General features: G+C 40.6%; 7 protein-coding genes and 6 long non-coding RNA genes across 23 annotated transcripts in view; 6 read left to right on the top strand and 7 right to left on the bottom strand.

The window, feature by feature from the left end:
* Positions 1-9724: 9724 nt before the first annotated feature.
* On the bottom strand, positions 9725-13509 carry LOC135585802 (uncharacterized). 3 transcript variants are annotated; one of them, XR_010512920.1, is made up of 9 exons: positions 13250-13509; positions 13060-13150; positions 12233-12412; positions 11962-12147; positions 11361-11534; positions 11125-11279; positions 10465-10591; positions 10084-10230; positions 9725-9944 (listed from the first exon to the last, which is right to left on the bottom strand). XR_010512920.1 is itself a non-coding variant. In XM_065180398.1 (8 exons), exons 1-8 carry the CDS (start codon positions 13309-13311, stop codon positions 10219-10221), a joined length of 987 nt encoding a protein of 328 aa, XP_065036470.1. In that variant the 5' UTR covers positions 13312-13509; the 3' UTR covers positions 9725-10218. The 3 variants fall into 3 exon arrangements, 2 of the variants coding, with proteins under 2 accessions (XP_065036470.1, XP_065036472.1); XM_065180398.1 differs by having other exon boundaries at positions 9725-10230; XM_065180400.1 differs by having other exon boundaries at positions 9725-10230; positions 13063-13150; positions 13250-13508.
* Positions 13510-13898: 389 nt separating this feature from the next.
* On the top strand, positions 13899-14974 carry LOC135671956 (uncharacterized). Its single transcript, XR_010512919.1, has 2 exons — positions 13899-14296; positions 14414-14974. It is a non-coding gene; the product is annotated as an uncharacterized LOC135671956 (long non-coding RNA).
* A 3460-nt stretch (positions 14975-18434) lies between these two features.
* Positions 18435-22208, top strand: LOC135671955 (uncharacterized). Of its 3 annotated transcripts, none has more exons than XR_010512917.1 (3): positions 18435-21204; positions 21301-21910; positions 22058-22208. It is a non-coding gene; the product is annotated as an uncharacterized LOC135671955 (long non-coding RNA). The 3 variants fall into 3 exon arrangements; XR_010512918.1 differs by having other exon boundaries at positions 18435-21728; positions 21806-21910; XR_010512916.1 differs by having other exon boundaries at positions 18435-21910.
* Positions 22209-22613: 405 nt separating this feature from the next.
* Positions 22614-23693, bottom strand: LOC135672690 (protein S40-7-like). Its single transcript, XM_065181187.1, has one exon. It carries the CDS (start codon positions 23341-23343, stop codon positions 22819-22821), a length of 525 nt encoding a protein of 174 aa, XP_065037259.1. The 5' UTR covers positions 23344-23693; the 3' UTR covers positions 22614-22818.
* A 1562-nt stretch (positions 23694-25255) lies between these two features.
* On the top strand, positions 25256-27404 carry LOC135671954 (uncharacterized). Of its 5 annotated transcripts, none has more exons than XR_010512915.1 (5): positions 25256-25543; positions 25667-25722; positions 25979-26031; positions 26850-27124; positions 27207-27404. It is a non-coding gene; the product is annotated as an uncharacterized LOC135671954 (long non-coding RNA). The 5 variants fall into 5 exon arrangements; XR_010512914.1 differs by having other exon boundaries at positions 25257-25543; positions 26867-27124; XR_010512911.1 differs by having other exon boundaries at positions 25259-25543; positions 25667-26031; positions 26867-26928; positions 27026-27124.
* Positions 27405-27582: 178 nt separating this feature from the next.
* LOC103982095 (CASP-like protein 2D1) lies at positions 27583-28744 on the bottom strand. The gene is made up of 3 exons (XM_009398905.2): positions 28308-28744; positions 28139-28247; positions 27583-28068 (listed from the first exon to the last, which is right to left on the bottom strand). The coding sequence occupies exons 1-3, from the start codon at positions 28490-28492 to the stop codon at positions 27808-27810; spliced, it is 555 nt and encodes a 184-aa protein (XP_009397180.1). The 5' UTR covers positions 28493-28744; the 3' UTR covers positions 27583-27807.
* A 2234-nt stretch (positions 28745-30978) lies between these two features.
* Positions 30979-36921, bottom strand: LOC103982096 (probable beta-1,3-galactosyltransferase 2). Of its 2 annotated transcripts, none has more exons than XM_009398906.3 (11): positions 36482-36921; positions 35442-35594; positions 35195-35259; positions 34849-35060; positions 34691-34754; positions 33855-33927; positions 33557-33677; positions 32229-32316; positions 32008-32133; positions 31724-31833; positions 30979-31464 (listed from the first exon to the last, which is right to left on the bottom strand). In XM_009398906.3, exons 1-11 carry the CDS (start codon positions 36536-36538, stop codon positions 31316-31318), a joined length of 1218 nt encoding a protein of 405 aa, XP_009397181.2. In that variant the 5' UTR covers positions 36539-36921; the 3' UTR covers positions 30979-31315. The 2 variants fall into 2 exon arrangements, with proteins under 2 accessions (XP_009397181.2, XP_018681158.2); XM_018825613.2 differs by having other exon boundaries at positions 35442-35535; positions 36482-36920.
* A 6579-nt stretch (positions 36922-43500) lies between these two features.
* Positions 43501-44329, top strand: LOC135672689 (uncharacterized). The gene is made up of 2 exons (XR_010513049.1): positions 43501-43999; positions 44199-44329. It is a non-coding gene; the product is annotated as an uncharacterized LOC135672689 (long non-coding RNA).
* A 1328-nt stretch (positions 44330-45657) lies between these two features.
* Positions 45658-46667, bottom strand: LOC135672688 (uncharacterized). The gene is made up of 2 exons (XR_010513048.1): positions 46463-46667; positions 45658-46124 (listed from the first exon to the last, which is right to left on the bottom strand). It is a non-coding gene; the product is annotated as an uncharacterized LOC135672688 (long non-coding RNA).
* A 637-nt stretch (positions 46668-47304) lies between these two features.
* Positions 47305-57003, bottom strand: LOC103982097 (uncharacterized). Its single transcript, XM_065180396.1, has 13 exons — positions 56680-57003; positions 56480-56568; positions 55066-55169; positions 54090-54256; positions 53792-53970; positions 52199-52522; positions 52037-52101; positions 50026-50078; positions 49756-49905; positions 48947-49031; positions 48799-48868; positions 48007-48147; positions 47305-47863 (listed from the first exon to the last, which is right to left on the bottom strand). Exons 1-13 carry the CDS (start codon positions 56810-56812, stop codon positions 47546-47548), a joined length of 1878 nt encoding a protein of 625 aa, XP_065036468.1. The 5' UTR covers positions 56813-57003; the 3' UTR covers positions 47305-47545.
* Positions 57004-58611: 1608 nt separating this feature from the next.
* Positions 58612-62819, top strand: LOC135671952 (uncharacterized). Its single transcript, XM_065180395.1, has 4 exons — positions 58612-59210; positions 60894-61039; positions 61115-61225; positions 61893-62819. Exons 1-4 carry the CDS (start codon positions 58724-58726, stop codon positions 62475-62477), a joined length of 1329 nt encoding a protein of 442 aa, XP_065036467.1. The 5' UTR covers positions 58612-58723; the 3' UTR covers positions 62478-62819.
* A 318-nt stretch (positions 62820-63137) lies between these two features.
* Positions 63138-66853, bottom strand: LOC135586897 (glucan endo-1,3-beta-glucosidase 1-like). Its single transcript, XM_065180394.1, has 4 exons — positions 66617-66853; positions 65211-66506; positions 63806-63833; positions 63138-63473 (listed from the first exon to the last, which is right to left on the bottom strand). The coding sequence occupies exons 1-4, from the start codon at positions 66753-66755 to the stop codon at positions 63317-63319; spliced, it is 1620 nt and encodes a 539-aa protein (XP_065036466.1). The 5' UTR covers positions 66756-66853; the 3' UTR covers positions 63138-63316.
* Positions 66854-67956: 1103 nt separating this feature from the next.
* The window catches only part of LOC135671953 (uncharacterized), a 2377-nt gene continuing 1998 nt past the window's right edge, over positions 67957-68335 (top strand). The window contains exons 1-2 of one of the 2 annotated variants that reach the window (XR_010512910.1): positions 67957-67975; positions 68078-68335. The exon at positions 68078-68335 is cut by the window's right edge and continues 88 nt beyond it. This is a non-coding gene — a long non-coding RNA (uncharacterized LOC135671953). Of the gene's footprint in view, positions 67976-68043 lie in introns of those variants that run through there. The other variant, XR_010512909.1, reaches the window with a different exon arrangement.

The raw sequence follows: 68335 nt of genomic DNA, 5'->3' as shown, positions 1-68335 counted from the left end.
TGGCAAACTACGCCTTTACGCCTTTCGACGCTGAGGTAATCAAAATGCCTTTAATTTACTTCGAAATTACATGATGTTTTTCATGATGCATTTTTCTTTTTTTAAATTTTCTTGAAAATTACATTTTTAATAATTTAATAATGAAAATGCAAAAATATGATCATGCTTGTAATTTTGAAAATGATAATGAAAATTGCATGTCTTATGTTAATGCAAGATAGAAATCTAATGATTGTACACCTAGTGAGATTAAATCTTATTTATGTGCTTGAGAAGCAAGAATGTATATTTTTATGATTTTCATATTGCTTTTCAATGACGATACATGGCTTTTGTCTGGAAGGCTTGATATTTTTCATTGTCTTTGTTTGTTAAATATAATGTATGATTTTGACATAAGAATAAAGATTTGAGATTTTTAAGTTATACATGATGATTTTTGTGATTGATGGTTTTATGATCCTAAACGTTGATGCATGTTTTCATTTGACATAAATGAAAAGGCATGCTAACATGAAATCGATCACTTAAGATGAAACACTTAAAAAAAAAAAAAGGGGGAGAAATATATGAATTGATATGTTTACTATCACTGATGTTGATATGGTTGATGCTGAAATGTTTACTAATGATGATATGGTTGCTATCACTGATTGCTATCACTGATGCTATGATAAGGCTATACTTGCATCACCAAGAAATATATAATTGCTATCATTGCTATATGCCCTGTACCAAGATATCAAACAAAAATTTGCATCATACGAGCTGATATCTTACCATGTGATGCAATGCTATACTTGCTAAAATATTCAAAATGTGTATATCATGCCCTGTATCAAGATATCAAACAAAATCTTGCTTCACAATTTTACGCATTGATATCTTACCATATGATGAAATGCTACAATTGATGAACACTTGAAATGTAATCCTCTATCTTATTGATTTTTCAATAAATCTATGCTTGTCATACATGAATTCATTGAATGTAATTTTGAGGATGATTTCAGATTTGACAAATGCTTGATTCGTATTTACGACATAAGATACACTTTAAATATGAATCATGCTTCAATCATTTTCTATCTCTAGAGTTCTCGATTTTGATGAAATACAAGTGATAAATTCATTTATGATATCTTGTAAATCACTTGAATTATGAATGAGTTTTTTATGATGTGTTAAAAGAATCACTTAAAAAGAAAATGCTTGTCCCATCTTATCGAGATTAATGATATTGTGTGAATCTCGAAATTGATTTTGATGAAATAGTAATAACGTTATTCATGTTATGAATCTTAAAAATGATAATATGCTTCATGTGATAATATGAATACATGAAACACTTATGATATTCCGTGTATTCATAAAATATTTATCTCATCATCCGATAACTCTTCTTGATATTTCTTATGAGATGAAATGAAATAATGCATGAAATACAAATGAGGAATCAATAATCATGCATAATAGGATGTAATGAATTCTGACATTTAGATACCATCATTTGAATATCTATGATCATGTTGCCAAAATGATATATCATGAATGCTTGAATATCATGTTTGATATGCTCATGATGATGATTGATTTTTCGGTATCGTGCATAAAAAAAAAATTGAAATGTAATGTTAATGAATTTGTGCATTGAAACTATAATGATGCACAAATAACAATGATTACTTACCTTTGTCATGATTTAGAAATTGATGTAAAGAGTTTTTCCCTTCTTTTTGACAATGACAAAGGGGGAGATAGATTGCTAGCACAATTCAAAAAAAAAAAAGCAAAAATGACACTTCTCAAAAGAGAAGAAAGAGCTTGTTATCTTGAACATCACAAGCTTGCCAAACAAAAATTACAAAAGTGCTATCTTGCCTATCTCAAGAAGCAAAACGTGCATATCGTAAAAATTTGCTAGCTTGCAACTTGCATATTTCAAGAAGCAAGAGTTGCCTTCTTGAACATCTCTAAATTGCTAGCTTGCAAGTTCTAAAATGTTGCAACATTGCTAGCTTGCATGTTATAAAAGTGCTATCTTGTATGCTGTAAAACTTGCATATCTAAAACTTGATAGCTTGAATGTTCTAAGCATGATGTAACATTTGCTAAATTTTCTGGCTTCAAAACTGCATGATGATAAAACTTGATATTATGTTTTTCATGCAATGAGTTGAATCAATATCACAAACACTTGATTGTGATACTTCTCCTTTTTGTTGATGACAAAGGGGGAGAAGTATGTTGATGAAAATATGTTGATGACATGACATGTGATGCATAAGTTTATGCATATGTTCATGTTGACGTGTTGCAAGTATTCATAATGAATATTGCAATGACTTGAATTCAGTTTGAATTCAAGGTTCTATCAATATGGCATATTGATAGGGCGAGTTTGTTTAAACTCCAGGAGTTAAGGTTAACTCCGTCATCAAGTAGTTGTCATCATCAAAAAGGGGGAGATTGTTGAATCTCGTATTTTGATGATGAAACTACTTGATATATGTTTATGATTTAATCTGCGTTTTGAGTGACGCAGGATGCTTCGATCAGGATGAGACAATTAAAGCAGGAACATCATGTTGTGCCGGAGGAACATGTCAGAAGATTGGACGTCGGGCCGGTGGATCGGTCGACGTATCGACAGAAGGCTTCGGGCCGTGGACTCGGGCATCGGGCCAAGAAGAGCGGTTATTATGCCAAGGATATCGGAGTTGCGGAGTCAACTGGCCGATTGGACAATAGGCCACAGGAGAGGACGATGCGCCGAAGAATCAGACGAAGCGTCGAGGGACCAATGACATGCCGGACAACTTGGTTAATTGCTTAGGATTAATTGTCTCGATCGAAGTTTTGCTTTAATTGTGCAGGATTAACTATGATAACGATGAAGACATAAAGCGAAACAAAGTGTCGGAGTCAAGCGTGAAGGATTTGTTGCAAGTTTGAGAGTTCGACGGAAGTCCGAAGGTTCATCGGGAATGCTACCGGAACTAGCCGAGAATGAGTTGGGAGCTTGCCGAAGGGTTTTTCGGAAGCTCGCCGGAAGGTTCGTTGGGAGTTCGCGGAGCTCGCCGAGAAAGATCAGAGCTTGCCGAAGAAGCTTGTTGGAACTCGCTAAGAACAAATCGTGAAGTCTAGGAGCTTGCCGGGAGTCCGCAGAATGGTTTCCGAGAGTTCATCGGAAGACAGCCGGAAGTTTGCCGGAAGCTCGCCAGAAGAAGTCTTGACTTGCGGACTTTGTAATAGCTTAGAAAATGTCTTTAAAATCATAGTTAGCACATTAATTAGGGTTAGGATTAGGTGTTAATCCTATAACCCAAGTAGGGGCCAATTAGGCTCAAGTTCGGACTGGTTTGGGCCAAGTTTGGAGCCAAACCAAGTGAGCTGAAATAGTGAAAGAGGTGGCACCGCCCTAGCCAGGAGGTGGCACCGCCTGGGCTAAGCCTCCCAGCGAGACTGGGCGGTGCAACCTCCCCAGCCACCTCCCTAAGCTCAGTCTTCGAGCAAGACTGGGCGGTGCAACCTCCCTGACAGAGAGGTGGCACCGCCTGAGCTCGGTCTTCGAGCTCTGGCAAAGAGGTGCAACCGCCTCAGTCAAGAGGTGGCACCGCCTGGGCTCAGTCTTCGAGCTCTGCCAGGCGGTGCAACCTCTCCAGTCAGGAGGTGCAACCGCCTGATCTCGGAATTCCGGGATTTGATCGTTTTGAGCTCCAAATTTGAATTGGGTTGGGGCCTATAAATACCCCACTCATTCAGCACTGAGATAGCAAGAACTTACCCGAAATCTTGATCTTTTCAGTGGTTCTTAGAGCTCAAAACTGCTAGTTGTCCTCCTCCTTCTGTTCTTCAAGTTTGAGTTGTAAAGAGAGGAGAGAAAACATCTGTAAGGGTTGTCTCCTAAGCCCGTCAAAAGGAGTGAATCTGTAAGAGGGTAGTTGGCCTTCGCCTATTGAAGGAAGGCCTCTAGTTGACGTCGGTAACCTCATCGGTGGAGGAAGCCAAAAGTGGAGTAGGTCAAGACTGACCGAACCACTCTAAATCTCTGGTTTGCGTTTATTTTGAGCACTTTTTCATTACTGCAAACCTCCTACATAGCTACTGTTCTCTGCGCTTTTACGAATGAGTTCTGTGCAGTTTACGTTCACGTCTTAATTCCATCTACAAACTGCAAACTGTCTCTCTGCGCTTTTACGAATGAGTTCTGTGCAGTTTACGTTTACGTCTTGATTTCACTTACAACTGCAAACTATCTTCTGCGCTTTTTTACGAACAAGGTTCTGTGCAGTTTACGTTTACGTCTTGATTTCATTTACAACTGCAAACTGTCTTCTGCGCTTTTACGAACAAGGTTCTGTGCAGTTTACGTTTACGTCTTGATTTCATTTAGAACTGCAAACTGTCATCTGCGTTTAGACGCAAATTGCGTTTAGACGCAAACTGCGTTTAAACGTAAACTGTGCTTAGACGCAAACTGCGTTTAGACGTAAACTGCGCTTAGACGCAAACTGTGTTTAGACGCAAACTGCGCTTAGACGTAAACTGTGTTTAGACGCAAACTATGTTTAGACGCAAACTGCGCTTAGACGCAATCTGCGCTTAGACGCAAACTGCACTTAGATACAAACTGTGAATCAACTTTTACATCATAATAGTTTCTATCGAACGAACGCAGCTTTCGGTTTTAATCGCTGTAAAATTTCCGCTGCACTAATTCACCCCCCCCTCTTAGTGCTCTCGATCCTAACACTCGTGAGCCTATAAGCCACACTAATAATCGATCGATCAAATTATCTCTCTTATCAAAGGGGATTTATCGGTGACAGATTAAATGGTTAAAACTTCCTCCACTATATCATCCATGAAGGTAAAATTCACTATATCAAAGGTATTCAGAATTATTATCCTTTGTATACATCATCCATGAAGGTAAAATTCAATCTCTCATTCACTATATCAAAGGCATTCACGAAGGTAAGATTCAATCTGTCATTCACTATATGCTCCTAACTATAAAATTACTATTATGCCTTCATGAAATTGATTATTTTTTTATAATATCTTTTGTTTATAATTTTTCCTTTTTGATTTGATAATATTAGATTCGCTACCATAATTTGATAATAATAAATTACCATAAAAATAGATGAATATTTTTATCAGAATTAAATAGAAAATAAGTTATAGATATTTTATTTTTATTCATGTGATATAATTTATTATTGTTAAATTTAACTACTTATGTTATTTAGATATTTTAATTATTATCTTAGATATTTTTATGGTTATTAAATACATGAAAATGAAAGAAAAATTATGAAATGATAATTATTTTCACATAAAAGGCATTATTCATGTATACCATGATTACATTTATCATTTGAGTTTTTTTATTCTAATTAATACTTTATAATTAATATTTAATAATTATTATAATTATTATTTTATTAATCTTGAACTGTTTCAATGTAAATCAAATTAAAAAACTTGATGAATATCATTTGTAACTTACATATCTATGTTTTATTCAACTAGTAGCCACAAAAATAACTTGAGATGATAGACTTATGAATTATAATAAATATTTTATCATTTATAAAATATTTTAAATTATATTTTGTATTATTGTATTAGTCTTATAGCCATCAAAGTATCTAGACTAATAACTTATAAAATTTTATTAAAAAATTAATCTTAAATGATATTAAAAAATAATATTCATAATAACATACATAATTATGAGATTTAGATAATTTAAGATGAGAATCTACTTCCAATAATTATATAATCAATTGAAAAACTTGATTTTATAACATGCTTTGAGGTCCCTAATCAAACCTTATAACTGTGAAATTTTATCTAAAGACTTGGGATGATCATATTTAATTGCAAAGTTGCTGAAGATATTTGTGACATATCATAATTATTTTTTTCTCTAAAAATAATAAGTACTTAGTAGTTTTATGCATCATGGTATAAAGTATTTGTTGGTTAGAAAAAATAATTCAGAAACAATTAATATAAATTAAAAACTTTAGATTAATGTCTTATAGTATAAAATAAAAGATATAATAATATATGTCTGAATAAATATTATAATTCATATTATTATTAAAATTATTTATTTTTACTATTCTATTCATATATATATATATATATATATATATATATATATATATATATATTAGTTGAATGTTAATAATATAAATTATATTGGACTGCATTATGAAGAGTTAATAGCGTTGTGGTACATACGATTAGTTTAACTTACGTTGCCAATCAGACTTAACATAGTATTATTATATTTATTGAACTTATTAATATATTTTTATAAAATTCATACGCACATATAAAATAACTTTTTAAATTTTAGAATCTAATTAAGTAAGATTATTTTTAAATAACATATTTTTTATTTTTATTTTAAATTCTTTCATATCTTATCGATGGATAAAGTGGGAGAATATTAGATTATATGATCTATTTAATTAAATAAAATATATTATAGATTTGATTATATTTTTATTATAATTATCAACTAATAGAAATAAAGTTCAATTATGATAGACTTCCTAATTACTTATCATAAATCATTTGATCTCGAGAATTTTCTAGAGATTGAATATGTTTTGGGGTGTGAAAGAAAAAACTCATTAATTGAATTGATTCAAAGAATATGATGAGATTATCATATTATTTCTTGGTTTACGTAATCCATCGTAATCTTTTCCGAGTTTAAGTATTATTGACTAAAAAAATCCTTCTTCAACCTTAATCAAGATTAGATTATGTATGTCCATACTCAATAAGTGCCCGATGTGCTTCATACTTATATGTTTGGGTGGGAGCTTAAGTTTAATCTATAAGATGCTTGTATTTTGAAATCTATGAATTTATATCTTTGGGTGGGAGATCATCATGCTTGTATTTTCTATACCATTTGAGTTTTTGAAAGTCAATCATATAAGATGCACTTCCTTTATAAGCATAGTAATATAACACTGTATTGCTTCGTAACATGATATCGAGACATTATAAACTTTTTCTCTATCACGTGATGTAAAATTATACGGAGATATTATAATTTTTTTATTATTTCATATTCTAATTTTATTAGTCCTAGATAGAAAAAAAATTATATGAGTATAGTTCTCTTCGATATTTCTTTCTTTTAAATTATATGAAAAGGTCTCTGAGAGAGAGAGAGAGAGATCCTTATGTTTGTCTCACATCTTTATGGGTCCTGTTTATGGGCCGAGGCGTTTCGGATTTGACGAATGACCCAAACCGGAAGCCCAATAAATGACATGATTTGATTAATAATAATCTTGGCAAACAAACACGACCTACCAAATGGCCACATCTCTATCAGCTTATCATGCACTAAGTAGGTTCTTCTCCTCTCCCCAGCAAATCATCTTCATTTGGAGCAGTATGATGCAAAACACGGTCACACATTCACGACTATAATAATCTTCTAAGCTCCAAAGTGCTCCCCACTTCTTACATCAAAGAATAGAAAAGGTCTGATAAAAAAGCCTTTGAGAGGAGACAAAGCCTGAGAAATGCTTCCGAGGATCTGAGCTTTGAGCAGCTCAAATTATTCAGGCTGGATTCTGATTCCACAGAACAACCAAATGAAAATAAAATACACGAACAAAACCTCTGCATCTGCCTCCGTCGGTGGGTGGTGGTTTCCAGTGCTGCAAGGCAACGTGACCCCCCACAGGCTATAGGATTGCCGGCTCAATTATGATGGCAAGAAGAAGATGTACTTGGGGGGGACCAGCAGAGCCGCTGAGTGTCCTCCGGTGGAGGGCTACGGTCTCTGAGTCGTCACCATCGCCAAAAAGAGATTTGGTTATACTACCTCTCGGCACTGGTACCGAGAGAGAGAGAGAGAGACACACACACACACACACTGTTTCTCCAGCCTCCGGTGAAACATATGACCACATCTCTTTCATTTCTTTGCAGCATGCAGATGTTGCAACTTTCTGGCTATCGATCTGTGGGATCTCCAACGAGTAGTATATTCGGTAAAGCTTGTTGTTGTCTAGCTGCAAATGACAGCATTATCATGTACGTTATGCATCTGATTCACCGGATGTCGAGAGGACCGAGGATACAACCCTTTTTTTTTTTTTTTTCTTTCTTCCGAGAGAGACGGAGGGATGCTCCGCAGAGAATGCAACTTATTTTCCATTCCCGTTCCTGCCGCTGATGTTTTGTGGGTTGCACGACTCCGAGGGATGCTCCTCCGGTCTTCACATGTTGGCAGCTCGATCCGTACTTCATTCAGTGGAACATCGAGCAGAGAAAGAGGACGACAAGATAGCAAGAGCTTTGCGTGGTGCGGCAGTTGTGGTCTTTTGTTTAGTTCGCAGAGGACAAAGCCGAGTGGGTTCGGCGGCCACTCCAACCACCACACCCCCACCCCCACGGGGGCAAGCCATCCGATGTGCTCCATTACCCGTGGTAAACACATCCCCCTAATCCCATTACTCATTGCCTATCCCCATTACAATTTATAATACATTTGATGATGGTCTTTAATTGGATGTTATATAGAGCTGCTGGCTGTCGTCTAAAAATATGCGGCAATTGACGGGTCGTATATCGTTATCATCGATACTGTTCTCGAGTCAAAATGAGATTACGTCCACCAGATCGTGGCATGGAATTTACTTGATGTCTTGGTCGTGGTGGGGTCTCCCTCGGTACAAACAAAATTGGTGGCAAGTAAATAGTTGGGCGTTAATGGGTCTGAGTTAAGAGTCGCAACTTTGGTGGTGCGCAGTGTAAACCCTCGCTTGCACGCGAATGGATAAAGCCCAGCGTGACCCACATGGGTGCGGGCCTCTTTGTTCTGGTACGGCGGGAATGAGGCGGGGCCCAGCATCTAATACGCACCACACGCGAAGCCGGGTCCGGGACGCGATCTGGAGCCAGACCGGCTACTTTGGTTGAAGCGGACCGAAGCGGGCAATCACAGCCCACCTCCGATCGTTTCTTTGCATCCTTGATGAGTTTTGTGAAGCGGTCGTTTGGCCTCGTGGAGTGGAATGAAATTTTTGCGAGCTAATAGATTGCTTAGCTATGAGGCTGACGTTGAAGAAACCAACATCGGCCACAGCTAGTTTAGGTGGTAAAGAAGGATTAAGTGAGATCCTGACTCAGACTCGTCTTTGCCAAATTACTTGCGTTGATTCCCACCTCCGGACGGGGAAGCGATAACACCACCACGGCTGGATGTCACTTCCTCTACTCAGTGAAGGAACTTAAATGATGTTTGGGTGAGGCGATATGCCTTGCAAGCTACCTACCAGATGCTCATGCATTTGATGGCGGTCGTCTATGCTCTTCTTCTTCTTCTTCTTCTTCTTCTTCTTCTTCTCTTCTTAAAGCTGTGTGGGACACAAATTACTTCTTCTCTTCTTCATCCACGACCCCAAGCACACAAATTCCTTTATTGTGATATCACACCCACTGATACCGATTGATCTAAACTTTTACGCGCCCAAAGGAGGCGTAATATACTAAACAACAAGGAAAATTACTCCACCCCTCTGAAGCTGTCATTTTACCGATCGAACGAGTTGAATTAATTATTAGGGAAGAAATATTGATTTTATCTAAAAATATATATATATCACACACACACACACACACTCTATACATATATATATATGACAGATGAAACAGGCTTGATTCCTGGTTCGATATGAACAGCATTTATTATATGAATAACCAATACATTTAAAGTGATGTCCAAATTTCCAGCTAGGAACCATAATTCACGTATAACTACACTGGAGATATCCCTCTAAAACGACCATCTGATGACAACAACCGGGTTTCAAAGGCAGAGGTCTCCGTCATCAACCCGTGCATTTACGAACAAAATCACAAAGGAATAATGAAAGCCTGTATGTTTCCTGCAGCACCAATTATCATTTGACACAGCATCCACTCACATAACCAACTAAATTAAATTATGCTCGGTAAATATTAATGCGAAACTGAACTAGCAAAAAGTAACCAAGAGGTGATATCTCAAAGCTCCATAGTCTGTACCAAAGTGTATGAAGTGGGCAGATCAAAGTTACTTTGTCAAGCAACTCCAAGTAGCAAATCATTGAACTCCAGAACAACTTCAGCAGTGCAAGCATTAGGCAACAGAAAAATAGCTCCCAGCTTCCACCCTACTTGTCAATGCTTTCTCTGCAGATGTTAGCAACGATCAGTTCAAAGTCATCTAAACATCCAAAGCTAAATAACATTTTCTCATGCATTTGTGATAGCCTTGACTGGTCAGGTTTTTGCAGCTAAGCAGTTTTGTAACAACAGTCAGTAATCCGACATATTTTGCTAGTTAGCTACCACATAATGATTAACATAAGGTTTCAAAAATAGAAGACAACATAAAAGATCGAGTTGTTTCTTATCTTGATATACCTTTCGCCTTTTAAATTTCTTCCCTTGTTTGTCATTATTCATGTGACTAGAGGTCTCATAATTTTCCTTCTCTTCCATTGGAAGCATTCTGATCTCGTCATAGAAGCCGTCAGTAAATCCAAGCAATCTGTTAAATACCATGTATTAAACATCAGAAACAAATTCAGGATAATAAAAATAGATCAAATTACAACATATTATGATATGACTGGAATACCATAGTAAGTACGTAAAGATTGAACAGCAGATAAATAGACTAAACCATCAGGAAAACTGCTGAAATGATGCCAACATTGAGGTTAATACAACTTTAGCTCTGTTGCCACTTATGTGAGTCTGGCAGTCTACTAATTACTAATAAAGAAACACACTCTTCTGCTCGAAGATTTTGACTATGCTGAGTATGAGGATTAGAACAACCAGAAATCAAAGCAACCAAATTTGGTAAGTCGTAGAACATTACAGAAGCAACAACTTCCATTGAACTTCTTCAAATGTTCTCCTACCTAGCAAATATTCAGCTGCATAAGTTGAATATGGGACGTATGTATTTAATCAGCTATTTTTTGTCCAACATTTAATCTTTTGATATAACAACCAAACAGTTTACTTATGGCCATAAAAGAATACTACCGGAACTTATATGATATCCCAACATACCCATTTCTTGACTTCTTCATGTGTTTCTCTATTTGCTTATCTCGCTTTGCAACTGGTGCACGAGTGAAAAGCTCTTCTTCCTGCCTGGCACGTTCCTCTCGCTTTGCCACATATCTTGTAAGCTCTCTGCTTTCAGCCCCTATATTTTCTCTTAGCTACAGATAAGATTCAGTACATGTCAGCATACTAAGCGTAGTAAGTTGTATTTTGATTAAAAGAAACAATGAACCACCAACCTCTTCAGGTCTATCTTCAAAGTCATCCATCAGCTCTTTAACATAAGTACTTTGTTTTGCCTGTCGCAATAATGCTTTCTCTCTTCGAAGGGCCTGTTTTTCCTGCTTTGATATCTTATCCTCATCCATACTTGTAGGAGCAAACCTCGGAGGGCGGTAGACACCTCCAGCATCCTAAAATATAACAAAAAATTTGTTTTTGATTTATTCAAAAAACACAAAATATTAGCATTCTAAGCATTCGCATTTCATGTGAATAAAACAAAGATATATTGTTACTTGTGAACTTGACAATGTTATTTTCCAGATGATATTTGATTGAATGTTAAGACTAAAGAAACCATTATACTAATTAGCATGAAGGGTAAGGGATCATATGAACAAAAACGATAAGGCAATATGGCAAGAAGTAGGACTTACCGCATTAATGAAAGAAACTAAATGAACCTTCAAAGGAAGGTTACAATTAAAAAAGAACATACACAAAATATTTAAGTTGAACAGCAAAAAAAATTCAGCATGTCCAATTACATACACACATAGGTGAGTTAACATTCATAGACCAAAAAGCTGCTATAGTACCATACTGTCAGCAGGTTACCTGGGCACCTGGTTCTGATTTGCTAACAAGCATGCCAGGATTTGGCCGATACTTCAGGGGATCTTCCTCATCTTGAAAACTTTTTTCCTTGTCGTCAGGGGTGGATATCTTCTCAGATACAAAATTGCTAGCAGCCCGTATGAGCTTCTGAGTTTGGTACTCAAGCTTCTTATCTATTGGACGAATCTACACAGAATTTTTTTCAGGAAATATCCAAATTAAATGATGCTAAGAAGAAAAATGAAACATAACACTGGTGCGAGGAACAGACCTTCTCCAGGAATAACCTGATCTCCACAAGGCTCTTTACAATAGGATGGTCCTGAACGGATAATCCTTTTGCCTTGCGAAGCAGATAGTACACGATAGATTGACAGTAGCTGAGAAGCAATAGATACTTTGCATCTAGATAACTCATACCCTCAGATGTTGGAAATTGGTTTTCTCTCACCTAATGGACAAAATTATGATTCTACAATCAGTGCTCATACATAGAGACCACCAAAAAAAAAAAAATCATTTTTTTATTTTCATATATCAAGTAATTAAGACTGCATTCCGATTAACTATTCGTAGATTATCATTGTGCAGCTTAAATACTTAAATTGTAAGCCACATTTATATGCAATAAAGCCACACAAACTCAGACAGAAAAACAAAGTAGAAACCAAAAAAACTCCCTAAAGCTTCACAAATTAGGACAATGCCAAGAAAAGCAACCCTATGTCAACTTCATGGAGCAAAAGAAACGATGTTACAACTAAAACATTAATAAACCAATGCTGAAAAAAGTCTTTCCACTTGATTATTTTCCAGAGAAAAATCTAACAATTCGATCACGATGAGCTTTCATATCATTAAAATTTATCATAATCATATATCATATTTTGGTTTACTTTCATCCTGAATTCAAACTGAGAAACATGAGGTAAAAAATACAAAATTTACTGCAAGAGATTATATTATTCAGCTAACCCAAGCAGGAATTTCTTTTGCTCCCAACTTTATGGCCAAAAGCACGAATCTTTTTACAAAGAATTTAGCAAACAAGAAACGGGAATAAAAGAGTGACAATATAGAAGCACAACAAACGCCTACCACCTTCTGTGTGAGGACGTCCAGTTTGCTCCTCACGACATCCAACCCATCCTTCATATCTTTCAACAAGGCCACGAGCTGAGGAGAGTCCCTAAATCGATTAGGGTCCCAGACCAAATATAAAGAAACCATCAGAAAGGCTAAGAGAGGGGATGAAAACATAGAAGACTGAGTATCCGAGAAGGCACACCTCGTTAGGGGCAGGGCAAGGGATTCCTCGCCGCCGCTTCTCGACTCGTGGTGGTCGCTCATAATCCCACCGAGGGCAAGGCGACGGCCTGTCAGGATGAAGCACCTGGCAGAGGAGGCCGGCGGAGGTGGGATTCCAGGAAACAGAAGCCGGAGTCTTTAGACGAGAAGAACGAGGCACCGAAGTACGGCGGCGGGCAGCGGCGCGGGCGAGAGAAGGGGTGGGGTTTTGGAGATTTGGGAAGAATCGAAAACCTACTCCACATGAAGCTTGCTTAAAGCAAGGGTCAGCCGGCCCGTTCGTGGCAGTCTGCTCGGCCTGACCCGAACTTGGACCGGACCATAAGCAGCCCTGCACGTGTATCTTTATGATGATTTCATCGAATATTATAATTAAATGGCTTGTTAGGCACGCGCAGTGTTGAAACAAGCCATTAACCCTTGATAATGCAGTCCAATATAATTTATATTATTAAGATAATTATATTATATACATCAAACTATTATATATATATATATATATGATAGTAAAAATAAAATAATTTTAATAATAATATTAATTATAATATTCATTCAGACATATATTATTATATCTTTACGATGAAATCATCGTAAAGATACACGTGCAGGGCTGCTTATGGTCCGGTCCAAGTTCGGGTCAGGCCGAGCAGACTGCCACGAACGGGCCGGCTGACCCTTGCTTTAAGCAAGCTTCATGTGGAGTAGGTTTTCGATTCTTCCCAAATCTCCAAAACACCACCCCTTCGACTCTCGCCCGCGTCGCTGCCCGCCGCCGTACTTCGGTGCCTCGTTCTTCTCGTCTAAAGACTCCGGCTTCTGTTTTCTGGAATCCCACCTCCGCCGGCCTCCTCTGCCAGGTGCTTCATGGCCGTCGCCTTGTCCTCGGTGGGATTATGAGCGACCACTACGAGTCGAGAAGCGGCGGCGAGGAATCCCTTGGCCGTCGCCTTGTCCTCGGTGGGATTATGAGCGACCACTACGAGTCGAGAAGCGGCGGCGAGGAATCCCTTGCCCTGCCCCTAACGAGGTGTGCCTTCTCGGATACTCAGTCTTCTATGTTTTCGTCCCCTCTCTTAGCCGTTCTGATGGTTTCTTTATATTTGGTCTGGGACCCTAATCGATTTACTCGTGGCCTTGTTGAAAGAGATGAAGGATGGGTTGGATGTCGTGAGGAGCAAACTGGACGTCCTCACACAGAAGGCGTGCATACAGTAATATTCATGTATGCACGCACACTGCGCGTGCTTACTTGATCTTTGTTTTTCCCGACTCCCACAAAATAGTGCCCGATGCTTCTCTTCCGACGCTCCTGTCGATGGCCACCGAGGATGAGAGATCCCGACGGTGGCCACTGTCGAGACGAAGACGACCAAGCACGATCTCCAGCTCAGGTAAGGGCGACTCCCCGACCGATGTCGCGTTCGCCATCTCTCTCTCGTTGTCTTGACTCTCGAGCGCCCACTTCTTGATCGTTACCATTACCTGGGAATTAGGGTATTGGGATGATGATCAACTAGTTCTACTAGGTCTGATGATGTTCTGTGGTTTCTTTCGACGCTACCTGTCTGTCTGCGTGCATTGCCAAGTTAATCGAGAAGGAGACGTCTCGGTAGACAAAACATTTGACATTGTTGATGTCTATTTATTGTTGAAAAGGTGTTCCTCTGGTTTTTAGTGCAAATCAGCAGAAATTTGGTTTCCTGAATCCCAAATCGCAGATATATACCTGTTGAATAGAAAGAACGGCAAGAAAAGGGTCTGTTGTAGGTTAATGAGTAAGGGGAAACATGAACCGGCAGCAGCATACTTATGAGAGAGACAGGAGAGAACAAAAAGCAGAATAGAGAGAGAAAAAGTAGATATTCGGCCACCACAACGCACATCACACGGAGGAAAAAACTTAGTTTGACTAATTCATTCATCCCCAATGACTTTAATAACTTACTCCAATCCAATCTGTATTCCCAATAGGGTTCTTGATCCAATCCTAGACCCAGAAAGAAGAATGCAAATCACTTCAAACCCCTAAAATCATGTTAATTAGAAGTAAACATTGATGATTAATGTTCCTGCCAATGACAACGACGATCTTGATTCACTTTTGTAGAGATTGTTCTTACCTTAATGAGAATTCTAGCTTATGAATGGGTTTCTCTGGTATCTTTCTAGAGTTCTGTAACCTCAACCTTGGGTGATACAGCATGAAGACACACTTTGGTTCCACTGAGAATTGTATATATATATTTTTCTCTAGCCGTCGTTTGCCTCTCTACTGATTTTTCTTCAAACTAAATATTGAATTATGAACCAACAATCAAACTAGGAACTACTGTTAATTTGATGGTCCCTAGTGTATAATTAACTACCTGATTATCTTAATAACCATTATATTTGATATGACTGACCTATAAGAATAGAGGTGCGTGGATACACTATAATGCTGGATTATATATTGTGATAGTGTTTATGCATATTCTTTCGGTTGATAAATTGGCTGTGTCCTTGTCATGGTTCACCTACCTGTGGATTTCAGAATATAGGTTCTTTTTCAATGAAATATTATTGATGCCATTCTTTCTTTGTTGGCGCCACCAACCGCCGATCAGTTGATTTGTTACACTAGGCATGTTAAGTTTTGTAGCCTTCTAAACAATCTTTCTTGCTATCATAAGACTACAACAAAAGAAGTTGTGAGGACAAAAATTGCCAGATAATTCATAAAATATCAAGATCTTGATAATATGATTTTGCAATCGTCAGTGGAACATGTTCTTTGAAGAATAAGTTGCATTTTGCAATTTTTCTGTTGGCTTCTACATCTTACTTTGAGTCGCTCATTGGTTTGCTCCTTACTATAACAGACTTCCTGAAAGTTCTAATGGGTGCATCAGTGGTCCTCTATATAATTTCTTCTCTAATGCATTAGATACATGTGATTTGTGCTTCATGGAGCAGAGTGGCTCAAGTGGCTTCTTGTTGTAAGTTCATCTCCTATGGTGGACTGTCACGACCTTAGCTGGTTTTGCCTAAGGCGTGCGGCACCCTCACGCGTCCGTCCGCAAAGGTCAGCCTCCCCGAAGCCTCCCATTGTCCCTTAGGACCAACAAAAGAGAGAACGGGTTAAAGAGAACGCCTCAATCGGGATCCACAAGCAAACATGTCCGAAAAACACTTCATAGACAATGCAAATTACAAACAGACTTTACAAGCTCTGAATAGTGGCACAACAAAGGGTAAAATGGTCCATTACAGACCGAAAAGCTCTCAAACGTGTCCACATGACACAACCTTTATTTACAAGCCTAAAGAGGCCATCAACCCAACTAAAATGGGACTATTAAGCCTTTGGCCGCCCCTTTACATTCTGTGCAAGGCATGAACATGCCAAAAGACAACGGACAGACATAAGCATTACATCCAACATCTTGTTTAGAAGTTTGTCCGTTACATTCTCCCCCACTTATCCCTTCGACGTCCTCGTCGAAGCCTTTGTGAACACTGCAACTCTTCGCCTTTGCTGAGTCTTCAATCTTCTGCTCCAGCTGCAATGCACCTCCTGGCTCCCAGCTGCTCTCCGCTGCTGTTTCTGAGTAGTCGAACCTTTGATCCGCCATGCTGCTTCAACTCGCCAATGACTCTGACTCTGGTGTGGGGTTGGCTGAGTTGTATTGATCCTCGTTGATTCCTGCGGATCCACCAAATGAAGGAAAAGACCATTCTTACTGCGCCAGTTTCTCAAAATTTCCACATGCTGCTTGAACTGGGTGGATGCTTGTTGGAGCTTTAACGAGCATCGCCTCGCAAACTTCTGAAGTTTTGGGTCCTTCCTCCACAAAATCTGCTCATTGACTCTTCTTTCAGTTAGTTGTCACATCCAAGTAGGTTCGCATCACTTCCGCTTTCGATTGGCATTTCGTTGGGAAATGAAGCGGACAATCTACTCTCAGTAGCACTGATCACCGTTGGTGAGGATTTGACAACTATTGTCTTCCATTATCTTCGAAGTGTCTTTGAACTTGTGCAGAGCTCCTCTGCCGGATAGATAAGAGAACTGGGGTACTCGGTTTCGCCCATTCTCTTAAGAGTTGAGAAGGCAAAGGTTACTTGACTTCGCCCGCCTTCTCGAGGTTGTACTTCATGCATCGAGCTGGTTACTGGCCTTCGCCTGCTCTTTGCTCACACTTCTGAAGCACTTGAAGTGTTTGCACTCCTTGCGTTGAGTTAGCTACTGTGATTCACCTTCTCAATGCCATTGAACTTCTGGAATGCAGGAAGTTTTCACCCCAACTTGGAGTAATTCTCTGATAGATGAGGTCGCCTCTGGGATTGTACCGTCTTCTCCATCAACCCTGCCGCCTACTCCACTGAGTAGCAAAGGTACAGCACCACGTACTGCCTGCTTCGTTCCTTGGTCGTGCACTCTTGCATGACCCGAAGTCCTTCACTTACGGCTATCTTGATGAGAAACTTGTTGACACCGGTCTTACGAAGTTTCTTGGCCTCTGCCCTTCAGCCTTGTCTCGGTACTTGGAGATTGCCTCTGCATGCTCCACCTCCTCGGCCCCTTTCACGACCAAGCGCTCTCCCTCCGTGAGAGCAAGGGATCAATGACTTGCACGGAAGTCCCGCCTCTGCGGTACCATGGCGCTGCCATGCCCATGGCCCTACTATCCGTCGCTTCGCCTCTGTATCCCTTTCCTTCACAATCAGTAGAGATGTCTCCGTGGCACTCCTCTGAGTCCACCTCCATTCTAACTGATGCTTGATTTTGGGTAGCTAAGTCCCTCTGGACTCATCGTCGCTTCCTCGCCCCTTTCGACCCCCTGCTTCAACACCTCTGTGTTCTCCAAGCAGTCCGTTTGGTCGATGGAAAGACAGACTGCAACTCTCATCCATGGCCTCTGCCATCACGTTGTAGAGTTTGCACCGATTCTGTTCTCCTTAGCTTCCTTGGTAGCAACGTTCGCTTACTCGACCTTGTCCTCTGACTTGTCGGGCTCCCTTAAGCGAATATGAGCTCTGGAGCAGTCCAACTCTCCAGCTGCTTCGATCATACCTCTGCATGATCAAGTCCCTCTCATGGGACTCACTGGTACTTGCATTCGAACTTTTCCCTTGGTGGAACCCAGCCCCCATATGCTGATGACCAAGGTTTTCATCCGATGCAAAATTCGGTGCACGCCCGGAAGACCCGCCTCTGCGGTACCATGGCCTTCACTCCTTGAATCCATAGCCCTTCTTGCCGTCGTGTTGTTCACCAAAGCGGAGCTCCCAGTAGCTCCCGATCATACCTCCATATGATCTCATCCCTCACGGGACATGTCGTGTGTGTCGCATTGCCACGAACTGTTCCACCACGATCCGCTGCACCATGTCGCCTCCTGGTGACATCTCCATTGCATTCTGATCCTTGTGGAATAAACTCGAATTGTGAACCCTCCATGTGTGGCCTCTGCCAATACATCGCAGGGTCTCCTCCACCTTCGATTTTGTTCGCTCCTTTGGCAATCGACCTTCATCCACCCACTCTTGGGTCACACCTAGATGAAGGACCGCTCTAGGACAGTCCGTCGCCTAGTAGCTCCCGAAGTCCACCGACTTCGCTGTAATTTGTGCACCATTGCCTGGATCCTGGGCCTCTGCCCCTACCAGCACAATCTCCGCTGCACACTGCTTCCTTCATAGCAACTTGAATGGCAACACTGTGGCATATTCTTCAAGAGTACCCGCCCCTGCATCCTCTTGCCCCGTGCTAAGGCCTTCTGTACCCAACTTCGCCTCCGCAAATTGAGTCGCCTTAGTTCCTCCATCGAATGCTCCTCCGAGATAAGGTGCATGTGCCCCGAAGCTCCCTTCGTCTTTGGCACCATGCAAGATGAGTCCGCTCTGTCAGAATGAAGGACCCAAGGAACAGCATGATTCTACTCCTGCCTCTGCAAGAGTTCATGTCCTTGACCTCTGTCTAGGGAAAGCGCTGTGCCTCTGCTCCATGTTCCAACTTCTATGCTGGCTCCCTTCATGCGGCTTGGGTACTTCGCCAAGTTACACCCAAGTTGCTCCGCTCCTCGTTTTTGCATTGAGTCGATGGTGGCCCTCGCGCCCACCATTCCACGGGTCAGCCCTCCCTTGAGTCCGATCTCCATATCGACTCCAAGTGTGCCTCCATTTGAGTTGCTTTGGGTCGCTCCCCCACTTGATCTCGCAATGCATCCACCAATGCATTCTCTCAAGCGAGATCATGCGACGACTCCTCGCCGCTTGCTCAGTCCATCGAGCTTCATGGAGTTGTTGTTTGTGAGGTACTCCTCCTCAACATGTGAAGTCCGTCTCACATGATTCTCCCTCTGGAGAGCTGAGACTTATCCCTCCTGGATAACTGTCCCGTTGGAGCAACATCTCTCTTCGTTTTGGAGACCACCATCCCCTTGGACTACTCCGATCTGCTGAACAAACTGTGCATTGTTCTGCCTCTTGCAAACGCACTTGCTAGATTGCGCCTCCACGTCAATACAGCCACCGCTGCACCCCTCAAGGCCTAGCAACATGCTGAACTCGTTGCACACTTCAGCCTCCTCCGGACGTATCCTTCGCATGTCGAAGAGAAAGTTTCAATGCTCCATGGCGCCGAGTCTCGACCGCCTTGGGATGGCCACGAACAATCCATCGTCCGCATACAAGCCCATGCATGAGTACCGAATTCTTCGAGTTAGCAATTCCCCTCACCTCTGTGAGCTTTGCACAACTCTTTCGGTCGCTGAGCAACTCATTCCACTTTGCATGGTCTCGTCCTTTGCCAAGCGCCTCGCTTGCCTTGAGCACCATCAAGTAAAGTTGTCAACGTTGAGCCGTAGCTCAAACTCAGCCATCCCAACCTTTGTGCGCTCCAAATTCTTCCAAGCTTGCCTGTTCTCGTGGTGCCTCTTGCGCGAAGGGTTGGCCATTCCTCTGAATGCCAATCTCAGATGCCCGCTCCTCTGAGCGACTCTTTTCCCTACATCTCCATGCCCGTTTTCCCTCAAACGGTCGCGCGTGTGCTAACTGCCCTCAACGCAGCCCCGCTAGGTCCCCCACGTTTGCATGTCAAGTGTTTCTATGAGTGCTTGTCCCGCTCTGATACCATACTGTCACGACCTTAGCTGGTTTTGCCTAAGGCGTGCGGCACCCTCGCGCGTCCGTCCGCAAAGGTTAGCCTCCCCGAAGCCTCCCATTGTCCCTTAGGACCAACAAAAGAGAGAACGGGTTAAAGAGAACGCCTCAATCGGGATCCACAAGCAAACATGTCCGAAAAACACTTCATAGACAATGCAAATTACAAACAGACTTTACAAGCTCTGAATAGTGGCACAACAAAGGGTAAAATGGTCCATTACAGACCGAAAAGCTCTCAAACGTGTCCACATGACACAACCTTTATTTACAAGCCTAAAGAGGCCATCAACCCAACTAAAATGGGACTATTAAGCCTTTGGCCGCCCCTTTACATTCTGTGCAAGGCATGAACATGCCAAAAGACAACGGACAGACATAAGCATTACATCCAACATCTTGTTTAGAAGTTTGTCCGTTACAGGACGGTGGACCAAATGAGGATATTTCACGACAAGCCTATCGCGGTTGGCATGCTAAGCGAGTTGGGATTCAATGGACCAGCATTATCAGAGGATCTAATCATTGAAGTCTGCAGATGTGGAGGGGCAGAGCTCTATCCATTTGCAGTAGGTTCCCGAGAAGTAATATGGGTTTGTGGATATACAAGTTCTTAGAACAATAGAGCTAGCTCTTACTTATATTTTGATGGTCTGTTTCAACAATTGTCAAAGAACAATTTGTCCTATCGAACAGAACATTCATTCAATGGAATCGATCAGATGTCACAGGTATCGGTCTTACAGTTGCTAGCTTCAAGGAAAGGTGGGATTCTTCTCATGAACACAGGTATTTTGGTTTTGTTTCAACAGATACTTCTTCATGTAGTTGGAACTGATACATTTGATTTGTGTCCCCATCTTCTGCTTCTTGCGGCCATGCCAGATGACAAGAGTCTGAAGATCATATCAACCTTATAGGTTAGCTCGTCGCTCACATTCAGTTATCTGGACAGTTAGAGCATCCGAGCGATGACTCCACTAGTCATCGTTCGCTAAGTGCGACCATTATGCATGTCATATGATGTAACGGTGTGATTGAGAGATGGGAGTTCGTATCTGTGCTGGTGCATCAATGTATAAAGGGTCAGGTAATATTCATGAGTTGACTGGCATTGTCTGTTCTCTCCTCTCAGGATTAGTAAAAGACGGGGAGCATCATTTGTCAGGCTTATATAAATTTATGGTCGACTGCTACTCTGTGAAACGGCCATGATAGAAATGGTATGGTAGCATCGGCATCACCAGGCATCACCGCTGTCACAAACTTGTTGTGAGTAGCTTACTGGAGGTCGCAGGCTTTTGAGTCATTAGGTATCTCATGATCATGTTTTTGTGATGCACGAGTATTGTTCTATTTCTTTAACTTTGATGGATGAGGCCATATGCAGATAAGTTTTCACATACTGTATGTAGCAGGGGAGCCACTGCTCGTCGACTATCTATTATGATATATCATGTCATGGACTCGGTTTGGTAGACCGACAGATCCAAAGGTAATTGAAGTTCAAATAGGAAAGGCTTACCTTGTAATGAATGGTGCAACAGTAACAGCATCGACATCTTTAGCCTCAGAAATATGTCCAACGTCTCTGGAATTCCATCACCGCTTGCTGATTCAGTCCACTTTATTTCATATACAGGGAAACGCTCGTCTACTTGTGTCTCTACCTTCCTATCCTTCCTACTTGCTGTCTAAGATATCGAGCCATGTAAGCCAAGCTTTCAAATCATGCTATGCAACTCATGTATGACTGCAGCAATCTGTGTTCGGGATTTAATGGTTTAAGCATATCTAACATATTTGTATCATGTATGTATACTAGCTGTGACGAGAAATAAAAAAAACAGCTGATTGGAGGCAAAAAAAGGCTGGCTTTTGTGCAACCACTAAGCCAATCCATTCTCAGGAAGATACGGTTAACCTCTGCTAAAACCCACGTAACTGTCGCATGGAGGTGACTGTACAACCAGTTCAGGACATTATTATCTTGATTAGTTGTAGTAGTGGGTCCTTTATTGTCAGTAGCATTACGAGCACAACACGCAACTATGCATTTATTTATTTATTTATATTTATATGCTTATGTGATTAATACGACCGCTTCTGAAAACGAGAGAGAGAGAGAGAGAGAGAGAGAGAGAGTGCACATGGTAGGGAAAACTAGTCGCTGGCAACAAAAGAAGAAGAAGAAGAAGGAAGCAACCCGGTTTGTGCAAGACTAAAAAAACACATTCCTTGTACATGGCAGCGAAGGGAGGGAGGTCGTTAACTGGTTCTACATGCCCGGTGTTTCAGAGTAAGAGAAGAACATCTCATCTCCTCCTCCCGCAACACACAACAAAATCTCAATGCTGGCTGTCAGGCCAAAGAGAAGGGAAGCAACCTATTTTACATCTCATCCTACTCTAAGAAACCAGTCTTTATAAGCACAGCATTCCTCACCTTGCTGAGATCTCTCCCCTTGAGGGTTCTCCCTGCCCCTTCAAAGACCGAGGAGGACGAGATCTGGCTCCTAGCCATCTTCTTCGCGAGCCATTCATGTGGGGGGGCTCTACGATCATCATCCTCCTCCTCCTCTTCATCAACATTCTCATGGCTGCCGCCGCGGCGATGGAACTCATCCTCGTAGCCGTGAGCTCCAAAGCTTTGTCTCTGACCATGCTTGTAAACATTGGGCCACTCAGGGATGCGAACGGGAGCAGATCGTCTGAGGGATCTACCGCTTGGTTCCGAGTTAGCACTGGACCTGGGTATCATTCTTGCACCAGTCAGAAGACGCGTAGCAGAAGAAGAAGAAGAAGATGAAGATGCACGAGATGAATCCTTGGGTCTTGTAGCCTTGGGACTCGCTTCTTTCATCTCCGGCATAACAGCCCAAACCTCCTCTTCCTCAAAGTCCTCGTCATACTCGCACCCATCTGCCATATCTACTAAAGCTAGCTAAACAAGAATTACGAGCCGGGGAAGTTGAGGACCTCCTTCCGATCACCCCTTCCCTCCTGGTTACCCAGCTTCATCAGGCTTGTGTCCACCAAAGGAGACATCACTAGTCTATAGGCTTCTTGAGATGGCAGCACTAAACAGATGGATGAGTTTCTTTATTGCACCCCACCATCACCTATAAATTAAAGAAAAAGTAGTGTGGAGAAGTAGCGGAGTGACACAAATGCCCAGAGGACAACGAAGGAAGGCTCAAGCAAGGGTGACCCGGGGGAGCGAGGGGCAACCATCGATCTAGTCTGATGCATACATGACGCAAGCGAAGAAGAATGGATATGGATATGCGTTTTCACCACACAGAAAGGGTACGTGTATCAAAGCTTGTTTTTTGTTTTTTCCTCGTATGGTAAATAGTTTTTTGTTTGGTTTGGGTGGCAATTCCACTGCGAGTTGGGAGGAGATGAGGGATAGGACAGTCGGCGTGTCACCTTATCCTGGGAATTTGAGGTGACGGGAGTTGGGATTGGTCACTTGGTTCAGAACTCCAACAAGTGGAGTCTACAGCTACTTGTTATATCTCTCACGTCTGAGGTGACGGGAGCAGAGAGAGGGGGGAGCTTTCAGCCGAGTGGCTTTTGTTCTTGAAAGTCTTGCTTTCTTTGTTCCTCTTGCCCTTTGTGTGTCATGATGACCAAGATGGAATTGCCGCATAAAATATCACCATCTCTTTCTTTGTGTGCGCTCTCCCACTGCTGAAAGGTGAGAGCAGGCAAGGAAGGGGTTGAATCTATACAGAATGATGGGAGAGTATGTCCCCCCGAGGCCATGAATGAATCCCTCAAAAGAGGAGGTTTGGTGCCAACAAATGATGCTTAGGGGCACATCTCTGCCATGCATTGACAAGGAACAAAGATGAGGTTTTTCTTTTTGCATTGAAATGTCATCGGAAAGCATTGGTGTGGTGGATCAATTAGGTGAACCTTTTTGGGAGATGGAACATCTCATCTGCTTTGATGTGGACTTCACAATGATTATTCTTTCTAAACAATTCACCTCCAATAATACTGCTCCGACTCGTTTAAACATAAAAAAGTTAGTTAACCTCGATCCTTGTGCACTTTGCAAGCTGAGCTGAAGAAGCAACTTGAGTTACGCCAAGTTCATGAATATATAGTAAGTAGGTAGTTTCAGAAAGTGGGTGCATTAATACTTGTCGGTGTATACGTGGCATTGAAATAATTAATGTCCCTCCTCATCTCTTTTTCAAAACTTTGATGGGAACAATTATCATGCAGAAAGATGATCTGCTGATGCAGAACAAATTAGAGAAATAACCAAACTTGGATATATATATATATATATATATATATATATATATATATATATATATATATATATATATATATATATATTGTTGCTTGCTGGTTTGGTGTATTACTAGAAACACTATAAAAAAGAAAATCATCAAATTCACCACATAAACGTATAGTACGTACCAAAGAGATAGGTACAGGAACAGGTGTACATACCAGAGAAGATAACCAAGACAATGATGATCGTAGCCATACTTACACAGGTATAGGTACAGATACAGGAAGACTCGAACGATCTTCAAGTTGGCCAGCAGTTTAATCATGGACTCTGATCCAAGGAAAGATAACATGCACTGTTGTTACAACTTCAGCACAATTCCATAACCATCAGAAGATTGATGAATACATTAATCATGAATACGTGTGTGTGTGTGTGTGTGTGTCAAAATGGACAATTGCGTGCGAGCCCGATGACGAGCGGTCGAGAATTTTTCATGCTGTGGTGGTGGACGATTAGTTTGATAGGAACAGTGAATGCGAATGAGATGGTCAGCGGTGGTGATATAAGAATCTCGTCTGTCGTTGGAAGATAAAAAGGAGAGGAGGTGTTTGTTCATCGACATCGACATCGACATCGACCACGATATAATAACAAATCATAGCAAAGCTATTCCATTAAATTGTTCCTATCAATTATTTGCACGCACACGCCTCCCGATCCCAGCCAATTTCCGGAACCACGCCCAACGCACCGGTCCTTTCTTTCCTCTCTCTCTCTCTCTCTCTCTCTCTCGATTTCGTGACGAAGAATTCTCCCCTGCGATTGATCCCTGGATCGATGGAGTCCAAACTCGATCATTCCACCTGAGTCGGTACGCCTCTCCTCCAACGATCCGTGGTTATGTTTTATTTTGTGCTTTCTTTGGTTGGTTATTTCAGAGTTGGATTGTCCTGTTCTTGTGCCGATGCTCGTGTGCTTTTTTTGGAAATTGCAGGCGGGATTCCAACCCCACGATGGCCAAGAATTCTTTCAAGTTGGAGCATCCCCTTGGTTTGCGCCTCCAATCCCTCTCCTCTCCTCTCCTCTCTCTCAACAAGTCATCCTTTTCCTGTTAGGATTTGGTTTCTGAACGAATTCTGTTTTCTGTGGCAACTCTGCTTCTAGGATTTCCCTTTTTGTTTTACTTTCTCTTTTGCTTCTTGTGATTCTGTGGTCTCGGTTTGGTTCTTCCTGTTGTGGAATAATCTTTTGTGATTTTTTTCAATGGCAATTGTGATAAGAATTAAAGCATTTTCTTTTGCCGTAGGAGTTGGAGAAGCAACAGTGATGAGTCGACAGTGAGAAGAGAACATGCTTTAGGCAAGTGGCTCTGATACCATGATAAAAATTAAACGAAGAATATAGAAAGATAGAAGTTGTAGAAGAAACTATGAAATGTATAAGATGTAATTGTCTAGTTCATTTTGATAGTGAGCTCTTGATAGCTATTTATACACATTCAATAAGGAGGTTATACACATTCAGTATGAAGGATTTTTCTCAACTGCTTAGAGATTTCCTCAACTGCCTTGAGGAAATCTTATCTACTTATCAAATTGATTGGTTTTTTTTTTTTTTTGGGAGGAGAGGAAATTGAATATAAAAAACAACAGGAATTTCAAAAATGCATGAAATTTATATTGATGATCCTTCTCTACATCGATAGGGATCAGTTTAGAATTATGGTAATTATTCTTTTCTTGTTTGTTTTGCTCCAAGTGGACAAACATGTAGCTGATGATTTATTTACTACCGTCTTCTTTATCATTGTTTGATTTTCTGCATTTAATTGCTGGGCATTTTTGTTATGCAGTTAGATAGATATATATTTTTTGAGAAATGCTGAACTCGGTGTGCATCCATTTTTTCTTGTTTGAGCATGTATGATTTATGTGTATGTTTAAGTTCTTTGTGTTATACAGTTAGATGTGGCATGAGCCACTGAACTTAGCGTGCATCTTTCTTTCTTTTGTAAGGATGGATGATTTATGTGTACGTTAAGTTTTATATATAAATAAATATATATATATATATATATATATATATATATATATATATATATATATATATATATATATATATAAAGGATTCCATATACACAGAGTCTGTAAGTATTCTTACTGCGTGGATCGATATAGAAATGTCATATTCACAGGAACACCTTAGAGAATGAGCCTTGTGTTCGAGGATAAGACAGTACTATGACATGACTCTACGGTAGGAAGTTGTATAAACGAGACCATCAATTTTCTTTTGGCGTCAACAAATTAGAGTTCACCTTTACTTACTTTGGTGGACATGAAAATAATGATAGGGTCGCAGGTGTTTTCGAACACCTTCGGAAGAGGATTAAGCTGGGTGCAGACAGAGAAGGGCATCTTCGTTTTTGTCAAGAACACATTGTCACCTACAGGTGAAATGATCTACTTTATATTCAGCTTGTATTCTCCTTTTGCTACAAGCTCATGGCATTGATGTATGACTCGCTGTTGCAGCTGCATTGATGTCTGCCATCTACGAGGAACACAAAGACGAAGATGGTTTTCTTTCTTTACATGACCTCTACAGCGGCGAGAGAACACATTTGGCTCCTCCTAAGATGCAGGAGCCATCCTTGTAGATAAAAATCATGGAAAGTTTAGCATCCTTGTAGATAAAATTCATGGGGAATATTATCGAATTTCATGGCCATACCATATACTGTGGAAATTGTGCAAAATTTTGTTTCTAAATCATTTAAATCACGTATGTTTACAGAGAATTTTGAGTCTTTGGGTACACGACATAATATATCCTTCCCCGGCCCTGCATCAGCCAGGGAAATTGATTTCATCAGGAGGTTCTCGACCTTGAGAAAGCAAGCAGCGAAGATGTGCTAAACATTTTCTTTCCATCATCTATCTATCTCTACATGTTGGGCTACTAATTAAACTTCACGTCTGGCCTTCTCTGCTAAAGCAACTCAACAGCAGCAGGCCAAGCGTTTCAGAGTAATAATAGCGAAAGCCTAGGGATATCCAAGCACTTTAGGTTAGGACTAGATTTGTTTCGACGACACGGCTAAGCGTTTACAGGAGTACCTACCACATCCCAAATCTATTCTCCCACCCCTTTGGAAGAATCCGAAACCGAAGGGGCTTCGAACTTGCTGAACACCGTGTAAGATGACACCAGAAATAGAGCGATGAAGCAAAGCAGGGCCGCCAAGTGCAGCGCCAACGACACCTTCGTCCTGTCGCAGAACCTCCCGTAGTAGCTGCACGCTTCACTCCATGACGCCTTCCTGTCGCCCTCACGCGCCAGATAGAGCACCTCGGCCACCGCAGACCCCGATGTCACCATCAAATAGGCCACAACCTGCAAAAGGAAAAGAATCAGAAGCCTTACGCATCGAAGGCGTTAGATGCGATCAAGTTAATCGTAACACCTGGTCCGAGATGAAGAAGAACCAGTCGTTGTTGACGCATCCGAGGCATGCGAAGAGGATCGAAACGACGGAGTATCCAAGAGAGATGGCACTGATGCAGACCATGTACCTGTGTGGCAAAACATGAAGCGAGAGAACGGGACAGAAGGGATCGTCGCTAGTCACTCACCTCAGTCCGGGAAGGTCGCTGAATTCCACCTTTCCGTACGATTCATTGGCTTGCTTGTTGGTCGCCATCACCCATAGGGAGGCAGCACACAGGGGTATGGCTGCGAGCCTGAGGGAGAGGCCTACCACCCTGAAAACTTGGTGATTGTTTGAGGAGATGAGAGTGGATTCAGCTTGGTCACCCATTTCCCAAGCGCGAGCAGATCAGACAGAGTCGCAGAGCTGAAACCGGTAACTGCTTAGAGCGCTAGGAAGGAAAGCAGCAGGCCATTCTCAATAAAGCAGTTTCCAAAGCGTGGTGGTTGAGTGGACAGAGCCTGTTCACCGGAAGCAATCATAGCATGTCGAGCGGCCTTCGTTTCACATGGATCATCTTGGATCTTTTGACAGGTTTTTCCATTCTGGTTTGTCCTTGTTAGTGGACTGCAATAGCTAATCTATGGACGGCACTCGCGATGGTGGGCCACATGAAGAAGACCGCCCACTCGGACCTAATTACCTATTAGTCCTTTTAGTCAGATCTTTTTTGTATTTTAATTTTTTAATTTAAAATTTTATATTAATATCTTTATCATTGTGAGAGTGAAATATTTAATCTTATTTATTCTAATCTTATCAACAAAAGATTTATGATGATCATAAATCGTGTGATGTGATGTATGTATAATAAGATATGATTATTATTATTGGAGCTTATGAGCTTTTATTTTTTTCTTATTTACTATCAAGTTTACGTGCATGTGATTTTGTTGTAATTACACGAAGAAGAGGTGCAGCAAAAGGGTAGAGGTGATAATAGGACCCACGAGATCGAGACAAACGATCACGATGCATAGAGATGCGATGATACACACATAGATTGTGATGTGAGTGATTGAGCTCGTTGGCTTGAGCTAGATTATATTAGGCTGTGGTCCATAATCCTCTAGTATGATTGCTCATGTGATGTGATTGCTTTAGCTCAATGATGTATCAGAAGAGAGAAATCACACGTTGTCAGATATGGTATGATCCATGATGAGTTTCACTAATATACCCATTTCATTCTAGGGATATGCCATAATATTCGTTGCTTACTTTCTGAATAGAGTTCTGACTAAATCGATCGTGTTGACACCATATGAGATATGGAAAGAGAAAAAAATCTAATCTTAAGGTTGTTAAGATTTGAGGCTATCCTGTTCATTTTAAGAGATACAACCTCGACAAGTTGGAATCTAAGACGAAACCGTGTAAGTTCATGGGATATCTCAAGGAAACTTATGGGTATTATTTCTATCATCTCGAGGACCAAAAGATCTTTGTAGCTAAGAATGCAGTGTTCCTTGAGAAGGAACACATTCTTGATGGAGACTGTGAGAGCGTGATAAAGTTGAGCGAGATTGAAGAACCTAACTCAAGCACAATTCCACAACTTGAGTCTATTCATGTACCTAGCACACAACTTACAATTTTACGTAGGTCCAACAAAGTATCTCATCCTCTTGAAAAATATGTGAGACATATTATAGGAGAGGATGTTGAGGATATTGATCCTCAGACCTACGAGGAGGCTATTATGAGTATAGACTTCAAGAAGTAGCAAAAAGCCATAAATTTCGATTGCGATATAGTAGCCTAGTACGTTCGTAGTCGATGAGTTGAGCGAATTATTATAAGAGATGATAATTTACTGAATTTGAAGAAATTCTGATAGATATGACTCACGGTTATTTTAATATTGGGTTTAGATAATCAGGTGTTAATGACGAGTAGATGTTTGAATATGAGATATCCATTGGACTCATTTTCTTATTAGATATAGTTCCTGAATTATTAGATCTTATGCACGAGATTAAATAAGAACTAATGAGAGATTATTAGGTAAAAATTTATTATTTTAATAAATAGAATATGGTCTATTACGATTAAATTGATATGAACTCGTATAAACAAGAGAAAATAAAAAAACATAGATTATAACTCTTTTTATTCTCGTTCCTCCCTCAGCCAAAAAGAAAAGATGACAATATAATTAACCTCGGTACATGCTTCTTCGGCAAGCAAGAGAGGCCTTGCGTGCGTCGAGGACCCATCCCTGATCACTCCGGTACGTGCTTCTTTACTGAGGCCTTGCGTGCGTCTTTACTGAGATGTCGGAATTCTTAATCATCCATGTCGAAATTCTGACATCATTTTGCAGTCATCGGAACTTTTGACTTCGCAGGTCTTTCTTTCTTTCTTTCTAAGGAACACGCCAAACTATGAAGGTACCATTGCCTTTATACATGAACGAGGTCAACACAGTTCGTACCGGTACTATATATATATATATATATATAATTTTCTTTTCATAAAAAATAAAATAAAATAAAACAAAACAGCAAGAACTTAATAATGCCAAGGTGGTCGGTCGGTCATCTTAATCGGAGTGAGAGTTGGATTCTTGAGGCATGGTCTCCTAATGTGCACTAGTTATACTTGCATAGCTTACCAATTTTCAATCCTAGTGTACATTGATTATATGAATCGGTGCACTCGTCCAAACAAGTTGCCTTCCAAGTAAAGTTTATAGACAACGATCAATCGGAGACTTGTTGTTCCTTGTATTTTCTTCTGCAGGTCAACTACCAAGAGAGAGGCAGGTCACTTCTGCATCCCAAGGAATCAAAAGGGAAAGCACCTCCGTGATCTTGAAGCAACAAACAGGAAAATCTATTGAATAGATCATTAGCACTTTATTACAACTTCAACATAGGTTACAAAATACAGCATGCAATGGCCATCAGTTATTTCTAAAGAATGTGGTGGTGGTGGTGGTGGTGGTGGTGGTGGTGGTGGTGGGGGAGGAGGGGGGAGACCTGCTGCTCCCTCACACTCTCTCTCTCTCTCTCTCTCTCTCTTTCTTGCTGCTTTGGGAATCCTTTCATAAACGAAAAATGAAAAAGCCCCTCACTCGAAGAAATCCACTGTGACCCTGTTTCCAAGTCGGATACTTACATGTTCAGATACAACGAACGGATGCTTCTTTCAGAAGACAGCATTCCAGACAGTCTTTTCGCCTTCCCCGCATCGCCGATGAACCTCCTTAATTCTTTCGGCAGAATTGCAAATGCCGCTGCAGCTCCAATCAAATGAAGCAACACAGATGTTGCCTGCTTGGGCTTTCCACTCGCAGTCTGCACGGCGCATAGCACTAATGCATTAGTCCAAGCTCAATCACTGATCTGCAGAATTCTTAGTCATGCAACTCTCAACATTCACCGCCGACGTTAACGGCACATGCATGTAGCACGAAGCCACAACTTATAATCCAAAGGTTAAACGAAAGCATAATGGACTTGGATCAAAACAAAAAAAGTCTACTAGTACATTTGGTGAATGGACAAAAAAGATGGTTAATACATGGCTGTTGCTTCTTCTGTATTGATAACTTACCAGGTGGAGTACCACAACATAGTCTCCGGTCATCGATATGTTCGACATCCAGTCCGATGAACCATGATCCCAATGAGACATCCTCGTTTGCATACTTGTGAAGCACATGCCTAATGTTAAGAGAATCACAAGTTCCATAAGAGGTCTGATTTAAAACAGTTCAAATTTCAGAATATAATTCTTACGATAGATGTGGCATTCCCACACTAGTAGCACACCTCAGAAGATATGGACTCAAAGCGCAGGAAAGATGTAGCAAAAAGTTCACGCTAAATGCAACTTACTGGTTTGTGGATATGTAAGTAGCCAAGTCCTTTGAAATGGCATATAGCTGACCGGTGGCATGCCTAAAATACTTATTTCCCTCCTCTCCAAACTTCCAGTACTCCGGTTCGTGATATCTCACCCCCCTGTCGAATAACAACAGCTGATGTTGAGACCAATACTATATCATACTTGCCAACCACAAATATCATCATGTAAAAAAAAAAAGAAACATGCTTACTTTTGAGCTAGGACTGGACCAGATTTCATACATCCAATATACACCCGAGGCTTTGACCGGTGCTTGGCCAGGGTTGCTCCAAGAGTTGCTAAAATAAAAAAAATTGATGATTCAACATAACCACATTTGACAACAAGACAATAGTCATTTACCACAAGCATGACATTAGCACCATCACAATCACTGGCTAAAATGTCATATGCTCTTTTTCAAGAGTATCAAGTTTTCTCAAGAGAAAGCTGAAATCTATTGTTGACAATAAAGATTGATTTTGAGATGCTAGCAACTAAAGCTAGATAAAATTATGAAATCATCATGAGACACTTTGAAACTTACACCATGTTGATAGTTGCATAGCATATACTCCTACGTATTGAACGTATCAGAAAGATAATTAACATAAGACAAAGCCCAGAACTATATCAGATTAATTTAGAAGCAAAATTTTCAATGTCAACAACAAAGACTAGAATTTCAAACAAATTCTCTATGCTACAAGGCTTTTGCATGTGCCCCTGAAGAGTCCAAATCACCAATCTTCATCTTGCAAAATTTCAAAAACTTACTAAATCCATCAAAAAGACTAGGTTTAATACTTAGACAGAAAGATATACTTTTCTGAAGAATACAGCCAATATCGAGTGTTACAGGAGTAACATGCCATTTCAAAATTCTCCAAATTTACGTACGAGATTCTCCTATAATAAATGGAAAAATCGATCATATGGATCATTCAGTCACCACAGAGAGAACAGAATCCAATTCATATTATCACATTCTTTTGAGAAACTATGGGTGACTTTGGCCAGAAAATGCAGACAGACAGAAAGAAAAAATGTAAGAGCTGGGAACCATTAGGCACTAATCTTTTTTTCACAATCGGAGGGTGTTATTCTGACAGTTCCTTTCCTAATTCTTCATCAATAATATTTCTTTTCCTAGTTATAGAGTTAGAAGAAAAAAAAAGGGTAGGGGAATAGCATATAAGGCATGTGACTCTGGTGAACGGGAAAGCAGATCATCATTGACACGTCCCAAATGATTCCCTATGGATGTGCATGTAAATGTTTAAATTTATGTAGGTGCACATCCTGCGTACCTAGAGTGAAATAATGGAAGCAAGCAGGGTATTTAAATATAAACAGGATGTAGCTCCGGGTATTTTCTTTAGATTGGAGAAAGTTGCTTGCTCTGATTGAGAACCGGGAAGCAGATTGGGCAGCAAATCCACTTACTTGCTATGATGATATAAGATGCTTGTAAAACTAAATTTCATGTTGCTAGAGAGAAACATATACATAACTACTGCAAATTTCTGTTTTACCTACCAATGTTTACATGTACATCATCATCTACTTTGATGTAGAAATCTGCATCCCACATGGAGACAGCAGTAGCAAAATATACTTTAGTTTTGGCTGATAACTCAAGGTAGCCCTCAACATGATCCTGCAAACATTTTATGGTATGAGATCAAGAATGTATACCTTGATCACATCGAAAACGCTTCCAGTTGCCAAATGGAAGAATATGACTGGACAATTGTGAGTTAACCAGAGAACGTATGATTTGTCATAATAACAAGTTGCATTGTGTTAAGAAAAACTCAAAAAGAGCAAATCATACCAGCCTCATGAAGTCCCCATGCTTTCTATGTTCGGCTTCAATTGCCTTGTCCAAAATTCCACCAGAGGTAGCACTGTTAGAGTATCTCAAGGCAGTGAGATTGAAAATCAAAATGAGCTGCATAAGTAACAAAATCATATCAAGTAAAATGAAAGCCAGAAATATTCTCAATGTTGTTCTCTCTCTGTTTTTTAATCGATCTAAAGATACATGTTCAAATGTAGCGATCCGGGATAGGGTTGATGGACAGGCATGGTGTTCAAATGTAGTAATACTAATAACCTAAAAATTAAAGCAGGCTTCAGTTCATCAAATAACCAAGTTTGTATACATCCTCATTAGCAACTTGTGGACCATTCATTATAAAACAAGAAGTCATAATGTCCCAGCTAGTTGGGGTCAGCTACATGGATTTACTGCCATTGTTATATATTTAGGGTTATATAACTAGCCAAAATAAGAGCAGCCAAAGCTTTTTTTATTATTTCTAAAACAGTTCTATTAGGTCTCCCTCTATCCCTCCTCAAACTGCTAATTCTGATGGGTTCAGCTGGTTTAACCAGGGTCATTGATTATGCTGTCACATTTATGACAAAATTTTGACCCGTACGAGAATTTTTTTCCTGTGCCACATAATCAAGAAATTAAAATCTTATTGATAAATTCTGTAGGTCTCAAAAGTCATGTTGTTTGCATATCACACATATACTTGCATATATACATGCAAACTAAGCAGAGAGAGAGAGAGAGAGAGAGCGATGAACATGGACAGAGCAAAGAAAGGAATAATCTACAAGAACATGTTTCACGGTGAAAGTAGAATTTCAGGTACTCACCTGTGACCAATAACAAAGCGAATAATAATACCTTTCTCTTCCTCCAGCTTCTTTCTTTTTTCGCCTATTGTATTTTTTTTTTTAACAAAGAAAGAATTTGATGATCAGATGCAATAAATTATCATGCAACAAGAAGAAAATGAAGGTAGAAGTAGAACCTTGAGGCATCCAAGTAGCACGAACCGAGTCTCTTCTCCTATGACTGCTAAATGCAGTATTAATTCCTATAACCATCAGATATTTCCTTGGAGCAGTAGTTTCGGTAGCCTTTAGAGTCTCTGCCAATGGAGCACCATTGAGTATTGACTCTTGTGCAGCTCTGGCAGCGGCTAATTCCAATTCTAAATTCGATATTGTTTTATCTAGTGTCCTGCACAAAGTTCTATTACTGAGCATATGGTAACTAATTGGATCTCCTAGGTGTCATCACATGTACTACTACCATTATGACTAAAACTTAAATACTGAAAGAATTACAATTACACAAAGAATACTAAGACTTACTGTATAGCTTGTTGTGCATTTGAAATTTTGTTGGGTATATCTTTAGGCTCTTGTTTTTCATCATTCTGAAATACATAAAAAACACGATGTGTGATCATGAGACATCAACATGGCGATGCTGGTTAATCAGTAGCTTAAGGAAGAAGCAGAATGCAACAGGCCAACAGCAACACAACATGTATAACCACATGCTCATATTAGTAATTAAATTGAAACATCAATATGACATGAAGGTTAACACACTCACTGTTCTTAAATTACAGTCGTTGGCAACAAGATTCATCTTATTGTCTCCGGTTCCTGTTGTCTTGATAATGTCCTTTGCTTCAGGCATCGTCCAACTGTCACCATTGTTCAGACTCAGTATCTGATGAGTCATAGTTTTGCCAAAAAGTAGATGCTACACTCAAGCAAAGAATTTTATAAAAAAGTAAACGAAGCTTCAAACTAAAGACAGTTAAAGCATCATTTGTCAAAGGAATGAAGTTTGCACCTATGATCATCTTTCTACATAAGCATTTCAATTCGGTCGGTCCCACCGAAAACTAAAAAGCATAACAAAAGAATTGTAACTTGTTGAAGCACAGAATGATGCTGAGAACGTGTAAAGCAGAATTGCTACGACTCATATACCTAAGCTGCTGTATTGATATAAAAAGACATACACTCTTGAGATCAATCTGTTTATCATTATCAGCAAAGTAACAAAGAAAAACCAGTACACCAAAACACAACCTGACCCAAGCCAGAGCTATCTAGCCAAAATATATGACCAACTTTGCACAAGCTTTGGGCATGAACCAAGGTGAAAATGTAACAATTAGCATTTGCCTTAAGAAACAAGCCAAATTACGAGTGCTCGGCTTCCTATTCTCAAAACTCATCCTTGTATCAAACTGAGAACAAAGTATAGTTTCTGATGATAACAATAAATTATTTGCGGCACCATATCTTCCAACAACCTGAGCTTCCTAAAATTTCCAAACAGAACCCAAGTTTTCATTGTCACACAAATCAGTGTTACTATTTGTATCAGGCCAATTGTTTATTCCGGCTGATCTGCAGCTAAAAGTGACAAGTTAAAACTAATCCGAAACTAAAAAATGCGATCGACTGATCGATATGACAAAAACTAATCCAATAAAGAATTTAGAAGAAAAAATTAGCAAAAAATACAACTCAACAAACCATGAGCAGAAGCAGAAGATCCTTCTTTACGACAAGTAAACAAAAGGGCGGCAGCAAAAGGCTCAAAGTGTGAAGAAACTAAAGAGAGGAAATCGGCACCTGTTGGTGAAGAGCAGACCAGCACAAAAGCTTCCAAGGCAGAGCAACAAAGTCCATTTTTTGGACACCAATCCCCTTGCCGACAACTCTCCTCCTCTCCTGAAGCTCATAGCTTCTCTTCCTTTGTTCGCCTCTCCTATTATTCAACCGCTACAAACCCCTTGGGATCATCATTCGCCATCTCTTCTCAGTAAAGAGAACATATCCATGAAACAGAAGAAAACCGGCAGGATCACGTCAAACAGTGGTCGAATTCAGCAAACTGAGGGAATTCAATTTGCTTGAGAGAAACCAAGAAGATCGAAACAAGAGATAAAAATGGGATCTTTAGCTGCAAGGACTTGAGATTTTGGATTCTCCCTCTCAACTCAGTCTATTTCCACCTTTGCGGTGGACGGTAGAAGAAGGAACGAAGACCCACCAACTAAAAGAGGGCAAGAAAAACAAGGCTTTATAAAGAAGAAGGATTACCCAAACGTGACCGTGAGAGTTGCTATTCCACAAAATTTACTTTTTTTCTCGTGCACAGTGTTTGATCTGTGAGTCGAAGTTGGAACGTCTTTTGCAGATTGGTGGGACACGCAACAGGGCGATGCAAAAGAAAGGAAGCGATCATGTGGGTCCCGAGTGTTCTTGGGTGAATGAAGGCCATAGAAAGATAAAAGAAATAGGGATGGATGAGCGGATGGAGGAAGCTCAATCGTAGGATGTTTACATGAGTATTTCGTTCTATCTATCTATCTATCTATCTATATTGCATCTGTAGAAGATTCAGCTACTAACAGTGTTCTTCGTAAACATGGTTACAAGCCGCAGCGATCTAGGAAATACGAGATTTTTATACCGAGTTTACTCGATTGATTATAGTAAGTGTATCGAACCTCTATATAATAATTTATCTCCGAGTGCTGATCGAATACCAATCTGCGGTAAACTCGAAAGAGCTGTTTAACGGTAGTCCCAGATGCGTCGTCAAGAATGACAGCAGTGATGCCTGGCCTGGGTAGCACATACGAATTTACTATTCGACAGCAGCTATGATCGAGACACACTAATGTGTCATGATCGACGCATACAGCACACTCGATAAATGAGCAAGGCAAGTGGGGGTGGCTTTACCATTTCTTTTCCTGAGCCCATCGGGGAAATTGTCACAGATAACAAGTCTCCACCGCCGGTTCATGTTGATGGAGTAGAGAAGTGGCGGATCTGTCCTCGAACTCGAAGAGTTAGATCGCAGAGCGGCTCTTGGTTTTACGCATTGACTTAACAAAATGAGGAGGAAAGGGCAATTCAGACTCGTCCTTGCAACTGTACCAAACATTATTATTATTATTGACTAGCCAAATGGGTGTTCACCATAATGCGTTGATGGAAGAAGGGCAAATAATGTCGTTCACAGGAAGAAGAGCAGACCAAGCTTTCAATAATAACCATCCAACCACCTCCTTCCTTCCCCTTCACGTGGTCGGAGCTCAAAAGCAGGCAGGAGAATAAGAAAGACGAGCCTTCTTCCATTCTTGTCATGCAGTGACAACCACGCAAGGAGCAGAAAGTGGGGTTGAGGTAAAGGGCATCGATGTAATCTGATGAAAATGCAGCGTATCTATCTGAACGTGGATCCCAAGGAGGTGAGCAGAGCAATCTTATATTAAACTTGCAGAGCTTCTCCTCTTTCTATGAGGATTTCTTTACTTTTGTGCTCTGGGGAGGACGCTCGTATCATACATACCACAGGTTGGTCGTATGCTTTACCTTGGAAACCACTCGGTGTGGACTGAGGAGGAGGCAGAATGCCTGCGACTCCACGTGCTTGGGAAGAGGGGCACCACATGCGATGCGTTTGATGCTACCTGACTGCCTGCCTGCCTGCCTGCCTGCTTGCCTTGCCGGTGGGTGCGGTGAGGCTTCCTGTTGTTCATGGTTGGGACTAATTCCATGTCCTTTGTTCTTTAGCTGCTACCTCTACGGACTTGAAGACTGATTGGATCTTATCTCGAAGACTTCTTCCAAGGCATGAGGAGTTGATCCAAGTCGTTTGGAGTATCCGTTGCCATTTTAGCTGATAAAAGAAGTGAAGGCAGGACCTATCTATCTACTCTCAAATCCAATCTTAAAGTTGAAGCGTTCATGATTCGAGTGTTGGGAAGGCCTTTCTACGTATAATATGGAAATGCTTGTTTTAGCTTCGGAGCACTCCAACTCCTAAAAAGAACACGACGAAAGCCTTTTTGCTTGGCTCACAAAGCAAAAGAGGAAGGCTTCGTTCTGCGTTATAAAAAGTTGGCCGGCGGTACAAACTTGGGCCCTCTTCTCACGTGATAAAGTTCTCTGCAGAGGCACAGGGGAAAACGAAATGCTGCTTCGTCTACGATAAGCCGGTGAAGTCCAAAGAACATTTGGGTGTTTGAGCATCGGGCGGCTGCGGTGATTCTTCCACCTCGGGAGTCGTATTTTCTTTTGGTGGTCGGTCATCTCTGTTGGATAAAATGTTAGGACAAATGGTCGAGAAATTAGTCGTGGTAAAATGGAGGCTTGCAGTCCTCGGTGAACTTTGGGTGTCTCTTCTTGGGCTCCGTGAACCCCATGTGGGATTATGACAAGTTTTAAAGGACCTTGCGAGCTTCCAAAAAGAAAGAAATTTATGGTCTGTTCTTCATGTCATCCTCAAAAGATAAAAGCTCGCAAAAGTTATTTATCATGATTCTGGTCAAAGTCATTCGATTGGTTCACCAAACAACCGATTTTAGATCTGTGTTCATCACCATAAATATTGAACTGCATTTTTCACCACTTTGATCAACACTTTTCATGGAAACTTCAAGGTTACCGGAGAAAGACAAGCTTTCCAGAGAGAGAGAGAGAGAGAGAGAGAGAGAGAGGCACTTTTTTGTATGCTTGCTTGTTCACCAATTTTGGTGCCGACACTAAAAATACTGTACGATCCACCTACCGAGAAAAGAAAAGATATATATAAAGTCGTCGTCCATACGTCACAAGCATCCCCAGATTGAACCGTAAATAAAAAATTGGGTGAAGAAGATGATGGAAATTAATAATGATTCTGAATAATAGTAATAATAATAATAATAATAATAATAATATGTTCTGAGAATGCACTTCCCCAGAAGCAGAAAACCATAAGGCCAAGTTTTCTATCAATCGGATGGTTTATGGTTCAAGAAACCATAACGTTATGATTTTTCTGAATTATATGATACAAAAGATTCCCTCTCACTATCTTTCAGCATGTATTTCATGTTTGATGATTCCCTAAGTCAGCAATTACTTTTTTGTTTTGGCCTTCAAATTTGCAAATGATTCTCAAGTGTTATCTACACGATATCTGCCTCGGGAGTTCCGCTTTGTGATGCATGCGCAGGAAGGAACACGAGTTGCTGTCTACAGAATTAGACTCTTTTCTGGACATGAGAAACAACACGTCGCACATTCTCTTATAGGATTACTGTTGTTCGTATACTCTCCCTCAGAGGAAGAGAGTAGTAATCTTATGATTCTGTAGGTGGAAAGAACCGGGAAACATGAGTGGCAGAACAAAAACCTCGACTGTTATCTCTCAGTCCCCGTGAAGATTACTTTCAAGATGTTGGGTGTAGCCCATACGTGTGCTTGGATAAATTGGGATGTTTGAGTCGAAATTAATAATTAAGAGAGAAAGGATAAAATTAGAGAGGGCAGCGTCTGCAGTGAGCGTGCAGCGTGCGGCTGCGTACAGGAAAAAAAAAAAGAAAAGAAAAAAAATAAGATTTCTGAGTTTTCTACTTAACGATCAATGGTTCAGTTTTGATCCAAATTTTATGTGGAGAATCCTTACAGTAAACTCTACAATCCTAACGGTGTTGATCTACAATTTACCCTCTCTAAGGTACTTTCCTGCTATATTTATTTTATAAAATCTAAAATTTTTTTAAGATGAAGATATGTTATTCTCCGGTGAAGATCATAGATTTTGATGTTATTCTGATCCTTTAATTATTCTATGTTATTCTGATTCTTTAATTATTCTAGAGAAGACCTACTGTAAACCCGTTATCATTATTATTGATAGTGAAAGTTTGAGGTGGACTACGATCCCATGGTTTTTCCCACATTAAGTTTTTCGCGTTAAAAGATTTGATATCACCGTGTGATTGATTTTTACTCTATTATTTATGCTGTACTGATTGATATTTTCATTTGGATATCAAGTATTTTGATGAGAAACTCATTTTGATAGACAAAGAAGAAAAAAAATATTTCGCTTTAACATGTTTTCCCAATGCAAGATCGATCAATGAATCTGAAAGTTGATCGTTCACTGTCCATGGAGATCGGCCTGAGTGACAGTGATTCGCTTATCTTGGGCTAGTGGACCTACCAGGCAGGCAGGCCGGCTCCAGACTCCAGAAGAAAGACTACAGTCGTCAACTTCTTCGAGGTTCTGGCTGTGAACCAAAATATAGGTTGCATCAGCAATTAAATCCCTCGATCATGGCATGTAGATGATGTTCCAACAACTCATCGGCCTCACATGATGTAGATAGATAGATGTTCATGGATCTAATCTCTGGTGCACTCTGGTGTCACAGGAGATTTTTAAGCCTTGTTGTCTTGAGAGAGACACAAGGATCGGTAGGCATCACCATTGTTTCTTTCCCATAAGAAAAGAACAACCCAAGTGTTGCCGCACAGATTCTTGAGGTCTTAGACAAATGGAACTTGTTGAGTTTGTAGCATGTTCGGCAAAGAACCCACTCGACAGAGAGAAATTTGGAGCGAAGGCTGTGAGAATGACACCACCATAATCTAACATTGTCCCATGAGTCATTCCATCACACTGACAACAGTCCGATTAGCATCGACCGAGGCATAATCTTCCCAACAAAAATGAGGACAAAGCAACAAGAGAAGCAGACAACAGGGTCTATCAGCCGAATCAGCCAACTCACCACCACCACCACCGTAAACCCCACCAAAGGAAGCACGGAGACTCCGAAGCAGAGCTGAGTCAGGGGTGGAGGAGATAACACCTCGCGTGATGCCATTAAATGCTCCCCTTGTGTACCAGTCCACAATCATTACATGGATGTATCCACCCGTCACAGGGTCCCGAAAGTACAAGTGGGGCAAGATTCCATCTCACGCTTCAAAACTTTGGCCTGTCTTGTCTCTCTTGGGAGCTCAGTCAGCTTACCTTACCCCCCGGTAATCCCAAAAGTACCAGGGTAGCATCTTTCTTCTTTATGGAAAGAAAAAAATCAATGTGTGGTTTATCACTCACTGTGATTTGAACTCCGGCCCTCACGGCGATGATAAGACACTCGCCATCCGCAACTAGATAGCATTGTTTCCGGTTCCCCCATGCTTTGAATCTGAGTTTGCGCTGCAGATGAGAGCAGAGCTGCAACGAGATCTAGTGCGTGTTCTCTCGTGTACGACCACAAGTCCTGTGGAGGATCGGGAGAATCCATCACGGCCAGTTCATGCCACATCGATGGATGGGGGAGATCCATCGATATCAATCTTTGTACCGGATATGGTCTCTGGTTTGGAGCTATCATGACGACGCAAGAAGAAGAACCTATGGGCGAGTGCAGTCCAGGTCGTCTCGGGGACCAGTGAGGAATGCGGGACACATGCGTGCTTGTGAGACATGAGCCATATTTCTGTCATTCCCCACTACTTCACATGCACCACACATGCGATTCTTTTCCTGCATGCATTTTTTTGATCAGACTCTCTCTATCGATGCTGCTGCCACATTGGCAAGAACACACACACACACACACACACACTCTCTCTCTCTCTCCCTCTCCCTCTCCCTCTAAGAGCCCCCCCCCCTCTGATCATCATCGGACATGGCTTCTACGGAGGTGAAAGTATAAAAAAAAAAAAACGGAAAAAAAATTGGTGGCTTGGGGTCATGACGGTGATGCAGTACCAGCAGTTGCCTATGAGAACCGAATGCTCTCAAACTCGGAAGCATTTGGGGCAGTGTGATGTGAGCGCGAGAGGAAAAGGATGGCCCCGGGGAAGTCAATGCGACCCAACCACCACCACGGCTGCTGCCGAGACCTCTGGGGACTGCGTCCTTTCAGATTCCGGACGATCGAAAGCGTACACAGAAACCCACGCGTTACCTGCAGGTCAATGCCTGCCATCGCAGGTGTCGATTGGTGAAACAGTCGATGGGTTCCTCTGCGCCGTGTAGGTTAACTGTATAAAATCCTGGATGTATCTGGTTCACTTCAAGGAACAAAGTTTGATGCTGCTATCCAGCATGAGAAGAAAAATTCTGTTCATAAACAAAAGAGCAACAAGGCATCGAATCCGGATCCCAACCATTCATCATCTTTGTACAACAGTTGCAGAACAAGTTGCTACTCGTAGCAGTGTGGAGTGACTTGAGTAATAAATATGACTGACTGACATCCTACTCCAATCATATCCAAACTCGGTATCCTACATTGGAAATCTCACAAAAAGTCTCAATCCTCGTGGAGCGATTTGCATCACCAGCTCGAAGCGAAAGAGGGGTTTTTCGAGGGGAATGATAGGAATTCACAAGTAAATGACGACCGAGTCATCGATAATAGAATCTAACTAACTGAAGGCAGAAAGAAAGGCGATGGGGTTATAGTGTCTTCGATGCATGGCATCTAACGTAAATTGATCCCACGTTCTCTAAATTGAGAACGCTCGCCACAATCATTCGTTATGGTTGCGTCCACATCGCTCTCTACTTGCTACAATTAATGAGCATATCGACACCTGCCGTGAACCTGTGGACTTTGTCTATTATCGGTAAATAGGAGAGACAGTCAATGAGATCAGAAGATGAAGATAAAAATAGACAAAAACAAAACATATATATGTATATGTGGCATGATTATTGGGCGATAGTAATGAGACGTGTCACCATGGCCCGCCCCATCACACTTCCCTTTCTCCTCTCTCTTTTCTCCTTTTTTGTTGCGGTTTCCCTTTAGGCAGCATTCTCGAGCCATGGAAAAAAAAAATCGAACCGGAGAGCGTGAACAGCCACAAAAGTGGCTGCCTGTAGGCGGCAAGCTAACACAAAGGAAGATGCTCGATCGTCGACTTCGATACAAGCGAAGAATTAAGGTTCATGTAAACTCTTCTTCCATGCTTCGTGCCACTATATAAGCAACCCACTCCTCGATTCCATCACCTCCCGCTCTCTCTCTCTCTCTCTTTCTCTCTCTCTCTCCCCTTCTCGCTCCTTGCACAAGCCTTGTTTCTTGGCTCCGGGATCCCACACGCGCGCGCGCGCGTGTTTTCTCTCTATCCGGTGGCCTTAGCATCTGAATCGGGAAGCATCCTCGCCGTCAGAGATACGTGGCTGAGTGTATCAGAGATTGTGCTCGGGATGTAAGAGGTATTGGCGTGTCTCAATCTGAAGCCATGGTTGGATGCTCGAGTAGCCATGTACTTGGATTGAGCCGCGTCAATATCTCTCCTTGGCTGAAAGCACTCCATCCGCCATCCGACTCCCAGGTATTCTTGGATTTTTCTTTCCTTTTGTCGGCCGTTTTAACCTGTCTATTCTTCTCATTTATCGAGGATCGATGTGGATGGATTCTAAACTGCAAGTAAAAGGCAATAGGATGAAACTAAGAAACAAAAGAAGGCTTGGAATTGCCAATTACTGTGCTTCTTCGACATATATTTATCTGATAAAATACCATATCTTTAGGTTCTCAGGCATGTGAGCCTGCAAAAGCAGATTCCTACACCCCGGTTATTCCCAATAATTTGCTGCTAGCTGGGATTTCCAGGGAGTCCTTGTTTGTTGAAAGAGTACAACATCTTTTTCTTCTTTTTGCATTTCCATAATGGCCTGTGATGAAGAACAACTCTTCCAAACCTGAAGTACTTGTACTAGTTGGTTCCTGGTTGCAAAAATACTGCTACACAATACATCTCTCTCTCTTTGGAGAGGATACATATAATTTCTGCTTCATTTACGACACTTGATTCTAATAGCCAACCAAAAATAATATATATATATATAGATATATTTATCAGAGTAGGTTACCTAAACAGGTGTTGAGTAGGGTGTGCAAGCTAAATGGTGCGAGACTTTTTCATCTAAATGATTGGGGCAAAGTTGTTCAGCAGCTTGGAAGCATTTTGCCCAGACAAAGTTGCCGGTCCTTTTTACAGCGCTAGATGCTTCTGCCATGTCAGACGTAAGATAACTTTGCTGCCAGGTGGATTGGCATGGCGAGAAGGTAGCAAACAGTGAGGATGGCTTGCTCTGAGGAAGCATTATGTTTGTTTGATATGATCTGAGGTGGTCCTAAAGCACTGGTAAGGAACCTCGTTAGCTTTGTGATTCCTATCATGAATCATTTGCGAGGGATGTGAGACACGAGTTTGTTGTTACTAGTCTTTCTATGTTAGAGGCATAAGAAAACCAAATATATATATATAGTGATAACAGTACGTATTCGTTCGAATGTCTCCTCACTGTCTCTGATTGGTTCTGAGATTAAAAATGCTCGCTCGTCTAAAAGATCACCGCATTCTTAGTGGCAGTGTAGGGTGCATACAGTATCGCATGACCAGAGAGATCTCACTTGTCCATGCAAAAAAAGTACGTGCACCGCCTGATTTCTGCCAAAAAGACCGGCCGCTTCAACAATTGGCTCTCTTCAAGTACTTGTCGGAAAGTAAACATGGTGTCATCCGCTTATCGGAGACCGCTGGTGTGAGACTTGTCGTAGTGACGAAGGTTGAGGATTCCTGTAGCCTACGCATGTTGGACTTGTTGCAGCAGCAGCGATGGATGGATGGATGGATGGATGGATGGATTCCTGTAGCTACTCGTGTGGTGCATTGCATAAACGAAAAGCTAGTCGTCAAAGACGGAAGTAGTAGTAGGGTGCCGGCGATGTTCACCTCACCTCCTCTCCCTGCACTGCTGTTGTCATGGAGGAGGATTATGGCAAGTATCTTAGGGCTAAAAGAGCTGGATACCATTTGACTTGGATTTAAGAAATTAAGGGACCCACATACTACCATGGTCCCAAAAGGCTCCTATCAAACACTATAATACACTAATTATTTAACATTTTTGGTTGAGAAAGAAAAATACCACCACTTGCTCCTAAAATTTACATCTAAATCAGAGAGTGCAAGTCATCGATGCCTACCAAATTTCCCAAGATTGAATCGATTCAAGCAGCCATCAGCTTTGGCAGAATCAAAGAGAATTATCTCATAAAAAGATGAAACAACAAGTCTTCACACTTTGACGACGATGTAACAGATACACGCCCCAACAGCTGATCTTCCTCCCAACCGAATCAAAAAAAGAAATATCTCACAAAGGAAACCATCTGTTGTCAGCAGCATCATCGGATCGGAAGCATTTATTAGAGTTGAATCCGCTGCAAACTGAAACAGTGAAAACTTCAACGGAGAGTTACGATCTTGAGAATTTTACCTACTTAAGCAGTCCTCTCCTCTTTGACAGGAGAACAATTTGATCATTCAGAGTCTTCCATGCGCGTACTATGTCAAGAACAGCTTTCTTCGTTCTTGCCACATCACCAGCAAGCCTGATTTGCTTCTCCAGATTCAATAGAGAATCTATCGTAGCATCTAGATTCTCTTCCTGCAACCACCAGGTTCGGTCTAAATTTGTGCGAAAACAATAGATAACAGTATATTAGAGCATCCAGGATTGGTGTCTATAAAAAATTTTGTGAATGGGAATTCCGTGATCCTAAAGGCTTCTTCCCACATCTCAGTAAGAGAGTTTGACAACAATAAGAGGAAAAAAAAAAACACGAAATAAAAGGTAGTCATTACGGAATTTGTTTGCAAGCAAGAGATCCAATCACCCAAAGTTGTCTAAAACATAAAGGGCAACCCTAAACACCAGTCATGATAACATACGAACAAGAAACAGGAATTCGCAAGACCGCCATAAGAAAAAAACAACTGAATTACCGATCAAGGCTGCAAACATGATTCAGGGGATAATTAACCATCGGATGGAAAGGAAAGGGAATTGAGGGGTTATCTGAAACGAAACCCAAAAACATATCGGATCTTCAGCCGAAAAGTGGATTGGCAAGGATGAAGTAGAACCCGCGCAACCGAGAACTCGAAATCAAACAACTCACCATCTTCGCAACGATTTGGAGCACAAAAGCGGAGGGACGGAGGGTTTGGGTCATGCCGATTTCTCTCGCCTTATCGGGCGGACTCAGCGCGGATCCGGACAGTATCCAAATCCGGATCCGATAAGGATTTCAACGGCCCAAATGGATCCTTCGGTATGGTGTGCGTTCCGCTCCCGGCCCGGCCCGACGCGAGCCATGACTTCAAATTTCACATCCTCGAGTTCACCGGAAGATAATGTCTCGTCGTTAATAAATCCTTCTAATTAGGGGCACAGATTTTTGTTTTTGGTTAATTAAGCTTGTTTATGACAGACATTTCCAAACAGGGCCCTTTGCATGAGTACAACTCACTGGGATGTGAATCGAGGGAGAGAGACATATTCCTCTTTAAAATTATAACTACTGTATGAGGGAGCCTCTCCTTGGCAGGTTTACACTACTAATACATATTAGACCCAGTTTCAAGATGCCAAGTAAAAAAAATATTATTTTGAGCATAACTTTGTCTTGACAAAAGCGAGGAAAGATCACAGTGCAAGGTTTGAGCTTACCCTAACCTGCCTGTGATAGGTAGCAATCGGACAAGAGGTGTCTTGTTGTTTGTGGCACATAAGTACATTGTCCTCGCAACAAAGCTTCGCTTCTCAAGAAAGAAACAGTTGCTACTAACATTCGGAACAAGAAACGCCTCAGATGCCTTCAAAAGTTACATCTGAGCTTTCACTGATATATAAAGATTTTGAACCAATCTGAGGGCACCCGTCTTTCTTTTCTTGTGATGGATATGTCAAACATAATAAATCAGACCATGCACATGTAATCAACAATGTACCTTCTTTCGATATTAAACAAATACAAACCCCCCCACCCCCCCTTTTTTTTATAATAACAAATATGAAACTTTTTCTCACACTATCATCCACCCACCATCATCCAAAGTGGACGCAGTAGAAGATTGCTGTGCATTTGATTTTGATGGCTTTTTAGAAAATAAAGACGTTCTTTTGTCGAAAAAGTTGGAGAGTGCATGACCATTTTTCTCCTCTGATTTCTTATCATCCTTGGGTGCTCGTTTCCACAATGGTTGTTTGTCTTTGCCAACGAAATTTAGACTTGGTATCTTGAAGCGCTTCTTTGATTCTCCAGATGATGTTTCGTCAGGTTGTTCCATGGCCTTGATAACCTCTTCCGGTTTGAGGACTATTGCCTCTATGGTTCCATAAACCTATAGGAAGCATTTAATCAGTGACAATGGCTCAGAAAGATGAAACTGATTATTTCTTCAGTCAGCAATGTGTCAGAGATGATCAGTTCGACTTTTTGCCCCTCGAAGATTCTAATACTTCCGAATTTTAACTAAAATCTTACCTTGCATATATCATCCAACTTCTCATTCAAAAGGCCATTTTGGCAAGTAAAGACGATATAGTCTTTGCACTCGGTGTATAATTTGCTCAGGTTGCTATCCACAGGAAGGACCACTTCTGCTATCAGAAGGCCAGCACAAATCTGAAAAATCTCCATACAAGAGCACATCAGAGCTTGCCTTTTAACTGAAAGACGTGACTTGGACTACAAGTGGATCTAGAATCAAGTTTGGTTCCAGAGGTACATTAAGCAAATACATTTTGTAGGAACAAAACCACATTATTAGATGATTGTTCAAAGGCATATAACAATGTTAATTATAAAATAACAATTTCTTTACCATGTGCTATCACAATGGTTATTTTCCACTGTTGCAATCCAAGCCTAATACAATTTAGGCATTGCCAGTAACATTTACCTATTGCGAACTAATAGGTTAGTGGTCACTAGCACAAAATCTACACACGCAATAATCTACTAGTGGAAGACATAACCTGTCTCTTTTATGTTCACCAGTAAAGAATGGTTGCCCTACCATCTGCTATCACAAAATCCATCCTGCAAGACTATCGTGAAGCCTAATGCAGCCCATATGTCGCCAGTAAGAATTCTATTTTGCCAACTAATCAAGATAGTCTTCACTTGAATGCAAACAATTGATAAAAAGTTGATCACATGTTAAAAACTACACTAAAAAAAAATGAAATTTTGCAAAATCGTAGTTTGGAAAAGTTGTATTCTGTGTGGTGGTAGAAAAATTAAAAAGAAAGGATACTATAATATAGAACTTACCACAGAGACAAAAAGCTGCTCAAAGAGCTCAGATGGTTGAATGTCGTCCAAGGCAGTTAAGATGCCTTCACTTCAAAATCAAATGCCTTAATCAGTTGTCATGAACAGTATCAAGTCAAAGATCATTCAGACAAGTTTCTCTACTTACACTGCTAAATCCTCATCAAACAGCGGTGTTTGTTTTACAGCAGGCAATGCTTTGGCAGCTTCCCACAATTCATGCCACAAATTACCTAGAGATGGCCAAAAATATATTTCCCAAGAATGCATTATGCAGATCATCTATAATTACCTTAACAGGAATGCATGGACTACGTCTGCATTATCCTCAGTAAATTGGACTATAGAGCAAAATTAACTTGAGGAGGGTTGACAAAGGAAATTGTGATATACTTGATAGCTAATTGACATCAACCCTTGAAACACTAGCGCCGACATGGAGTCAAAGCAACATGAACTATGACCCAAAGCCTAAAACCTAGAAGTTCAGATGTCAGGCAGGAGATCTGCAAAACTCTCTGCTTTTCAGTTTATTTAATCAGGGGGAGAATGAAAACATGCCTCTACTTTTTGGAAAAAATATTCTGAATGAAGATGCTAAGTTCACTGAAAATAATGATTGAAAGAATATTTAAAATAACAAAAAATTGAGCAACAAAGGTCAGCATATGGAGTACAAAAAATTTCCTAAAATATTTAGCTTTGTCATGTTATCCATTCTAAATAATTCTTCTAATCCAATCCATGTAGAGCAGACACAGTAAAATTTGATGTCCTGTACTAACAGAATATTAGCATGGAACGCAAATTTATTTGTCTTGACTCTTACTATTAATGAGATCCTGCTTGCAACATTGAACAATGTGTGATTCTTCTAGTCTTGTTAATCTAAAGCAACGGATAAAGGACAGCTTGATACATGCATGTTATAACATGTAGATTTTGACAGATGAGTACCTTCCTCCTGCATTCTTCGACTTAGTCGACCTCGTCGAGATGACCCTTCTTCATCAATTGAAAAGTCATTCTGACTGTTTGAGTCCGTGTCCATCCAGTCTGGTGGAGAATGCCATCTTACAAAGTCTTCTAGGATACACCCAGGGTTTGCTGCCTGCTAAATTGTATCTCTGGTGATGTCACACAACTTTATAAACGCATACTGGTATATATCTCATGCTAGGGGAAAAATATTGATCAACATTTAAACTGCTGAAAGGGACTTCAAACTTGCCTTGAAAGCTTGCATGTCAGAGAGGAGTTGGGAACAACCTGGCCCTACACTGAGCACCAAAAGCAAGATAGTATATCAATAAAATTATGTTATTATAGTTAAGTAGAATGAAAGCTCAAGCCTGCAAGTATTCATGCTATAGACAATAATATATATTCATAAGAACTTCGAACACCATCTTCAAAAACAATTAATATAGAACTTTTGATATAGCAAGCTTCTACCAATAAGCACATTCATTGAATCAGTATCATATGATTCATATCAAGTGGGGATCAACTAAAAGTCAAACTAAGGTATTCCACAAAGTGAACCTAGGAAAGGATGTTTTTTTGTATTTAAATGACAAATCATATTATTTTACTATGATTTTAAGAAAGTTTGATCAGTAATTGAGGCTCAAAATAATAATAGTGCAGGAATATTATAATTTATTTCTCATTTGGGAGGTATTTTACAAATGTCATAAGATGCCACTTGACAGCATATTCAACATATCTAATTTAATTTCCTAAATTACTCGAGAAGAAAACAAGAAGTAAGCAAATGAGGGAAAAATTGAAAAAACCAAAATTTGATTTTGGTTTTAGATCACAAATCTTGATAGAAGATTTCATGTCTACAAGAAAGTTTCTCCCCAATATGTGTAGGTGGTAGGAGGCATGCAAGACATCCGGAGGTATGAAATTTTCAATTTTGGGAATCAATCCATGAGGCAGAGTAGATCTGGTATCTATACTTAGATTTTGTCTTTCATATCAACTAATTTCTTCTGGTCTCTATTCTACAAGTATCAAATCCTAGAAACAAAACACTTCCTTTGTTCTAAGAGCTCTTTATGCATTTTTTACTTCATTAGATTACGTATAGGCATGTTTAACAGTTTAAGTATATATAATTGTGCTACATATACATGTACATAAAGATGCCTGTATCTTTGTATGACAAATCAAAGTCCCAAGATAGAATGTTAGATAGCCTCACTCATAAGTGTTTCAAGAAATATAAAATGAAACCATCTTAGTTCATTTTTACCCTTTTCTCTAAAATGAATAAATAGCATGGTGAAAACCATAGGCTTTAGGCCCTTTATAACCTAGTCGCTCGAGGTCCTCAAGACCAACTAAAGCAAAAAATTAGTGTGGATAGAAAACAAAGTCTAGATCAATGAAAGAAGCAGAGAAAATCGAGATAAACATGGGGAAAGAAAAAGAAACAACTTTGACTTCAATCAAGTTGCGGATTTTATTGATACTTCAGATCCAAAGGATCTCTTTACTCCTCTAATTCAGATCAAATAGAAAGAATTCCCCACAAAAGGAGATTGACCAATCCAATTATCTATATATATATATATATATATATATTTATCTATATACAGTTGATCGGTGGATAAGATATATCTGGGTTCTGCATAAATAAATAAATTTCTATATAGCACATCTCGTTCCATGGGGGTTCGTGGGATTCTTTTTTGTATATCTCTCTTCGAAAACCAGGCTTGCAACAGCTTTAAGGATATCATTAAACTTATCCTCGATTGCTCCATGGGTTCTCTAAGCATTTACACTTGCGAGTTCAAAAGTCATGTGATTTTCGTTTTACATAATTGCAGAATGTTTGCTGACCTTGATCACATACGCATGGTAAGAGATTTTTGGAGTTTAGACTATTGTAATGTCATCCAGAATCTTTTCTCTCCTCAAACTTCTTCAAAGATAAGTATAAGAAACAAAATTATGAAGCATCAGCCATGGAAAGGACTAAAAAAAATCGCACAGTGATGCACATGAGCAAATCACACAAGGACCAGAACTTGCAGAAACATTTCAGAAGCATAAAAATAAGTCAAATCAGTAAATAAAACTATATCAGAAATCTAAAGATGACAAATTTAGGGTATTTTTGAAAAAGCAAAAAAAGGAAAAAAAATGGAATATGATAAAACAACTGCTGACATAAAATTGTGGACTAGTGTTCATAAACAATTAAATTACTACCACAGACCTCCCAGTTCGCAACACAAACTCCTCTGTTTCTTTGATAAGTTCTTCTGTTAAAACTGGACCTTCCTGGATAATAAACACAGGTAAAAGATCAAATTACAATCAAATATGAGACTAACAGCTATTAGATTTATTTGAGCATCACTAGAACATACATAAATACCTGTGTTTTTGGAGAAAATATAGGTTCACCAGTTTCTAACATGGTTAAGTTTTCAGATGGATGTACAGCTCCAAGTCTGAGAACATAATCTCCAGTGCTGGTCCTCGCATAAACTTTACAATCTGAAGAGGATCCTTTACTATCACAACTAGCCTCTTTCAATATAGAATCCAGTGATTCTTCAGCAATACATCGGCGTTGTTTCCTGGCAATAGAACAGTTAATAACTTGTAACTGCTGATGCAGGAGACAAGAATTCAAGTCAGGATCTGCATCTAATGGCATTCGAGGTATTGGTTGGCCTTCAGACCATAATTTCCTCAGCTGCAGAAATAAAGAGAAATAACAAACAATTAAGATTAATTTATAAAGCATTCAAGAGACATTTATAATTTTGAACATTTAATCTGTTTTTAAAACCTCCACTAAGGAACTTTTAATAAAAATAAAAATGGTAATATTCGACCGAAATATCCTCAGTTGTAGGTGAGAAAAATCACAACTTAAAAGAACTGAAAGTGTAAAAGTTTATGAAAATACCTCAAAAGATCTTTATGGTGCTAAAATGGGATCGTCTAGATACATAGTATCTGACTTATTATTAATAATAAGACTGTAGGATAAGTCTACTTATTTTCGCTCATGGTTGACACCGCTAGACATCGTAAGGAAATTCCATAGTGCACATCATTCGGTTATGTTTTGAGAAATAAGAGGAGCAAGCATACAGTCTAACTTAAAACTCCAGGAATAAACAAAAGGAACTATGGAGACTAATAACTTATATATGAAAATACAATAGTGAAAGTTTAGCTGTTGGAATAAAAAAACGATAGGAATTTTGGTGACTAATTTCTTTTATGGCAACATTACATGCAAGACTTATCTAGGATGGTTGAAATGTAGGGCATATGAAACCTTGGTATGATTGCCAAGTGCCTTTTAGAAGAAAGATCTACAACTATTCATAATTCTAGCTATGTTTTGTGGGTCAAAAAAAAAAAAAGTTGGGTACATTATCATAACAACATTGTGAAATGACATATCAAAAAGTGCAGAAACAAGGCCTTCAGGTTCAGTTATGATCATGTTCAAAGAAGACCATACACTCCTCATTGATAGGAAAAGTAATTAAAACTTCGATATATATAATGAGATAGGGCATTTTGACTCTTGAACTATATTGTGACATTGCATCCAAAGCTAAAATGATCCAAGTAGCTTATTCTGAATAGTCGGAAAAGATAGCTAGTTATGTTGTTATTGTGCATCTGTGTGAAAACATACTAGCTTTTTGAAGTAAAAATAAGCAACTGCCTATCAACTTATTTTACCAAGGTTATTACAAAATGAGATGTCAAAATTGCTTGTTTTATATGTATGGGAATCATAGTTCAAAACTGATGTGAACCCATAATGATGTATGTCAATAAAAAAAAATGAACTGTATTTTAAGACGAAGTTAATAGGATACTTGAAAGGATTAATTATAAAAACATAAGAAGACATGCTTAAGTTTTTCAACTCCTAAATATTATAAAACTACAATAAAAAACCATCCTACTCCATAACAAGTAAAAGCTAATTAATTACTTCAATAATGATGCTACGCCAAAGCAAAGCCATCTTCTGTAGCGATTTAAAGTCTCCAATAATCAAAGAGAGTTGAACAACAAAACTTTCTGGTGGTGCACCATGAAGATCCTTCAGCAATGTCATCATAGGACTGCCTTCTGTTCCAGATGCACTTTTCCAAGGCAAATATTGTTCCTCTGGAAGTATCTTGTTGATAATTACAATCAAAGTAAAAAATCGTTAGGTAAATTCACAAGTTTCAGAGTTGACATTAAAATAATGTTTTTATCAGAGAACCTAAGTTAAATAACTTTACCTGATTTAAATAGGAGGCACATTGAAGAATTGATTTCCTTATCTTCCTTTTCGCGAAGTACTAGAGATTTCATGACTGAGAAGCTCAAGCCAGTCTTTTCCTTGTTAGATGAGGGATCCACAGAAGACGCCAAAAGATCATTTATGGATTTATGATTCTTCACACTCCTATAGAAGTGGAGTATATTAAGGCATGATAATTGCAGAAGTGAAACAAATTTCACATCGTCAAAGAGAATATAGAAGAAACAGATGCACGATATCCATATCTAAAGAGAGAGTTATTAATAAATTCCCATTTTTACAAAAAAAGATGATAAAACAATTGGATAAGTATTATTCTTTACTGTTTCCTTCATTAATAAAGATGGATCAAAAACTACTAAAAAAAGTAGAAATAAATGTTCCCCTCCATCTTTCCTCAAGCCTTCATACGCCTGGCGATGCTAATAGCTAGGCCACCTGTTTTATTTATGTTTTCTCATTTTGAGTAAAGGATAGCCATACTGTTGCATACCAATTTGCAACCAGAATATACTATGCTACACGGAATCCCAGATTGAATATGGATGTTCAGACATACAAATCAAAATCCCCTAGTTTCTATGGCATACTAGTCAAACCATTCAGTCAGAACACATCAATTGGTCATATAATTATTATGTTCAATTACTATATGTGTTTATGCCCATTAAGCATCTACATTGTTTTCAATATGTAAATCACATGACATTGCATGGATCATTAGCATACTTAAAAATATATTGCTTTAAATTTAATGATTTCATCTCAATCAGTGTATGCTGAGAGTTGTGTCCTCTAATGACGACACATGCCTCCAACAAAATCTTGTGGATATTTTCATTAACATATCTGTAAAAGCTCCATTTGATCATTTAACATGTTCTTTTAGGCATAAATAATCTTCTTATCCATGATAATTTAAGCACGAAACACATTTTTCCAAAATGACTTACTCGATAGCCATAGCTAGTTGTTTTATTACAGAAGATGGAGGAATTCCCAACTTCTTCAGACCACTTGAGCTGCCTTCATTCTTGGAAGAGCTTCTTTCTATCACCTAAAAGTGCAGGGATCAACTTTGTAAGTAGCTGTCACTTACCATTTGTCAATTCCAAAAGGGTAGCAATTAGAGATAAATACCATCGATAGCTTACACTACTGCAGGAAGAACTACTGTAGGCACAAGATTGTCATTCCCAATGTTTACACCCTTCCAGATATTGGCAAGGATGACCAAGCAACTAGAAAATTATATCCAAACGGATGACAACTTTGTCCGGAAGAAATATAAATTCAAATAAATAATTCCAATTCCTAGTTTTCTATGTTCTGCATGCATGTTGGAAATCCTGCATGCATAAAAATTCTTATGAATCTTTTCTAATGTGTTTCAATTGGTTATTGAATATAATTGTTTGAACTGAAAACATGCTGGTAAAGTTCATGTTACATATTGTCCTTGATTCTTTTTAGAATACCATGCCTACTAATTCCATAGATACCTCAACAGAATAACAACTTCATTTTGTTTATTTCTATCACTTCCAAAATCTGTTGCTATTAACTACTACATTTCAATGTTATCTCTGAAACCAACAGTGGCTCCTAAAGAATACTTGGATATCCCCAATGTCCTTGTATTGTGGGATGCTAGAAATCTCCAAGATTTATGTTACTAGCATGCTACATTCTGGAACACTGCATACTCTCTTCCGTGAATTACTTTGTGGTAACTGAAGAAGAGGTGACCTTTCAGAAGAGTGCACAAACTTGATGCATAAACAGCTATCGAGAAGAGTAGGAACATATAAACAGAATCAGACATATAGTTAGTAGCATGGACGCTATTCCACTGATAGTAGGCATCATGCAGCACAACTATGCAATGTTTAACAGCCCACAGAAGGAAGGTTATCCGATGAACAATAAGATGAAGGGCCAGCTTGCTTTAGCTATGGCTTCTCCAATCGAGCACGTCACAACTCTCATTTCCGAAGCTAATTTTTCTACAAAACAAGCCCCCTTATATTTCTTGAATAAGGACAATCAAGTAACAAAGGCATCAAATCGATAGAAACGATAAAGAAGTACAACCTCCAAATATAGAATCAATGTGCACGGTATAAGCAACAGCCCACAAGCAAGGTCAGATGTAAGAGACATCTTCCATCAATTTTACCAGTATGAATCCTAAAGATTAGCATCGGATCCATTGTGTAGGTCAATCAAGACGACTCACTGGACCATGTCAAGATCATAACCTCGAACTTTTTAACTCATAAACCCATCCAAAGAAACAAAATCTGAAGAAATCGTATACGAAGATCCTTCAAGAAACCGAGTTTTTTTACGCCAGTCATGACTTACCTCCTGCTGGGATCTGTTGGAAGCGTCGTTTGCATCAACTTCTTGATCCGTAAATTTCTTCGGCCCCTTCTGGGACTGCCCATCGCTCTCTACGCCAGGTTAAATCAGATTCGAAGGGAAAAAGCAAAAAAAAGAAAACCATCAATCAGCATGAATCGAATTGAAATTCCGAATACAAGAGCGGGGAAGGGCGACACGACCTCGATCGATCTTGAGGTCGGCTTTGATGTCAGTGAGAACCTTCTCGGCCTTGGCCGCCGCGGAGTGGAGAGCCGTTTTGGCCCTGGAGACGAGGGAAAGAGACGACGGAGGCGGAGGAGGGGGAAGTTCCATTGGATCGATCGAAAACGAAGCAAGAAAAGGGTCAAAGACGGATCAAATACTAGGAGGAGTTAGCCATCAACCAAGACGAGGCAAGGCAAGAGGAATCATCATCAAAGAACAGAGGATGGAATAAGAGAGAAGAAATGGTAACGTTCGGTGGCGATCGAGGGAGGCAGTACTGGGAAGCAATATTTGATTGGAAACGATGGGATGGGTAATGTTTTCATCGGTCGTACATACACCATGGGCGAAAAATAATAATAATAATAATAATAATAATAATTATTATTATTATTATTATTATTATTATTTCTAAAAAAATATTATTTCTAAAATCTCTTTAAGAAAACTTTATGTTATTACTTGCGAATTTTCAAAAAAGTATATATTAAACAGTATTTTTATTTATTTCTGGGAAAATTTCAATAGTAAAAGAGAGAATAGGAAGATCCAAAGAGAATTCCAAACTGCTCGTGCTTTTAAGTTGTCAAATGAAGTAAAATCTTCAAGACGGTAGAAATGATCAATTCTCATATTGTATTATAAAAAATCATAGATCCATGTAATATTTTTTTGACATTCGAGTTTCTAAATTGGTCCAAAATGCCTAATAAAATTTTATGTTAGAGAAAATATTTTCTAATATACGATACATTGTTTTTGTCTAAAATAAAAAATTAGTACATCACAAAGAATGATCGATGTAATAGATCTAAAAATTTAAGGAAAGACTTTAATTAGATTCAATTATACTAATCATAGGTGTCTTGTAAGTCAAATGATATATATATTTTTTACTTATTATTATTTATTTAATATTTTTAAAAATTTTATTTATTGTATATATTGTAATGTTGTTTGACATATACAATATCATCAAAAACTGTAAATACTACATCGAGATTAGGATTCTTCTTACTATGAGTTCACTAGAATTAAAAAAATTATTTTTCGAAATCTAATGAACTAATATAATAGTAAAATGAGTTATAACATATTCTCTTCCATAAAATACAGTACGAAATAGATAGTTTTTCAAAGATATTAATATAAGAAAAGATGAAAAATAAGAAGAACACCAGCAATCCTCATATGGAATAAAATAGAAAAAGAAGAAGATGGACATGAAGAAAATTTTGTTTGCTTTTCCAATGAGATCAAGACTTATACGATGACAGCATCTTATCACTTTTGTAGGTCTCCTTATTAAACCAGTAGTGAACCATCTCAACCCAAATTTATTAGCAAAGTTTTACTGAATCGATGATCCAAAAAGTCAAATTGTTTTGAACGAAAAATCAAATGACTTGGCTGTCTAAGAATAAATGATAAAATGACTCGTCAAAATATTTCGTTCGGATAATTTTCAAAGTTGAAACACTGTAAAAAAAAAAGGAGTGTAGGTTATGAGTTTTTTTTATAATTCATCTATATTATTATTATTATTATTATTATTATTATTATTATTATTATTATTATTATCCCAACCCGTCCATCGTCACCGACGCACGTGCCGGCTCGTAATGGTCTCACGGTGGGGCTCCCACGTGAACACAGCCACTGTTGCGATCGCAAAGGAAATAGGCGTGCGGTGCGGCCGCCGCTCCCAAACGGAGCATGCGATAAACGTTTTTTATGGGCGTCCTGCGGTCGTGAGTTGACTCGTCAGGGAATTAAAGTGGATGGCTCGTGTTCAAATGGGCCCCCACTCACTATATTGGGCCTAAGCTTCGACTTAACGAATAATAAGTGGGCTTCTTAACAGGCTCTGCCCCAACTTCTCCCGAAATGACCCTCTCATCCGTCGGCCTTCCTCTTCCTCTCCTCGGCGTTCCTTTCCGGCTTCCTCCGAGAAGCGTCTTTGCATTCCAAAAACCTAAATTTTCCCCTAATCTTCTTCTTCGTCAAGTAGAAAATAAAATGGCCTCCTCCTCTTCTTGTTCTTGGACCTGCAACAGGTGCACCTTCGTTAACCCTCCCTCCCAGAAATCTTCCTGCCAAATCTGCCTCTCCCCCATCCCCATCCCTTCTTCTTTGCCTTCTTCTTCGTCGTCTTCTGTTACTAGTGAAGTCTTCCGATGGTCGTGCCGTGCCTGTACCTTCTCCAACCCGGCCGCCGCTGCCGCTTGCGAGGTCTGCGGCACAACAGCCGCCTTGCCCTCGCCTTCCTCCGCCTCCCGCTTGGCCTCCCTGCTGTCGGACTTGGAACCCGAGCCCCACGAGCTCGCCCACCCCGACATTGGCCGCGTCTTTCTCCCCCTCCTGCGTTGCGGCGCCAAGCGCCCTCCCCCCAGCACCAGCCCCGAAACAAAGCTGCGTCGCGCCGCCACGTCCCACAAGCTTCCCAGGGCCCACGAGGAGCAGCAGAAGCAGCAAGTGGCCGTGAATGCCCCTTCACCTGCCTTGGGTTGGCTTTCTTTCCTTCTTTGTTGATCGTTCTTGTTTCTTACCATCCTTTTGTTTTGCTTGACGGCATTGTGTTGCTCGTCCTTAGGGTTCTATGGACACATATTAGGTGTAAGATTGTGACCAAAACATATCGATGCGGCTTATGTTTGATGTTTTAATATAACGTGGATGAGAAAAGATAGAAATCTGTTGGTCACTTGTTTATATCTGCTACTGCTGCTTGGAGAACTGAATAGAGGGGTTAAAAAGACAAGTTGAGGACTCGGTGGCGTTGAGGAAAGAGTGGAGTTTTTTATGATGGATGGACTCGGTTGCGATTCTTTATGTTGGATGCCAGTAATGTGATAGAAAGATTTAATGAAAGCAGGATGTGATTTACACTGGATAAGGTTATCTAAACAGGTCTGGTAAGCTAATGTAGATGTGGGTTTCACAATCATGGCATAGCTCTCTAAAGGTATATTAAACCCTGTGTCATCCAAGAAGATATTTTTTGCCGAATTTCATCTTAGTTAGGTTTAGTATGCTACTTATATGATATTAACACTTGCATAACTCATCATTTGATAAACATATAATTGATTAGAAGAAATGTGAGATTCATTAACCTTTTTCTTTTTCAGGCTTCGAATAGCTTCTTTTGTGCTAATATTCAGAAGTTTTGCCTCATCCAAAAGCATACTCAGATGAGATGCAAAACATGTGTATATCATTGCTGAACATTTCCAAAAATGAATAATCTTCTCTAGATGTTGCTGGAAAAGGTTGATATTAACTAAATTTAGACCGGAAGTCAAAATGAGTATTCTGAATGGCCAGGAATTCTGTTTCCAGGGTTCGTAAGCAAAGTTCATATAATTAACACACGATACGTATGTGGCACTTATATAGTGCATTTGGGCAGGACAAGATATTCTTCTCAATGAGGAGATCCATGTCTGTAAGTGGCAGAGCTTAAACTTTAGTCAAGTATTTTAATCGATAAATACGAAACAGAAGTACTATCATGGAAGCCCAAGTGTGATACATGGCCATGGTCTGCATGTCCAGATTACTGGATGGTTAATGTTGTAATGAGGTGCTAATGCTTCTTGACTTGGTCTGTGCCTATAAAGACATATCGTGAATGATTATTTTAACTAGAAGTTATTATGGAGAATATTTTTGTCCTTCCACTATCAAAGCTAAACTAAAATCTAATAATATGAGTGGTTAGATCCTGAGCGGCTGTGGTGGATATATAGTTGGAGCAAGAAGATGAGTTGCAAGTTAGTCATTGAGATTTTCTTTTTTGGCAAATACATAATACCTGACAATTGTGCTAGCCAACCACGTCCTGTATGCATAGGTTTCTCTGGAAAGGTTTTACAGTTATATTTCTTACAGGGTTAAAGAAATATCATCATGTACAATCCTGATCAAATCTATCCTTAGCATTTTTTTTTCATGATGTATAACCGGTAAGCAATACATATTTCATGTTAGGCTGTGCAATGTTCTGTCATCAAGAAATGTTCTGATGGATGGTTGAAGATGTACTCTGAGATTATGAAATTTCTCCGGCATATAAATTGCCAAACAAGTCACTCAATTATTTCTCGACTATAAAAAAATTGGAGATTCTATTTTTCTTTCTGTTGAGGCTATCAGAAGCTGACGCTTTTAATGCTGTTTTTCACAGGAAATGTAGGCGAGAATCCAAAGAGGTGCATCATAAAAATTTTGAGCTATAATGTCTGGTTCCGTGAGGACCTGGAACTATGTAGGCGAATGCAAGCTCTTGGTGATCTTATTGAGCAAAACTCACCAGATTTCATATGTCTGCAGGTCTGATTACTTCTCTTAGATCATTAACAACTCTGATCTTTAGCAGCAATGTTAGTTATGACTTTTACCATGCAGGAGGTCACACCAAGTATTTATGAGATCTTCCGAGAATCAAACTGGTTGAAACATTACAAATGTTCAGTGCCACAGCACCTGGCTGCTGAGAGACCATATTTCTGCATGCAGGTTTGATTTCATGGTTTGCACCATATATTCTTTTGTGCTGTTAAGTAAATTTTAGGCCACCTTTTTGTTTTTGTCTTCAAGTTGTCTTATATTTCTGGAGCAACTAGGTCTAATACTCTGACTACGAGCAATGAAGTGATAAACTATTAATTCATTTATATGTTTTTAGCTTTTCTGATTATAGTAGCTATTAATATGCACACATAAATATATCGGATTCAATTTATGAACTGATAATATTTGAAATGTTAACTTTACCACCTCTGACTTCATTTGTTTGATCAGAAAATTTGTCTAAATTTAATAATCATAGCTCATGACTGTTTTTTCACTGTAGATAATTATCTTCATGTGTTCATTATCATAATCAGCTAATATTCACTTTCATGAATGCATTTTTATCTCAACACATGCATTACCTGTTATGACATTTTCATTATGTGTTTGCAGTTTCTTTTGTTCCTATTTATTTGGTGATTCAGCTACAGTGCTAGTTCATGTATTGTTATAAATAGATTTCCATATAAGTATCATTGCTAATGCCTTGTTCTGTTTCTTTCTTTCTGATGGCGTGTTCTATGCCTTGTGTTCTTTGCTTTTCTCTTGTTGTCAAACTTGGATGTGCTTAAATTTTACAGAAGTTTTAACCTTGTTGTATTTGTCACAGATGAGTAAGCTGCCCATGAAGGGATTTAGCTGCATTCCATTCACCAATTCAGTGATGGGAAGAGAGCTATGCTTAGCTGATATTGATGTTGGAGGGAGCAAAAAGCTCATCGTTGCCACTAGTCACCTTGAAAGCCCCTGTCCTGCACCTCCACGTTGGGACCAAATGTACAGTAAAGAACGTGTAGCTCAAGCAAAGGAGGCCATCAACCTTCTCAAAGATTCACCAAATGCAATATTTGCGGGCGACATGAACTGGGATGACAAGTTGGATGGTGCATTTCCTCTACCTGATGGGTGGATTGATGCTTGGCCGGAGCTAAGACCTGGGGAAAATGGTTGGACTTATGATACCAAGGCCAACCAGATGTTGTCAGGCAACCGGACTTTGCAGAAGAGGCTGGATAGATTCATGTGTAACTTGCATGATTTCAAGGTTGATGGCATCGAAATGATAGGGGTGGAGGCTATACCAGGTCTATCCTACTGCAAGGAGAAGAAAGTGAGAAAGGTGTTCAAGAAGCTGGTCCTTCCGGTATTGCCTAGTGATCATTATGGGTTGCTCTTAACCATCTCTAGCCTGTGATCTTATAGAATGCAAACTCAGAACTAGAGGAACAAGCCTGCTCATAAGATGCAGCATTTTGTAGGATTCTCTCCCATCTCCTCCTCTTTTTGGTGCTTTGATAAAGTAACATGGACGAATGGTTAGTCATCCAATTTTGGATATGTGCATTGCTCCATAGCTTGATGTATACTGCATCCTTCTACGGAGTCTGGTCACATAATCAAATCTATGCTCTCGCAAAGAGGATTAGAAAATGGAAATCGGATGCATTTAGAGATTTTTTGCCCAAAAGATCATGGTGTAAATCTAGATTGTTTGATCATGAAATGTGGAAAACCAGGTTGATGCTCTGTTCATCAATGTTACCTTGTATTGTTTGTTTCCACAATCACTGCTACTAGTTGATAGTACTACTCTTGAGAGTTATGATTCCTGGAATCTGGAAACACAAATATGCAGCTTTGTTTTCTTCATGATGGGTACCATAGATTGCTTCAGTCATGACAGTACTAACTCCAAGTGCCAATATCATACGATTTACGGCCAGCTGGATTTTGCCATATTTTGCTTGAATCAGATCTAATTGGCACCTTCGGCGTAGTTTTAGACTGCCGCTTTCTTTGCTGGCTTGGAATGCACTATGGAAGAGTTATTTTTCCAAACTAAACTACTCGAAAAGAGAAGAATGACGACGTCTTATTACCGAAAGAACAAATATTACAGAAGGTGCGAGGAAAATCGATTTGAAGGGCTTTACAAAATCGCCAGAGAGATTGGTTGTTATCGCCGAACAAGAACTCGCTTGCAAGTTTGTCGAAGATTCTCTTCTTCCTTGACGGTCATCAAGTCCGAAAATTTCATATCGAGACACAAACTACTAGCAGTATCGAGTTTAAGATCATAGGAACAATGTGTTCATACAATCTTCCTTTTCCTAGTCTCGATCTCGGGGACACCACAGCCTTACTGGATTCGGCCTTGTTCGTTCCTGCTCCTGTGGCATTCCTCTGTTTGCTGCACAGCACACAACAACAAAAGTCCATATTCAATGACCATAGAACATTAGAATTTGGCCATCTAACAAGTCACCCATAAGATTTTTTCTTGTGTTGTGAAATTTATTTAGAGTCGTTTTTCGCTTTTCTCTGTCTCTTGTTCTTCCTTGGGGGACTTTCAAGATTTTTCTTCTTTTTCAAACCATGTTGGTGTGTGTGACTGCATGGTCTTGCATGCTTCGACATGAAGTTGCAGGAAGAAATGCCAAGAGAAAGGAATCGTTGAAGCCACTACTAAATCGTTGGCTAAAGATAAAAAAAAAAAAAAAGGAGGTCGCTAAGGTTCCTCACCTTCCAGGAAAGATGCATTTCCCATGGCCTGCAAAACAACATGCTTGCGTTCTCAGCGATCCACAGGGCAACACAATCTTTATAGCAAAAAAGACAGATCGATAAACTAATTTCTTTGTAGCAATAAGAAGGAAGACATGTGCTGACAAAGCAAAAGCAACTACAGACTACATCTAAAAAGCATGCATGAGAAGGAGTCGCAATCATTTACCATTCGAGACTTCCGGTAACACGAGATGCATAGAACTACCACGGAGCGGTATCGCTCGCATGTCTCAGTTATCGGGAAAAAAGATCTCATCAGAACCCTAAATCAGAAAGAAAAAAAAGGCAAAAAAGATGGATTCTATCTCAGAATAGTTTGTTCGATATATCATACGGTCAAATACGATGGTTCTTCCCCTCAGAACTGTGACAAGGGATGGGGATTAGATCGTTGTTTGCAAATGATAGTAAAAAGGTCACAACACCGCTGCCTCTATCTCCTCTCCTCTCCTCCAGACATACATGATGATGAGTCTTCTCAACCATCGCCTCCTCCTATATACGGTGAAACAATAACATCCTGTTACGAGGAAACACGTTGCTAAATGATGAGCTTCTGCGGCACCAAATCATTCTGTGCTCGCTTCCGTGTTTCGCCGCTTAACCATAAAAATGCATTAATGGTGCCGCTGTGCAGTGGCACGGCAACACCACCTGAGTGGGACTCTCGGACCGAGTCATAGGAACAGAGCTTCCAGAAGAAACTTCTCCGGGTAGGTTGCAATCAATATATTAAGCAATGGTAGGACCAGGACAACCCCTTACCGAGAAGCAATTGTCTCTCCTGAAATCTAATTTAGGCTGTTGAAGGATCGATCGAGGACCACACCGAGTCAGGTGGAAGATGCCTCTGCAAGCGAACGCTTCTGACGCGCTACCTTCACCGGCAGCAGTGTAATCTAATATGAAGTCAATTCCACGAAGAAGAATTCTATGGACGAGAAGCCACTAGGATTCACGTGAACCATACTAAACCATGTCTAGAATAATGGAATGGTGACACTGGAAAGTTTGCGATGCCTTCAGAACTAGTCCGATCCGAGCAGCTTCCTTCATTCTGCAGTCTAAATGATTCCTTCTTCGGATTTGCCTTCCGATGCAAGGGGTAACAGACAAAATTTACAGCAGACTACTCTGCTCTGACTTCACTGTCCCATGACCCGCCTACTCTCTCTCATGCTCGCCTCATTCTCCCTTCGGCACCCCGCTGAACTTTTGACCGCTGTACTTGGATACGGCATTAATGCTAATTGGTTCATGCTAATCACAAGCTACTGGTAAGGTAAAAAGCATAGAAAGACTGTACTGATGAAGGTTTCGGGAAGGAAAATGACAAAGAGGAGCTAATTGACTGGCTCACTTGGGTCGGTGGTGGTGATCATGGCAACGCCCTGGAAGAAGCAGGAACCGGCGGCCTTGCCCTGCATCTGGTAATAGCTGTCGAAGGCGTACGAGGCGTGGCTCCTCACGTCGTTGGGCTGGTAGCAGCTCTCCCCGGGCTGTATCTCCGAGCAGTTGGCCCGACCCGGTCCGCATGCCCAGTCCAGCGCCGCCTGCAGCGACCGTCGGTCCGCTTCCTCCGCCGCCACGCAGTACGTCCGGTTCGTGGTGTCGTTGGCCAGGAATCCCCCCGCCCCGGCCACGTTGAGCAGGTACGCCGGCGTCCCGTTCCCGTAGAAGAGTCCCCAGTGGGCCTCCGACAACGGTCCCGGGCGCAGGTCCTCGTCGAACAGCTCGTAGATGTAGACGCTGGGGGTGGCCTCCGGGCGCAGCGGCGTGCCGCGGCGGTCGAGCATGTGGCGGATGAGGTTGGAGGTGTAGGTGCTGGCGTAATTGGCGGTGGCGTAGGGCTCGTCGCGGCGGGAGCCGTTATGGGGCCACCCGGTCTCGGTGATGAGCACGGGCACGCCGGTGAAGTTGAGGTTGCGCATGGAGACGTACGCAGCGTCGACCATGGCGTCGAGCACGTTGGTGTAGTGGAGGAGCGTGTTGGGATCGATCTCCTCGAGGGACGGGGAAAGCGGCTTGAACAGGGCGTTGTCCAGGGGCACGGCGCCGCGGCTCTGCACGAAGGCGTAGTAAGGGTAGAGGTTGAGCATGAGAGGAGAGGCCGTGTCGGCGAGGAACCGGAGGAGGGGGAGGAAGAAGGAGTTGGCCAGGGTCTGGTTGAAGTAAGCCTGCGAGGGTGGAAACGGGTCGAGGACGACTGAGAAGGGCAGCGGGGTGGAGACAGGGATGGAGGAGAGGTTGGCGGCGGCGAGGGCGGCGGAGAGCGAGCGGAGGGCCGGGAGGAGGAGCGGGAGGGCGGACGGCAGCGCCGCAGGGACCTCGTCGCCCACGGCCACCGCCGAGATGGGGGTGGCCGGGTGGAAGGGGAGGACGTGGCGGGCGACCCAGGCGTCGGCGGTGGCCGGGGACGAGCCCAGGGCGAGGAGCTGGTTGTTGGGCACGCCGACGGCCACGGAGACGCCAGCGCCAGCGAGGGCGGAGAGGATGCCCGGGTCGGCGTCGTAGAGGCGGACGTGCTTGATCTGCTGCGCCTTGAGGAAGGTCGCGAGGTCCGCCGGCGGGAGCAGGTCCGTCAGGTCGGTGCCGATGTTAACGCCGATGAACGGCTCCGCCGTTCCAATATTCGCCGCCGCCGCCGCTGGTATGACTACAAAAGCGCATCACGCAAAAGGCAACCTGAATCAGAACACGATGAGAATTCCAGCTAAAGAATTGAAGTGGTGCATGAAGGTGATACTGATCAGCTCAATCAAATACCAGCAATGACAGAATGGAAGAGTAGGAGGTGGAGGAGAGCGAGGAAAGTGAACGGATTTGCTCCCATGGGATTTCTCTTGAGTTTGGAGGTTGGATTCGGCTTGGAATTGTTGGTGTTCGGAAGACATGTTGGCTGCATTATTTTTCTTGGAAGAAGTTGGTTTGTTCTTGTTGGTAGGAGTTGGTGTCGAATTGTTCTTTTTTTTTACATGTCGAAGCTATGTTTTTTTCTTATTTTCTTTTACTCGCTACCTTTGTCCATCCTGTTTGGCCTGTGAGCAGAAGCAGAAATAGACCGGAAGAAGAGGATGCTGGAGGGTGGTAGAGAGAGAGAGAGAGAGAGTGAGAGAGGTGACGACAAGGTGAGGACAAACACTACTGGGGGTTTGCTTTCGAGCGGGGGCAAATGTTTCTTCATCGGGAGTTGCATTTTACCTTGTCTTTTGCACTCTTGGGAAGAATTGAAGTTGAAGTGAGACATTCTGGTGATGTTAGCGGCGCAATAGATTCCTCTGGCTTCGTCTAGTGTTGGGGAAATTGATTGAGATGCAGCAACCGTATGAATGTTTGGATGGAGTTCACAAGTTAGTGAGACTTGATGTTATTGCTCAACCACAGCTAGAAGATGTGGTGGATCTTCCTAACCCATTACATCTCGATCGATCTTCATGTTTTGTGCGTCAAAAGCTTCATCTATTTTCACTTGTGACCAAAAAAGATATATATTTTTTTCTTATTTTTTTATATATAGTGGTTGGTGGTTTATCAAGTAATCATTTCTCGTTAAGAAAAAGGCAAATAAGAGAGCTAAGTAGGTAACATTAATTTGAAGCCTAGTCATCAAACATTAATTAAACTCGGACACTGATGAGAGTCTACCGGCTGTTGTTCCCACGACATGAGAACCCAAATATTTCAGCCTACTCTCCAATCAAAACCTGATACGTGGAGGCCATATGTATCCAGTTTCTAAAAGGTGACGTCATATTCTATTTTACCATTAAAGTGAAGTTTAGAATGCAAAGCAGCCACGTAAGCCTCTTTAACGTTAACATGAGAATAAAAAAAGTATGATCCATATGGGACAAAGTACATAAATAAATATTGAATAGGGATTTACCACAATAATTATATGTATATATATGCTAGATTTTGATGAGTAAATATGAGGGAACTCAAATGATTTGATGGTGTACGTACATGTCCCATATGTATATATAATTTTGTCCTAATTCCTGCACTCAGCCCAACGCAGACCGGTCCCTGTTCTTGATGACCCGGCCTTCCTATATTGCCATGTGGTGGAAGAGCTTCGGCGGTGGGGGTGTCCCTCCCGCTACCCCCCGAGACCGCGTCCAGGTTCATCGCACCGACACCGTCCCCCTCCTCGTCGGTTATTATTTATTCTGTCGAGAGCAGCAGCAATCGTGCACGAGAATTAGATTCCTGTTTTTTGTGTAGGTTTCATTCATCAATGTAGCTCCTCCATCTCCTCCCATTCCCTCACTTGTGTGGATTCTGAAGGTTTGGCTCTCTGTTCTTGGTGTCCTCTGCGTTAGCACGCATGTTATTGTGGTTTTTTTTCCTTCTTTTTTTTCTGAAACTTTGATTCTTTCTGCGGTCCGGAATGCGGAGCCCCCGATCGTGCCGCCCGCGGTGAGCGGCGGATGATGGCGCCGCCGTGCTGCTGCGCTATGCAGTCCGCCAGGAGGAGGGAGC

Source organism: Musa acuminata, chromosome BXJ1-4, assembly GCF_036884655.1.
Source record: "Musa acuminata AAA Group cultivar baxijiao chromosome BXJ1-4, Cavendish_Baxijiao_AAA, whole genome shotgun sequence".
Classification (NCBI taxonomy): Eukaryota; Viridiplantae; Streptophyta; class Magnoliopsida; order Zingiberales; family Musaceae; genus Musa; species Musa acuminata.
The sequence above is the reverse complement of the archived record's forward strand: the minus strand, read 5'-3'. Positions and strand labels throughout refer to the sequence as shown.

Excerpts from the sequence above, each read along its gene's own strand:
- LOC135585802 (XM_065180398.1), bottom strand. The coding sequence starts at position 13,311 with ATGAGCGACCACCACGAGTCGAGAAGCGGCGGCGAGGAATCCCTTGCC. Across the intron at positions 13,151-13,249 it reads CTTGCCCTGCCCCTAACGAG|GGACTCTCCTCAGCTCGTGG; the intron begins GTGTGCCTTCTC and ends TAATCGATTTAG. Across the intron at positions 11,280-11,360 it reads TTGAAGATAGACCTGAAGAG|CTAAGAGAAAATATAGGGGC; the intron begins GTTGGTGGTTCA and ends TCTTATCTGTAG.
- LOC135672690 (XM_065181187.1), bottom strand. The coding sequence starts at position 23,343 with ATGGCAGATGGGTGCGAGTATGACGAGGACTTTGAGGAAGAGGAGGTT.
- LOC103982095 (XM_009398905.2), bottom strand. The coding sequence starts at position 28,492 with ATGGGTGACCAAGCTGAATCCACTCTCATCTCCTCAAACAATCACCAA. Across the intron at positions 28,248-28,307 it reads AGCGACCTTCCCGGACTGAG|GTACATGGTCTGCATCAGTG; the intron begins GTGAGTGACTAG and ends TTTGCCACACAG. Across the intron at positions 28,069-28,138 it reads TCTTCTTCATCTCGGACCAG|GTTGTGGCCTATTTGATGGT; the intron begins GTGTTACGATTA and ends TTCCTTTTGCAG.
- LOC103982096 (XM_009398906.3), bottom strand. The coding sequence starts at position 36,538 with ATGGACTTTGTTGCTCTGCCTTGGAAGCTTTTGTGCTGGTCTGCTCTT. Across the intron at positions 33,928-34,690 it reads CGCTTTGTTATTGGTCACAG|TGCTACCTCTGGTGGAATTT; the intron begins GTGAGTACCTGA and ends ATACTCTAACAG. Across the intron at positions 33,678-33,854 it reads ATGGGGACTTCATGAGGCTG|GATCATGTTGAGGGCTACCT; the intron begins GTATGATTTGCT and ends AAATGTTTGCAG.
- LOC103982097 (XM_065180396.1), bottom strand. The coding sequence starts at position 56,812 with ATGGAACTTCCCCCTCCTCCGCCTCCGTCGTCTCTTTCCCTCGTCTCC. Across the intron at positions 55,170-56,479 it reads CCAACAGATCCCAGCAGGAG|GTGATAGAAAGAAGCTCTTC; the intron begins GTAAGTCATGAC and ends CTGCACTTTTAG. Across the intron at positions 52,102-52,198 it reads TATTTTCTCCAAAAACACAG|GAAGGTCCAGTTTTAACAGA; the intron begins GTATTTATGTAT and ends TTTATTATCCAG.
- LOC135671952 (XM_065180395.1), top strand. The coding sequence starts at position 58,724 with ATGGCCTCCTCCTCTTCTTGTTCTTGGACCTGCAACAGGTGCACCTTC. Across the intron at positions 59,211-60,893 it reads TGCCCCTTCACCTGCCTTGG|GAAATGTAGGCGAGAATCCA; the intron begins GTTGGCTTTCTT and ends TGTTTTTCACAG. Across the intron at positions 61,040-61,114 it reads CAGATTTCATATGTCTGCAG|GAGGTCACACCAAGTATTTA; the intron begins GTCTGATTACTT and ends TTTACCATGCAG.
- LOC135586897 (XM_065180394.1), bottom strand. The coding sequence starts at position 66,755 with ATGCAGCCAACATGTCTTCCGAACACCAACAATTCCAAGCCGAATCCA. Across the intron at positions 66,507-66,616 it reads CTTCCATTCTGTCATTGCTG|TCATACCAGCGGCGGCGGCG; the intron begins GTATTTGATTGA and ends GCGCTTTTGTAG. Across the intron at positions 63,474-63,805 it reads AAATGCATCTTTCCTGGAAG|CAAACAGAGGAATGCCACAG; the intron begins GTGAGGAACCTT and ends TGTGCTGTGCAG.